This window comes from Rutidosis leptorrhynchoides, chromosome 2, assembly GCF_046630445.1.
Source record: "Rutidosis leptorrhynchoides isolate AG116_Rl617_1_P2 chromosome 2, CSIRO_AGI_Rlap_v1, whole genome shotgun sequence".
Taxonomy (NCBI): domain Eukaryota; kingdom Viridiplantae; phylum Streptophyta; class Magnoliopsida; order Asterales; family Asteraceae; genus Rutidosis; species Rutidosis leptorrhynchoides.
Genome location: NC_092334.1, coordinates 567,564,329 through 567,636,417, shown reverse-complemented (window position 1 = coordinate 567,636,417; position 72,089 = coordinate 567,564,329). Strand labels below are relative to the sequence as shown.

The following is a 72,089-nucleotide window of genomic DNA, read 5'->3' as shown; positions in this document are numbered from 1 at the left end:
ACGAAATCAAAAAAAAAAATTTAAGGTCACCTACGCTGTTTAGTACAAAGTTTAAGAATCATCGACAAATTCTTCCCTATAAACAAATTTATATATTCCAATACATTCCACATAGACACTTATTAAATAGAAATATAATCATAAATAAACTAGTCAAACTAATACCATATTAGACAAAAACTGAATCATATATATAAATAAACAAATACAAACTTCAATTTCAATCTTAATTTGACATACAAAAGAACCAATGTAAAATACCTTCAAAGACTCCATTCATAGTCATACAATTAGAGAACTAACTAGTACAAGTCTTCAAATAAAATGATAGCCACAAAGCAACAATATTGTTTAAATCTTTCTCTTCGTACGAGTCTGTACGGTCCCAAGGGATCTGTGTATAAGAAAATTAAATTATAATAATCATTATGTAACAAACAAGAGGTTGGTTTATTCTATACTTTATATACCTAAATTATTTAACAAACACTTACGATTTGCGGAAAGTCATATCGTTTAAATCTAATGAACTCGTGCATCCATTGCATCACGTAGTAACCGCACTCTCAACCTCCTTTTTGTTGGTGGCACTAATTTCAAAAGAACAAGTATTTAAGAGTGTCAACATTTAACTCAAACAACTCAAACCATATCAAAGTTGACCCAAAACCAAAATAATCAATAATCATCTAATACAATATTTTTTTTAAAAGCAGTAGCAAAACATTTAGATACAATGCAACATAAAGTGAATCATAACATCTTATTAAATCGAAAGATTTACCCTTTTCGTTGTTGTATTCTGTACGGTAGCCAATCCTTTTTCTCTAAAAACGTGTACACTTTGAAAGGAGTTTCTCCATAATCCATGAACTTCTTTCGGAGTCTCGTTTTAAAATCCCTCCACCTTTCGTTGCACACCCTAAGTACTAAGTACTGGAGCTCTTCGTTGCTGTTTGTTTTTTAAGATTTTTTGTCCGAAGATCTGCGGACCATGTATGTAAAAAAGATGTGATCTATAGGTCTGTATGCTGAATAATGAAGATTGTTTTTATGTCTGCAACATAACTTAATTCTGTCTGCAACACTTAGAAGCACATTTCTAACTCTGCGAGGCTGCATACAATAAGACATAATTTTATCTTATGTCTTCAGAAAAACAAACTGTCTGCAGTAAAAACGTCTGCGGACACGCAAACATAAGACATAATAAGATCTACAGACAGGAAAACAAACAACACCTTACATTATCATTTTGAATTCCCAAGTAATTCTGTTGAAATTAAAAAAAAAAAAAATTAAATGTCAATACACAAATACATATACATCTATTATAAGATAATAGCGAGAATAAAAGTTTTGAATGGTTAATACTTTTATTTTTTCCACGACTCGTCTAATTTAGGCTTTGGAACGTCGCGTCAATATTCGATAGCTATAGAAATCATCCTCCTAGAATAGCTTCCACATTTATGACCAATTTTAACTTGATTAGGCCCAATAGCTTGCCTAAATTCATTTAACTCAGTTTTTCTTTTTTTCCTTTGAAATTTTTTGAAGTAGTTGTTCCTCTTGTTCTCTCTTTTTTTTGTGGTTGTTCCTCGACTTCATCATCTCTAGATTCACCAAACTCAGTTTCTCTTTTTTTCTTTGGAGTTTTTAGCGTAGTTTTTCCTCTTGTTCTCTTTTTTGTGGTTGTTCATCGTCTTCGTTATCTCAGTGAACTCAATTATTGTATTTCCATGAGAGTTTTTTAGGGTAGTTGTTCCTCTTGTTCTCCATTTTTGTGGTTGTTCTTCAACTTCATCATCACTAGATTCATACTCTTTAGCATCACTAGAATCATCGTACTCATATTCAACTTTTTATTCGGAATCCTGAAACAAAGGCAACAAAGAAATTGTGATCAAAATACAAGTTTTGGACAAAAACATTGCAAAGCAATTAGTATTTTATTTTATATGCTTCTGTTAGTATTATATTATAAAAGTAGATAACATGTCAATCAAGTAGCACAAACGAAAGAACATAAAGTGACCAGAGGCGAAGCCAGGACTTTAGGATGAGAGTGGCTTACCCGATAAATAGATATTATATTTTTAATTTTTAATTAATAATAATGTAAAAAAACTAAATTCTAAAGAGATAACGGGCTGCTTGTAAATTAGATGAGTCTTGGACAATTAAAGCAATTAATTCACAACTATTTGGACATAATAATACATTTGAGACTTGATCATTGAAGGAGGCTTATAATTATTTGGGCATCAAATATAATTGAGATTTGGCCTTTATTTGAGTCTTGGGGGAGGCTAAGCACCTCTCTGTCCCCCCTTGTGTCCGCCTCTAAAAGTGACGTTATTTAGGGTGATATAATACATTATTAACTTATACAAAAGATGCAACAATAGAAGTAAATGTAAAGTTAAAGCTTGTTTACACGTATCATAGGAAGGAGGTTTGAAAATGGCAGCAACATAAGTGAATGTCAGATGATTGCTCTCCACTTAACCTATCAAGCTCAACACATATTTAAACACAACCACATATTTACACCATAGTTTTAAACACACAAACCACTATCATTTTTTTCCATACTACTTCGACTTTAACATATGTTTCTTTAATTAGACGTAAGAATGCTAAATCATACAAGTGTCAAAATCTTATATTATAAACCTAACTATGACTCATGTCATTCCAAGTGAAGACTAACAAACTAGCTTATAAGTGGGTTACGGAAACAATTAAATAAAAGAAAGCAATAAAAATAATAAAAGGCATAACGTAAATAAAAGACATTAATTAAATAAACTCGAAAATAAATAAAAGACAATAAATAAACAATAAACAACAAATAAATAAAAGACAATAAATAAATAAAAGATTTTAAAAATAAATACTTGAATTAAATAAGAAGTGGCTAACAAAAGCAGAAAGATGATGTTCAGGCAGAACCGTGACGCAAAAGCATAAAATAAACTATACTAAAAAGAAAACTTAGCTAGATGGTTGTTAACGAACCGAACTCGAGCGAGCAGGAAGAATTTGAGCTCGGCTCGTTTAACTAATACTCGGTTCGAACTTGACTCGAGCTCGATTAAAAATTTCATATTTTGTTCGAGTTCGAACTCGATTATTTTTTCAATGTTTGAAGTCGATGTTCGTTCAAAATTATTAAGTATGATGCTCGTATTTTAACTCGAGCTCAAGCTCGGTTAAGCTCGAGCTCAAGTTCTATTAAGCTCGAACTCGATACAAAAGCTAATAGCGGAACCCATTCTTAAAACACCAAGTCTATATTATTCACATGATTTAAAGCATTTAAACATGAACCCAGATGTAGAAGCATTATATATTGTGTTCTGATATTTCTCATTCCGTTGTACAATGTGGTGTATAGAACATATCCCCAGATGTAGAAGCATTATATCCTTAAAATGCAGTTCTAAATAGTTTAAGCTATCCAATAAAATCAACAATTTTGTCTCCATAATCTTCAATTGTTTTTGTTTATATTGGGTTTCAATATGCTTGTTTTACATTTCAATTTGTTTTTTTTAGATTTAATATGCATATTTTGCATTTCTATTTGCTTATTTTGCATTTCAAGCTTCTGGTTTTGATGGTTCAATTTATCCGATAGTAATCGATTTTTTTGTATGACAACATCACCTCACATTCTTCTTAACTCAACTCCAAATTTAGTCACTTGAGACTTCGTCACTCCTTCTCCATAAAGACGTGCTCGTCCATGCCTATTTGGACCCATAAGTTTCATCATTACTTCTCTTGAAATTTTTGATCTCTTTTCAAGATTCACGTGTTCGGATTTCTCAGCTTCCAAAACCTTTTTGAAACTTCAACTACCCTTTTTGAAAGTCCTGCTTCCGGATCATATCGAATACGGTGGTTTGGTGGAAGATTCCAAATACGTTCGATAAGCATATCTCTAAGGAAATGATGACTGCTCCTATCTCGTAGTTCTTTGTCCTTTCGCATATGTAGTTCAACCCGTTCTTGAAGGTTTAATTGTCTCGGACGACGAACTGGCGGGTAATCTTCCTCAAGTCCACAAAATGCACGCATGTTGTCTTCAGTTACCATATTGTGTAAGAGAACACAAGTATGCATTATAAGTTGAATCTTGGATATATAGAATTGTCTTGCCAAATTTTTTAATAATTGGCCATCGACCTTGAAGTATACCAAAAGCTCGTTCAATATCTTTTCTTGCGGACTCTTGGAATCTTTTAAATTTCGTTGCCTTTTGGTCAAGGGGTACTTTTAAATGATTTAACCAAAGTTGCCCATTCTGGATAAATTTCATCGGCCAAATAATACCGGTTAGTAAACAAAGCGCCATTCACCGTATAGTTACATGGAGGTAACTGATCTTTTAATAAATCATCAAACAAATCCAATTGATTAAGCACATTAATTTCGTTGTTAGAACATGCGGGCCCAAAATACGAATGCCAAATTCATGTAACATACGAGGCTACTGCCTCTAACATTATAGTTGGTAACCATGATCACCTCGTGTATATTGCCATTTTCAACCTACTCGAGAATTTCTCCAAGCCCAATGCATACAATCGATGTTCCCTAACATATCCGAAAAACCATGAATTTCTTCATGTCTAGCAATTTTACGTTGCACATCATGTGCATTTGACTTACGCATGTACTCGACCCTGTATAAATGTAACACACTTTTGCAAAAGTTTTTCAAACATTTATAAGATGTTGATTCACCCATATGTAAATATTCGTCAAATGCATCGGGCGCAACACCGTACGCTAATTGTCTTATAGCGGACGTACATTTTTAAAAAACATTAAAACCTAATAAACCGGTTGCATCCGGTTTTTGACGAAAAAAGTCAATATTTTCGGGAATAGTTGCGTGATTAAAATTGTGTATACCTCCACATATACGGATAAATAAAGACTTGCTCATACAGAATCGTCTTCTAAACTTATCCTCTGGAAATGTGGGTGTGTCGGAAAATAATCTTTGAACAATGTGTGCGCTTTTCCTTCACGATCTCGTGGAAAATGTCTTCTAGGAGCTCTCGGTATAGAAACCACTTCTTGTTCAGCTTCATCTTGTTCTAAAAAATCGATATGTTCTAAACAATGCTTGCAGTGGATTATACGCATTTGCAATTGCATATGCCTCATCAAAATATTGATTGCATCGATCTATTCTCGGACGTATTTTTAAAAAATAAATTGTTATTGAGTGATAGTTTGTAGTAATGTAGAATGAGTGAAAAAAGTAGTGTTTATATAGATATAAATTTTGTAATTAAAAAAAGAAAAGAAAAATAACCGTTAAAACCGCAACGGCTATTTTTTTCTATTTTCTGTATTTTTCTTTTTTTTATTGAAACACTCCGTCCTTCGTTATTGTTTAAAACCGCATAGTGTTCGACGGCACTCCAACGATGGCTGCTAGCAATAGCGCCATTGGTGGGACGGCCCAACGACACACCCGTTGTGATCAGTCCTAGCTGTAACAACTTGTACAATAAGCATTTTTACGTGTAATACTGCCTAAACCACATCTTTGACATCTTACCTATCAAATCATTCATAATTTATACGGAGTAACCCGCAACTTTTGGCGTAAACACAAATAATCTACATTCTTCCCAAAATTAAAATCAAATACCCAAATTTACAGTGAAAACTGATAGTGCTCCAAATGAACATATATTTAGTAGCAATATCCTCCCAATATGTAAATTATTTAGTTGTAATTGTCCTATTTTAAGTTGTAATCGTTTATATTAAAAAGTGCGAAGACAAAAGGCGAAAACGAAGATTTGAAGACGCAAACGTCCAAAAAGCTCAAATGTACAAGATACAATCCAAGTGGTTCAAATTATTGATGAAGAACGTCTAAAAATGACAAGAGTACAAGTTACAAAATACAAAGTACAAGATATTAAATTGTACGCGAGGACGTTCGAAAATCCGGAACCGGGACATGAGTCAACTCTCAACGCGCGACGCAACGGTGCAAAAATTACAAGTCAACTATGCACATAAATAAAATATAATATTTAAATAATTCTTAAAATTATTTATATATTATATTATTATTTAATTACGTCGACAAGCTAAGATCCAAAAAATTGTGAGCTGGAAAATCAAACTCCACGACTCGCGAAGTTTGAAGGCTTAAAACTCCACGACTCGCGGAGCTGCCAAATTCCAAAATGCCTATAAAAGGTCACGAATTCTGCCGAGTTTTAATAATATAATAATAATAATACTCCCTAGTATAATATAAATAAATATATATATGTATATATAGTATAGATTAGTGTTATATTAGATTAGTTTGGGTTATGTAAAAGTTATTTTTACGGGTTTTTAAAGTCGGAGCTCTGTCCGTGTAACACTACGCGATAAATAATCAATGTAAGCTATGTTCTCCTTTTTAAATTAATGTCTCGTACTTAAGTTATTATTATGCTTATTTGAGCCAAAGTAATCATGATGTTGGACTAAATATTAAAGACGGGGTAATTGGGTTTTGTACCATAATTGGGGTTTGGACAAAAGAACGACACTTGTGGAAATTAGACTATGGGCTATTAATGGGCTTTATATTAAATTAACGATACCTCGTTAATTTAATATAAAGGTTATGATTTGAAGTATCTATATATAACCACATACGTTTAATCGGACACGATGGGCGGGATATTTATAAGTACGGATTATTGTTCATTTGACCGGACACGGGGATGGATTAATAGTCAATGGACTCATTAAAACAGGGGTGGATTACATTCAAGGGTAATTGGTGTAATTGTTAACAAAGTATTAAAACCTTGGTTTACACACAGTCGATAACCTGGTGTATTCATTAAGCAAAGTATTAAGACCTTGTTACAGTTCGAATCCCCAGTTAGTTGGAATATTTGACTTCGGGTATAAGGTTAAATTTGCCGAGCAGTTTATAATTATGACCGATGAACTATTATGGACAAAAACCAGATAGGTTTCAAATACATCCAGGACAAAGGACAATTAGCCCAGGACAATAAATTAAAATCAAAACGTCAAACATCATGGTTACGGAAGTTTAAATAAGCATAATATATTTTATTTCATTTTTCCTCGTACTTTTATTTATTGTCATTTCAATTATTGTTATTTATTTTATATTGTTATTTAAATATCGTCATTTACTATACGCTTCGCTTAAAATATAAATCGACAAACCGGTCATTAAACGGTAAACCCCCTTTTATATATTATTATATATAATTATATATATTTTGTACAAATATAGTTGTTTAAAAATATAGTGTGCAATAAGCCCGCTCCCTGTGGAACGAACCGGACTTACTAAAAAATATACTACTCTACGATTAGGTACACTGCCTATAGTGTTGTAGCAAGGTTTAGGTATATCCCATTTGTAAATAAATAATTAAAACTTGTGTAATTTGTAACGTATTTCGTAGTAAAATATAGTACTATCACGTACCCCCACGCTACCACATCAAGTTTTTGGCGCCGCTGCCGGGGACTTGGCAAAACGCTATATTTTTAATATATATTTGTATAAATATATTTTTAGAAAAACAATAAAAAAAAAAAACACGTCGAATTAAAAACTGTACCAGAGTTGAATTTTGGAACCCCGCGACTCGCGGGGTTTGCTGCTTGAAATACCGCGACTCGCCGAGACACTCTGACACACGTGACAGAACCCTAATTTCACATTAATTACGGATTTTATTATTATTATTATTAATAAACCCTAATTAGTTTAATTATTATAATTAGTTTAAGTTTTTTTTTAATTAAATTGTATTTTAAATTTTAATTAGTTTTATTATATGTAAAATTAATAGTTTTAATAAATAAATAATATAAAAATAATATTTTTATAAAAATTGTACTTTTTACAACTTTTTGTATATTTTTATATTTTGTCCCTTTTTAATCGTTTTAGCGTAATATTTGTATTTTTAGCTCATATTTAGTTTTAAACTTAGTTTTTGCCATAGTTATTTTTACTTCTAGATTTTTAGGCTTTGCCGTAAAATCCCTTAAGTGCTTTTTCTTTAGACTAAGATTTAGGTGCTTTAGAATTTTGCGACGCCGTTTTTATATTTTAGTATCTTTTTAAGTTATTACCATTTGGGATATAGTTTTTCTTTTAAGCTTTAATATTTTTAAACGCAACTTTTAATTCTTAGTTTTTAATTCCTTTTTAAGTTACGACGCGCTATTTTCTTATTTTTATTTTTCGACGCGCATTCTTTTTCTTTCTTATTTCTCGACGTTTTAGTTTTTAGGACTTAGAAATTTTCTCTATTTCTTATCTAATATCTCAAACAGAAAGAAAAATTATTTAAGTGGTTAAATTAATGGACGTTGACAATTTTCTGCTTCGTAGTAATAGTTGGATTTGTTAGTGGCTGAGTTGTGAGCTTCCGATTTAAAGGGTTCTGGCTCCCTGCTGCATCTTTTGGCTATTCGAAACGTGGGCAAAAGCAGAAAAGTCTATTAATTGGACAACTTATATAAGTTTTTCTATTTTTATAACTAATAGGATAATTAGTAAATGCACCACATTGTAGCTAAAATTTGGCCATCGCAATAAAATGGAAAATTTTGAAAACAAGGCTATGGAAACTCTTTTTGATATCCAAAATCAATTAAATCAATACTCTCAAACGGGTGTTGATGACAATTCGTTCGGTCAATCTTGGATCACGAATGACGAAACAATAACTGGTTGTGAAATCTGTGGAGATTATCACTCAACATGGGAATATTATTATTACGTTCCTATGGAAAATTACGCACCCACGGAACCTGAATGGAATGATTATGAAGAATACAATTCAAATTGGGATTATTCCCAAGAATATTTCCAAACTCAACAACCAGTAGACGAGGAAAATTACGTGTCTGAAAATTTATTAGACAATATGAAAATCAAACTCGAAGAACTCAATGCTCAAAATGAACAAATGAGAGAGTTTGTAAACCGGCAAACTGAAACTCTATCAGACTACACACCTGTTGATCTGAGGAGTCGTGTGCAAGAAAATCTCATATCATCGAATTTTGATGAATTCGAGAGCTCCGAAATCACCAACTATCCCGATGATACTTTTTATCCAGTCTTACCAATTTCACAACATATCGACACATTAGCCTCTACCAAAGAAATCATCGATCCATCAATGGATAAAGAAGAAGTAAGGGTGTCAAACTGGTACTCTTGGGAATACGATAACGTTGAAAATTTTACCCCCGAGGCCAAACCGAACTTCACCATACCACAACCTTCCAACCCAATATTCTCAATAGACGAGTCATCCACCGGAAATGAACTACGAGCTGTAATAGATAATGACACCTCGAATTTCACCCAATTGGGTAATAGAGGTGAAAACTTTGATTCCGAGAATGAACGAAAGGAAGTGTTAGGAATTGTCCACCCTATAGAAATATGTATGTCGGTGTATATCTATCCATTTGACCAAGAACCAGAAAAGAGACATATCCATTTACTAAAAGCTACACTTAAAAAAGAATTAAGTAGTGACAATCGGGCAATTCTAAACTTTAAACCCATTGATATATTATACACCACCCGAGATGTAAATAACTGGCTCACTACTCTAATTCGTGGAACTCATTCTACCGACTTCACATGTCGTCAGCTAAGTGTGGGGAAGTCTAACCCCACTTAACGTTAAATTCGGGGTTCGGGTTAGTGCATAACTCGTTAATAAAAATGCATGATAATTTAGGGTAAAATACGTATATTCAAATATTAGCAAACAGTTCAGAAAAGCAACCGTTTTTGAAGAAAAATATGTGTGATAAAACAAGAAGGAATGAACGATGAGGCGCGCCATCTATCATTCGACGAGCTTTGTAATTACAAACTGAGTATTTTTAATCACTTTTCTACACTTATCACCCTCGTGAATTTATAATTATAGTCTGATTTCATGCAAATGAGGGCATTGCATGATCTTAAGTGTGGGGAAGGATTATAAATTCTCTCGAGTTTACACTTGGTTTTATTTGCCAAATTTTGTGAAAATTTGAAAAATTTTCAACTAAATGAATTCAAAATCATGTTTATACATATTTATGAACGATGAAAACTAGGTGTTAATACCAAAATTATCGTTACCTCAAAAAGGACATAAATTGAGAAGCAACTAAGACGCTTGAATTTATTTATTTAAGATATAAAAAGACGCATGAAAAAAGCCAAGTGTGGGGAGAATATACCAAGTTATTCAATAAAAAATTATCTATCACATGTTTCTGTAAAGTTTATTGCAGGTGCTTTTGTTTTCGACTAAATTAACTGTTTTACCCGATGAAAAAAAAGAAAAGAAGGATCTACACGATGAATCAATTCCATCATTAAAAGGAATTAAAGTCTTCCGAAAAAGATATGCGCTTCTTGATTTAGGTCAAGAAGTTGTCGTCCAGACCAGCTGTAGGTTGACGAAAAATCTAGAAAAGTCATCTCTAAAATCAGCAGGAAATCCACGGACCTCAGCATCAAACAGGGTCGCCAAGTGGTCAGATTTATCATAACCATGAGAAGGATTTATCTCGTACAATGGGGGGCACCGTGCAAATTAGCTTAATAAGACTAATGAATCAGATCCCCAGAAAGGATAATCTCCTTAAAGATTAAAAATCAGCTTTTAAGCCTGATATTACTCAATCCTTGAGATTGACCTTAAAGATTGAGAATTACAAACTCATGGAATTCAGTGATATCTAAACTCGAGCTTGAACGAGAAAATATTTTGATCAAAATTACAAACCGATTTGTTTTCTGAAAACCTATTTTCAATGCGTTCATTACCATTGAACGTAAAATCCTAGGAATTCACCTGGAATTCATTAGGTCACCTGAACCAAATCGGGTGTCAACCGTAAGAACGGTGGTTGCATAGCATGGTCGAAGACAGGACCTTGTGCCAGACCGAAAAATCATAGGGTGAGCTTTACTATTGCTCCTACAAAGGATAGTAATTGCGTCCGACACGTTATAGACCATAATCAAAGGCAAGTCACGGGACATTGCCTTAACAGTTGCTTGTTCATCGCTTTCCTTTACAACCGGACAGTAGTTTACCGAAAGGTAATATACGGGACAAGTAAACTGGACGTATTGCTTTCCTAATACAAGGTTAGCAAGTGGGTGACACAAAATCATAAGTGTTGAGCTAAAATTTTCAAATCTGAAACCCACCAAACCCACAAAAAGAATTTGCAAACACCGGTGAAGGGTTATTCCGGAAAACTTACCTAGGGTAAAAGCTAGATTTAATTTTCAAAAGATCAAATGTTTTCATAAAGATCCAATTTCCTTAAAGGATCTAAATTTTTATAGTCATGTGGGACTGTAAACCACATCGTTACTATCATTGTTTATACCGCCGTATCAAAATCACTAATGTATAAAGTGTGAAGAATAAAGAAGTGATTCGTGTGATTTAATTTCAAGTTCTGTATTGCTTGAGGACAAGCAACGTTCAAGTGTGGGAATATTTGATAGTGCTCCAAATGAACATATATTTAGTAGCAATATCCTCCCAATATGTAAATTATTTAGTTGTAATTGTTCTATTTTAAGTTGTAATCGTTTATATTAAAAAGTGCGAAGACAAAAGGCGAAAACGAAGATTTGAAGACGCAAACGTCCAAAAAGCTCAAATGTACAAGATACAATCCAAGTGGTTCAAATTATTGATGAAGAACGTCTAAAAATGACAAGAGTACAAGTTACAAAATGCAAAGTACAAGATATTAAATTGTACGCGAGGACGTTCGAAAATCCGGAACCGGGACATGAGCCAACTCTCAACGCGCGACGCAACGGTGCAAAAATTACAAGTCAACTATGCACATAAATAAAATATAATATTTAAATAATTCTTAAAATTATTTATATATTATATTATTATTTAATTACGTCGACAAGCTAAGATCCAAAAAATTGTGAGCTGGAAAATCAAACTCCACGACTCGCGAAGTTTGAAGGCTTAAAACTCCACGACTCGCGGAGCTGCCAAATTCCAAAATGCCTATAAATGGTCACGAATTCTGCCGAGTTTTAATAATATAATAATAATAATACTCCCTAGTATAATATAAATAAATATATATATGTATATATAGTATAGATTAGTGTTATATTAGATTAGTTTGGGTTATGTAAAAGTTATTTTTACGGGTTTTTAAAGTCGGAGCTCTGTCCGTGTAACACTACGCGATAAATAATCAATGTAAGCTATGTTCTCCTTTTTAAATTAATGTCTCGTACTTAAGTTATTATTATGCTTATTTGAGCCAAAGTAATCATGATGTTGGACTAAATATTAAAGACGGGGTAATTGGATTTTGTACCATAATTGGGGTTTGGACAAAAGAACGACACTTGTGGAAATTAGACTATGGGCTATTAATGGGCTTTATATTAAATTAACGATACCTCGTTAATTTAATATAAAGGTTATGATTTGAAGTATCTATATATAACCACATACGCTTAATCGGACACGATGGGCGGGATATTTATAAGTACGAATTATTGTTCATTTGACCGGACACGGGGATGGATTAATAGTCAATGGACTCATTAAAACAGGGGTGGATTACATTCAAGGGTAATTGGTGTAATTGTTAACAAAGTATTAAAACCTTGGTTTACACACAGTCGATAACCTGGTGTATTCATTAAGCAAAGTATTAAGACCTTGTTACAGTTCGAATCCCCAGTTAGTTGGAATATTTGACTTCGGGTATAAGGTTAAATTTGCCGAGCAGTTTATAATTATGACCGATGAACTATTATGGACAAAAACCAGATAGGTTTCAAATACATCCAGGACAAAGGACAATTAGCCCAGGACAATAAATTAAAATCAAAACGTCAAACATCATGGTTACGGAAGTTTAAATAAGCATAATATATTTTATTTCATTTTTCCTCGTACTTTTATTTATTGTCATTTCAATTATTGTTATTTATTTTATATTGTTATTTAAATATCGTCATTTACTATACGCTTCGCTTAAAATATAAATCGACAAACCGGTCATTAAACGGTAAACCCCCTTTTATATATTATTATATATAATTATATATATTTTGTACAAATATAGTTGTTTAAAAATATAGTGTGCAATAAGCCCGCTCCCTGTGGAACGAACCGGACTTACTAAAAAATATACTACTCTACGATTAGGTACACTGCCTATAGTGTTGTAGCAAGGTTTAGGTATATCCCATTTGTAAATAAATAATTAAAACTTGTGTAATTTGTAACGTATTTCGTAGTAAAATATAGTACTATCACGTACCCCCACGCTACCACATCAAAAACCCTAATTTCTTTTTGAAAGGAAACTATTTCCTTGATAACATACATATTCAGATCCATTTGTAAAAGAAACAAAGATTAGATCCTAATTTATGATTATATCGTAATCGTAATTCATTTGCACTTTAAAAAATTGCCGTAACCTACCGCACTGCTTTCATAACCCGTCCTAATCCATCTGGACGAAGTCCATATCGATTATAAACGATTCACAATAGTTGATTTCATTGCGAGGTACTTGACCTCTATATGATACATTTTACAAACATTGCATTCATTTTTTTTTAAAAAAGACAAACTTTCATTCATTGAAAGTTGACGGCATGCATACCATTTTATAATATATCTAAACTATAAATGACTTGATAATAATCTTGATGAACTCGACGACTCGAATGCAACGTCTTTTGAAATATGTCATGAATGACTCCAAGTAATGTCTCTAAAATGAGCAAATGCACAGCGGAAGATTTCTTTCGTACCTGAGAATAAACATGCTTTCAAGTGTCAACCAAAAGGTTGGTGAGTTCATTAGTTTAACATAAATAATTAGTTCCATCATTTTAATAGACCACAAGATTTTCATTTTCATAAATATACGTCTCATGCATAGAGACAAAAATATCATTCATATGGATTGAACACCTGGTAACCAACATTAACAAGATGCATATAAGAATATCACCTATCATTCTGGGAAATCCTTCGGACATGATAAAAACGAAATCGAAGTGCTAAAGCATCCGGTACTTTGGATGGGGTTTGTTAGGCCCAATAGTTCTATCTTTAGGATTCGCGTCAATTAGTAGATCGGTTTACTAATTCTTAGGCTACCAAGCAAAAGGGGCATATTCGGCTTCGATCATTCAACCATATAATGCAGTTTCGATTACTTGTGTCTATTTCATAAAACATTTATAAAAACAGCGCATGTATTCTCAGTCCCAAAAATATATATTGCAAAAGCATTTAAAAAGGGAGCAAATGAAACTCACTGTAATTTATTTTGTAGTAAAAATACATATGACGACATTGAACAATGCAGGGTTGGCCTCGGATTCACGAACCTATATTATTCATATTTATATTAAAACATATAATCGTAATCGAACAAATTCATATATATTATTATTAATGATATAATTTTTATATTAATAACTTATATGTTATATATATTTATTTTGTATATATGTTTTAAAATGATTAAAATCTATATAGTTATATTAATGTGTCCATATTTATATATATACTTGTTTAGTGTTATAATTAAAAATCAATGGTTTGTTATATGTAAGTATTTATATAAATAATATTAATAGGTTTTATATATATATAGTTATGTAAAATATTAATATAATTAGAATATATGTAATAAGTATATTTTATGCACAGATTATTTATTTGTTTAAAATAAATAGTTTTGATAATAATAATGATTTACTAATAATAATAATAACACTAATATTTATCTTAATAACTAAAATGATAATAATACTACTAATAATAATACTAATACTTACTTATGACTACCTATTTTATAACTTAAATTCATAATCGTTTTCCTAATCGTACTTGTATTCATTTAATTATAACCATTTTCGATAATTTTTATCATATCGCTTTTGTTATAAATTTCGTAACATGAATGTTATTAACATGTTCATAATCATATTAATGATGATAACTAAAATAATAATAATAATGTTAGTCATGATAATACTAAAAAATTTTAATTGATAATACTAGTAATAATAATAATAATATCATACTTTACATTAATAATAACAATAATCTTATAATAACAACTAACATAATGATAGTAAATAATAATAATAATAATAATAATAATAATAATAATAATAATAATAATAATAATATAATAATAATAATAATAATAATAATAATAATAATAATAATAATAAATAACAATAAAAAGATGTGACTACCTCAAGAAAATCGGCCTAAAAAGAGTACAGCCCCTCCAGGGACTCGAACCCCCGACCTCTCGAAACCCGCTAACTCACACAACCATTACGCAATCCATTCATTTCTGATTAAACCCAAAGCCAATTTTATTTAACCCTTCCATTATGTTTCTCCTTTTTCTTCATCTTCTTCACATTATAGTTCGATCAGAGGTATCAAAACCAATATATCCAACTCATACACAACGAATTTTGATACTTCAAAATATTACTAATTTTATAAAATCAAATGTTTATATTAATTGTAAAAAAAAAAAACAGCATCGCTACTGTGCATCTCACAGTTCTAAAAAAAATTATGATCTTGAGTTTGAAAATGTTTTAGCTAAAAATCACAACATGAAATAAGTTGTAAAACTTTTCTAAAATCTTTCTCAATGCTCAATTTTCCTTAAATCGTAACAGATATCACGAATTCAATTGAAGAATAATATTTAACCTTTTAATTCGAAAACTTTGACTCTCAAATTCGAATTCGTTTTGAGGAATTGGGTCGTAAAACTTTGCAGAAAGATTGAGTAAGAGATTCCTAACACTTCTGTATTTCTAGTTTTTGAAAATTCAATCGAATCCGAGTTATGGTGTTTTGAGTTCATTACAGAGGTATCGAGCTGCAGGATATAAAAAAAATATATTTACAATTTGAATTTAATTATTATTGATATTAGATATTGATAGGGAGAAGAAAGTGGGATCCCTGAATTACCTTGAGTTTAATCGATTATATACAGAAGATTTTGACAGAAAGTTTCTTTCCAGTAATTTAATAAAATAGAAATATGTATATATGATAAAGACCTGAAACTGATTTTGTTCTTCTCCCTTTGTTTGATTCGTGTGATTAGGTGCCTAATTGGTACGATCGACTATGACAGGAAATCAAATTTAGTTACAGTTGATTGTACTGGAATTGGATTCATATGTTTTTCTTTATACGGTTTTCATTAATAAATATAAATATATATTATTAATAATCAAGATAATAATAATATAATTTATAATAATAATTAATACTGATATTATATATAAAAATAATACTGTTAACTTTAAATATAATCATCATACTAATAATTTAAGAATGATGATAATAATAATTGTCAATAATAATGTTAATGATAATATTAATGAATTATATTACTTTTATAATAATAATAATGTTGTTGATCTATAATAATAATAAAAAAATGATAATATTTAATAATAATACTAATATTAATCATAATAACAAAAATTTAAATTTTACTACTAGTCATAATAAAACTGATATTAATAATGATAATAATAATGTTAATAATAATAATAATATTACAATAAATCAAATGTATCAAATTTCACATATGTATATGTAATGATATTAACAATACTGATATAAATGTTAATATTTCTGAAAGTAATAATCTTAATAATACAACTATATTTTGACTTGTATTATATTATTAATTATGTAATATTTATTTACTACATTATATAGTAACTTTTATTGAATATTTATTATTTATTTATAAACTCTATATGTATTATAATATACACATAATAATAATTATACGCAGAAACCATGTATACTTTTATATATATATATAGATTTATTTTAAATTACAATTAATTAGTTTATATCTTATTTTACATATTTAATTCTAATATTTATATTTTATAGTTTCACTTTATAATATATATATATATATATATATATATATATATATATATATATATATATATATATATATATATATATATATATATATTATTTACAAACAATTGTTCGTGAATCGTCGGGGGTAGTCATAGGTCAAATGAATACATGAACATAGATACAAAAATTTTGAGACTCAACATTACAGACTTTGCTTATCGTGTCGAAACCATATAAGATTCAAGTTTAAATTTGGTTGGAAATTCCCGGGTCATCACAGTACCTACCTGTTAAAGAAATTTCGTCCCGAAATTTGAGTGAGGTCATCATGGCTAACAATAAATATGTTTTCCTGACGAATATGAGCTGATAAATAGAGTTTTATCATTATTGAATAATACAGATAAAATAATTCGATTATTCGAAGAGCACGAATGAAGCTATCCAAAAATAGTGTAATGAGGAAAATAAATTTCGTCATAATTTTTGACGTAGGAGGTTGAATTCCGGAATTCAAGGGATTAAAGAAAATTTTTGAAATCTAAAAGATTTGATTCTTCGGCGAATAAGGAAATTAAGATCTCAATAATTGAATACGGTGATCTGCCTCGATTACTCTGTCTGATATTTCCATTATAAATTAAACTCTTCCGTTCCATTATTCTCACCATTCCTATACTTCCTTTCTTAGTTCATATATCCAAAAGATTATGAAAATGCTTAATCCCGTTCTAATCCTTGATATTTTCTAATTATCATTTCTGTCATCCTTCTTTTCAATCTTCCATCAGAAAAATCTGTTTACTTCTACTATTACCTTGGGGTGATACTATTCTTAATTATATCGTGTCTTTATATTGCTATTCGTATTACTATTCACGGTTTGTAACCTCCGGATTGTTATTGGGCTTTATATTTTCTTTTATATTTTGGAGCTCTTTGCCTTCCGTCTTCTATAATCATCGTCATTCACAGTTAATGCTCTCTTTTATTTGCTGCGATTTATACCCCTTTCTCTTTCGGAGCTTCATGCTTTTGTTTTCTTGTCGCAAGTAATGGTCCAGAATTCATAGATATGGAGTTTCGATTGAATATGCCTAATGTTCTAAGAGAGAAATTGTAATGACATGATCTTGATTGTTAAATTACCAGAATTCAAGAGAAAAGATAAAACTATCAAGAAAATAGGTTCCTAATATGTTTATAGAATAGATAGAATGTAAGAGTCGTGTAACATGGCACATGATGACGTTATGATCTGTGAATCATCACGTTCCATTAGAAACTCAGCATGACTTACTGTAATATAATCACGTTGATCAAGTGTCATTATATTATACTAACTCATGCATCAGTTCCCAACATTACTTCAAAAACATTCATATTTTAAATTCAAAGGTTCGCAGAATATAGAAACTAAAACAGTTTCATTTTATGATATAATACGGATAGCACGAAAAGATAAATAATTTCGGACGAGAATATTTATGAAGATATCTTCAGAAATATTGAGGATATTAATAAATAAAGGTACGATGATATCTTAGGATCAAATTGTGATGAAGAAATTCATTCACGATGATTTAGAGTGGTTAAGGAGTAAGGTATTCGCTAAAGATTTCATCAGAAATAGAATCATCTGGATTCTTTATGTACAAGTTCAGTCCTTGTAATTTGTTCAGAGTCTCCTTCATGGTTTGCTCAATCTGGTTTCCAGTTCCAACTTTTCTGAGCTTTGCCAACATACTATTCTTTATCGTTATACCTTCGACGGTTAAGGTCGTGTACAATTTTTGCTATTGTATTCAGCTTGTACAGTTTTTGCTTCTGTATTCAGCTTTTTTTTTTTTTTTAGAATTTGGAGTATTGATTTGTAGACTGGGTGCTTTTCAAAATTTCAGGGTGGTAGATCATAATTCTAAGGGATAAGGATTATATGTATACATATAACTGTTGATGTAGACATGCTGCGAGATTTCAAATCACTGATTACTAATCCCCGGTAGTTGGTATAGTAATTCTCGTTATAAGATGTAAATGAGTAAATGATAGGGTTTCACTGAATATAGTGACTTTTCGGAAAGTCAAAGATCAACGGAGTTGTTGGTAAATTTAATGCTAATGTGGTGAGATATAAACGGTTTCCCAGTATCGATGACGAAAGACAACTTATATATCAGGGTTATAATAAGCTAATCCGAGTGAAAAGTCAAAGTTGACTTGTTGGAGCTGTGACAAAATTGGATAATTTTGAAAAGGAATTGCAAAGTTATTTTCAGTAATAACAATGACAAAGGAGCTAGCACAGATACGTGTTAAACGTTTACTCAGGTTCCGAGTGTTTTCAGGTGTATAACTATATGCATAAATCTTTTCTCTCGTAGATGAAGTGCGGTGGGTTTATCCTCTCGATTGAGGTATTTTCAAGAATCATGAAAGGTTTGAACGCAGATTGTAATCGTCAAGATACAATGAGGTTTAGGATGAAATCAAGTGGCAAACTTGAAGAATTGTTTAGTTTCATATGTTATAATCAATATTTTAATTCATTTTAATTGTCCAATGTTACTAGTCCACAGTCGATAGTTCACAGTTAACAGTCCAATAATTCATATATAGTTTAATATATAATATTCGAATTAATTAATACGTATCGTTACCCGTGTACATGTCTCAGACTCGATCACAACTCAAACTATATATATTATTGTAGAATCAACCTCAATCCTATATAGCTAACTCCAGCATTACTGCATATAGAGTGTCTATGGTTATTCCAAATAATATATATAGATGCGTCGATATGATATGTCAAAACCTTGTATACGTGTCCCGATATTTAAAGTGCGTAAAATAAATAACAGAAATTAAATGACGATAAATAAAATTTGCGAGAATATAATTTGCGATAAATAAACTGCAATAAATAATTGCGATAATAAAATGTAATAAGGAATTAACAGTTAGCTAGGAACAGTTAGTTAGAATTTTGTTAGCGTGGATTCTTAACAAAATTTATCATAGTTAATTTGTTTGTTTCTATCAAATTTTATTTTTTTGTCCAATGTTTTCTTCATTATGCCACTTGTTGGATTTTGGTAAGTCAAAATCCAAATATGAAATTGAATGAAATTGGTTATTTTGTGGTGAACGGATTCGTATATCTTGTGGATGTAAGTAGGATAGTAAATGACTGTTGAATCAGGTTCGAAGAATGTAAGTGTAACTTATTAATGTGAAATCTAAATATTTCTAGGGTATTACCTACCCGTTAAAATATTTTCACCATCAACAGTCTGTACAAAAGAATTTTTAATTACAATCTTTATGAAAACATATATACATATATATTTTCTTCAGATGTAAATTGTGGATTTAATGAGTTAATATGATATTAAACTCATCTGGTTTACGGCTAGAATTAGAGTACATAATCTCTAAAACATTAGAGATTACATAATCGCCATGAAGAACGAAGATAATTGATATAGAACGATACGTAGAATGATGATTATACTCAAGGTATAGAATGAGATGTTGAGGCATGGATTGTTGATGGTACTGGTGCTATTACTGATGGTACTGTTGGTGCCAGTGATGTTGCTAAAGCTGGTACGTTTTGCACCATATTTTCCAAGGTTACAACTCGGGAGCGAAGCTCGTTGATTTCTTCTATTACACCGGGATGATTGTCAGTTGGATCAAACGGATGAATAAGGTTTAGAATTTTAGATAGAATATAATCGTGGCGAGATATTCGGGAAATGAGAGTGAAAATGGTGTTTCGAATTGGTTCGCCGGTGAATGCTTCAGGTTCTTCGCCCAGAGGACAATATGGTGGATGAAAGGGATCGCTTCTTCTTGTCTCCAATGATTAAGTAGACTACGAACCCATCAGATGAATTGGGGATGGCTGATTGGCTGATTCATTCTAGTGACGCTGCTTCCGGAGCTTAGGTGAAACTCCATATCGAAATAGCTGTCGGAATCCGAGATATTCGAATTGGTTGAGGGATTCATCTCGTACGATCAGATGAAGGATTTTCGATAAGAAATAGATTATAGAATGTAGATTAGTACCCTGCAATACATAATTTACATATGCATATATAATACTAAAATCCCATAAGTTACGGAGGAATCTACGGAATCTGTCAGGCTAAGGTAACAATAACAGATATGCTAAGATATGAATTAGCAGATACGCTAAGATATGAATTTTGTCTATACACTATTCATGCAATCATTGTAACATGATGTGTCTAGACTAAGAATGATAAGCAGGCAATTTTCTAAGAATGATAAGCAGATGATTTCCGACTAGAAATGATAAGCAAAACTTTTGACATGCAGACACGGTTAAAGTCCATACTCATTTATGCATCCTAACGACTTATCAGTTAGACACATTAATGCAGACCTAGTTCGCTAAGACCACCGCTCAGATACCAACTTCATAACCCGTCCTAATCCATCTGGACGAAGTCCATATCGATTATAAACAATTCACAATAGTTGATTTCATTGCGAGGTACTTGACCTCTATATGATACATTTTACAAACATTGCATTCATTTTTTTTAAAAAGACAAACTTTCAATACATTGAAAGTTGACGGCATGCATACCATTTCATAATATATCTAAACTATAAATGACTTGATAATAATCTTGATGAACTCGACGACTCGAATGCAACGTCTTTTGAAATATGTCATGAATGACTCCAAGTAATGCCTCTAAAATGAGCAAATGCACAGCGAAAGATTTCTTTCGTACCTGAGAATAAACATGCTTTCAAGTGTCAACCAAAAGGTTGGTGAGTTCATTAGTTTAACATAAATAATCAGTTCCATCATTTTAATAGACCACAAGATTTTCATTTTCATAAATATACGTCCCATGCATAGAGACAAAAATATCATTCATATGAATTGAACACCTGGTAACCGACATTAACAAGATGCATATAAGAATATCCCCTATCATTCCGGGAAATCCTTCGGACATGATAAAAACGAAATCGAAGTACTAAAGCATCCGGTACTTTGGATGGGGTTTGTTAGGCCCAATAGTTCTATCTTTAGGATTCGCGTCAATTAGTAGATCGGTTTACTAATTCTTAGGCTACCAAGCAAAAGGGGCATATTCGGCTTCGATCATTCAACCATATAATGTAGTTTCGACTACTTGTGTCTATTTCGTAAAACATTTATAAAAACAGCGCATGTATTCTCAGTCCCAAAAATATATATTGCAAAAGCATTTAAAAAGGGAGCAAATGAAACTCACTGTAATGTATTTTGTAGTAAAAATACATATGACGACATTGAACAATGCAGGGTTGGCCTCGGATTCACGAACCTATATTATTCATATTTATATTAAAACATATAATCGTAATCGAACAAATTCATATATATTATTATTAATGATATAATTTTTATATTAATAACTTATATGTTATATATATTTATTTTGTATATATGTTTTAAAATGATTAAAATCTATATAGTTATATTAATGTGTCCATATTTATATATATACTTGTTTAGTGTTATAATTAAAAATCAATGGTTTGTTATATGTAAGTATTTATATAAATAATATTAATAGGTTTTATATATATATATATATATATATATATATATATATATATATATATATATATATATATATATATATATATATATATATAGTTATGTAAAATATTAATATAATTAGAATATATGTAATAAGTATATTTTATGCACAGATTATTTATTTGTTTAAAATAAATAGTTTTGATAATAATAATGATTTACTAATAATAATAATAACACTAATATTTATCTTAATAACTAAAATGATAATAATACTACTAATAATAATACTAATACTTACTTATGACTACCTATTTTATAACTTAAATTCATAATCGTTTTCCTAATCGTACTTGTATTCATTTAATTATAACCATTTTCGATAATTTTTATCATATCGCTTTTGTTATAAATTTCGTAACATGAATGTTATTAACATGTTCATAATCATATTAATGATGATAACTAAAATAATAATAATAATGTTAGTCATGATAATACTAAAAAATTTTAATTGATAATACTAGTAATAATAATAATAATATCATACTTTACATTAATAATAACAATAATCCTATAATAACAACTAACATAATGATAGTAAATAATAATAATAATAATAATAATAATAATAATAATAATAATAATAATAATAATAATAATAAATAACAATAAAAAGATGTGACTACCTCAAGAAAATCGGCCTAAAAAGAGTACAGCCCCTCCAGGGACTCGAACCCCCGACCTCTCGAAACCCGCTAACTCACACAACCATTACGCTATCCCTTCATTTATGATTAAACCCAAAGCCAATTTTATTTAACCCTTCCATTATGTTTCTCCTTTTTCTTCATCTTCTTCACATTATAGTTCGATCAGAGGTATTAAAACCAATATATCCAACTCATACACAACGAATTTTGATACTTCAAAATATTACTAATTTTATAAAATCAAATGTTTATATTAATTGTAAAAAAAAACAGCACCGCTGCTGTGCAGCTCACGGTTCTAAAAAAAAAATATGATCTAGAGTTTGAAAATGTTTTAAATAAAAATCACAACATGAAATAAGTTGTAAAACTTTTCTAAAATCTTTCTCAATCCTCAATTTTCCTTAAATCGTAACAGATATCACGAATTCAATTGAAGAACAATATTTGACTTTTTAATTCGAAAACTTTGACTCTCAAATTCGAATTCGTTTTGAGGAATTGGGTCGTAAAACTTTACAAAAAGATTGAGTAAGAGATTCCTAACACTTCTGTATTTCTAGTTTTTGAAAATTCAATCGAATCCGAGTTATGGTGTTTTGAGTTCATTATAGAGGTATCGAGCTGCAGGATATAAAAAAAATATATTTATAATTTGAATTTAATTATTATTGATATTAGATATTGATAGGGAGAAGAAAGTGGGATCCCTGAATTACCTTGAGTTTAATCGATTATATACAGAAGATTTTGACAGAAAGTTTCTTTCCAGTAATTTAATAAAACAGAAATATGTATATATGATAAAGACCTAAAACTGATTTTGTTCTTCTCCCTTTGTTTGATTCGTGTGATTAGGTGCATAATTGGTACGATCGACTATGACAGGAAATCAAATTTAGTTACAGTTGATTGTACTGGAATTGGATTCATCTGTTTTTCTTTATACGATTTTCATTAATAAATATAAATATATATTATTAATAATCAAGATAATAATAATATAATTTATAATAATAATTAATAATGATATTATATATAAAAATAATACTGTTAACTTTAAATATAATCATCATACTAATAATTTAAGAATGATGATAACAATAATTGTCAATAATAATGTTAATGATAATATTAATGAATTATATTACTTTTATAATAATAATAATGTTGTTGATCTATAACAATAAAAAAATGATAATATTTAATAATAATAATAATATTAATCATAATAACAAAAATTTAAATTTTACTACTAGTCATAATAAAAATGATATTAATATTAATAATGATAATAATAATGTTAATAATAATAATAATATTACAATAAATCAAATGTATCAAATTTCACATATGTATATGTAATGATATTAACAATACTGATATAAATGTTAATATTTCTGAAAGTAATAATATTAATAATGCAACTATATTTTGACTTGTATTATATTATTAATTATGTAATATTTATTTACTACATTATATAGTAACTTTTATTGAATATTTATTATTTATTTATAAACTCTATATGTATTATAATATACACATAATAATAATTATACGCAGAAACCATGTATACTTTTATATGTATATAGATTCATTTTAAATTACCCTTAATTAGTTTATATCTTATTTTACATATTTAATTCTAATGTTTATATTTTATAGTTTCACTTTATTATATATATATATATATATATATATATATATATATATATATATATATATATATATATATATATATATATATATATGTATACATATTTATTTACAAACAATTGTTCGTTAATCGTCGGGGGTAGTCATAGGTCAAATGAATACATGAACATAGTTACAAAAATTTTGAGACTCAACATTACAGACTTTACTTATCGTGTCGAAACCATATAAGATTCAAGTTTAAATTTGGTTGGAAATTCTCGGGTCATCACAACTGCCGTAACCAACGCACTGCCATAACCACCTTGTTACGATTAGTCTAAGTAATTAACTTCAACTAATCTCAATTCAACCTGACAGCTTGGAACAATCAAAGCTTGCGAAATTGAATTGCAATTCGTTACAAGAACTACAATTGAGTTACAAGAACTAAAATGGAATTACAGAGAAAAAGGGGGAAGAAAGTGTGATCACACACATACATATTCATTCGCTAACTACTACAAATGACTATGCTAGTATTTAAACTACCAAACTACTAATTCTGTTATGATGTTCAGTTACGTAGTCACGTGCTCGGCACACTTGTAATTAAATCCATAACAATATCCTCTCCTTCAAAACATGCTTGTCCTCAAGCATGTGTAAGTGTTCATAGCTAGTCATAGATCATAGTGAATCAAAACGCTCCAAAATCTTCCACGATCAAAAAAGAACGTGCTGTCAACAATAATTGCAGGATTTCCTCGATCAAAGATGAATGTGCGATTGGTCAAAACAGAGTCAACACTCTTCGAAAAGATTGTGAACCTCAAGAATTTCCTTGAACACGATTTCACAATAAACGGCTTACCCGGTTCAAAAATAAATGTGACATCAATTGAAACAACCCGTAACCCGAATGCAAATTCCTTTTTGTACTTCCCGATTGTCAGGTAAAACTCACGATGCTCACTTGACTCGTCTAGAAGAGAGCTGATGAGACTAGCGTGCTCATAAAATTCATCAACGACTTGAAATGGTGTACTCGACATATGAGTTAAGTCATCATAAGTGACACATTCATTCTTATTTGTGATACATTGTAGCAGCTTGTGTGCATTTGCACCTCCAGCCAATGCATGTTTCTGTTCACCTTCATTATCTTCTACACCCATAAGAATTGCATTCCTTAAATTCCCATTGCATGAACTTTGATCATTAATCTGTTGACCATTTACAACAGCAGACACATCTTTGGATTCACCGAAAGCTACTAAATCATTGTTGCTTCTTGCCACACTTCCATCTTTAACTTTTAAAGGAGGTATTGATTTCAACCCCTTGTTGTTAATCACCTCAGTTAACTTTTCTACATTGACCAAACAACCAATATGCTCGTTCACTTCATTTAACTCCTTAAAACCAGGAACATGTGGCAATGGTGAAGTAGTTTTCCCTTCCTTCGGGCTATACAAATCAGTCACGTTCACCTCATTTGCACTTTCAACTTTAAGAATGGAAGCATCATTTTCATAATCATGGTTGACTAATGTAGTTTCTTGTGCATTGATAAGTTGACTTTCATTCTTGTCAATAGAATTATGAATGTCCATGACCACCACTTCAACATCATAATTCACAATATCATTACCCTTGAATTTATTTGAAGTTTCAAAATGAGAAGACTTAATATCAAAGACTTGAGACCTACGCTTCATTACCTCTAGTGCATCTTCTTGGAATTTAGCCAACATATATGCATCATAGAGAGTTTTGGGTTTAAAAATGGTAATACCTTTCTTAATTTTCGGTTTCAACCCACAAATGAAAATATCAATGACATAGAATTCATCTAATCCCATATTTTTGAACCAAGAATCAAAGGCTTCATAATAGTCTTGAACTGATCCATCTTGTTCAAGAAAACTAATAACTAACATTTTATCGAGCACCTTGTGTGCATGATTAATTCTCACAGGTTTTGCTTTCCTATCGTTATAATATACCACTGTATCTCCTAAATCACCAACAATTTGAGAGCAAGACCTAGAATTTTTAACATCACACATCGAAAATTGAAGAAATCGATCAGTACCTTGGTTCACTTTTCTGTTTGTAAACTGTTGCAATTCGTCCTTGAAACCTTGTTGTTGTATGAGCAAATCATCAAGTCGTTGATTGATTTTCTTACTCATGTCTACCATGCTCTGATTCAACTCCGTAATGGCAGCCTTCTAAAAGATCAAGACTCTCACTGTTACTACTTGTTGATATCACCATTGTTTACTAAATTTTCTGATTAATCACGAAATGTCCAGAAAAGTTTTTGAACAAACCCTAGGATACGAAACTTGAAATCTGATACCACTGTTATGATTAGTCTAAGTAATTAACTTCAAATAATCTCAATTCAACCTGACAGCTTGGAACAATCGAAGCTTGCGAAATTGAAATGCAATTCGTTACAAGAACTACAATTGAGTTACAAGAACTAGAATGGAATTACAGAGAAAAAGGGGGAAGAAAGTGTGATCACACACATACAGATTCATTCGCTAACTACTACAAATGACTATGCTAGTATTTAAACTACCAAACTACTAATTCTGTTATGATGTTCAGTTACATAGTCACGTGCTAGGCACACTTGTAATTAAATCCATAACACACCTCACCGCCATAACCACCACCGGCTGTAACAACCTTCGGCGTTAACCAACCGTCGGCCGATGAACTCATCTTTTCCCTCGGTTGACAGTTGACACCCACCTGCAACTATGGAATTGATTTGCGTGGGTATTAGGATTTGCAATCGGTTTCACAACAAAGGTTTTGGGTTTCAGTGAGAGTGGTACTCCGACTCAGGGGCGGATCCACCATGGTGCAATGGGGGTCATTACGAATCAAATTTTTTTAACAGAATTTTTTATGCAATTTCATTAAAAACAGTGCTGAGATATATGTTATACAATAAATATACAAGATATAATGAATGTAACTGCTAATTAGTGTAGCTGGTTAGACGCTTTCTCTTTAACCTAAAGGTCTCAAGTTCGAGACCTGATTTGTAACTTTATTTTTAATTATCTTGCACCATCTATAAGCTTAAGACTCTTAGGAGTCATATTATGTTTTTAATATCATGCACCATATAAGTTTGAAATGCTTAGCATTTAATGTTATTTATTAGAATTTTGAAATGTTTTGCGTCTTTCGTACAATTTTTATAGTTAAAAATTTTTTTAGTAAAAATTTGCCCCCGTTGAAAACTATTTATGGATCCGCCACTGTCCGACTTACCTTGTAATTCTTGGCATCCTTAAATCTATCGTTATTATATCTATATTTATTTATTATTAAGTTTATTGAATGTTGTTGCGTACATGTATACTTATTAGTCATTAGTTTGATTTGATTTGATTAATTGACAAAAAAAAAAAAGAGATACAAGGAATATCAGGTACAATTACGTTGATTTGATTTGGTTTATATTTGATTTGGGTTTGATTTGATTTAGTTTTTGATCTTAATGATACTGTAATGAATAGCAGGTGAGAAATAAATTTTATCAAGATGATGGATGATGATGAAATTTTTATGTTGAGTTTGATTTTATGATTTTTGATTGCGATCGGCACAAATAAGGTGTGGATAAAATTGCCCTCACGTGTCAAACTTAACGGGTATAATTTAATGAAAGTTAGTGATAGGGTCATTCGTGTCAAACTTTGATAGATGAGGGTCAACGAGGTTTTAAAAAAAAAAAAAAAAGATTACTTGTGTCATTTGATACGAAGTTAAAGGACCAACGGTGCAATTTTGTCTATTGCGACAGAATAGCAACTAAACCAAGGTTAAGGAATTAATAGATTTTATTTTATTTTAGACAAAATTGTCCATTTCGTCATTGTATTTTCTATTTTTTGCCCATTTCATCCATGTGTTTTATTTTCTGCATTTTTCATCCTTAAAAGCATTTTAAAGTCTCAATTTCATCCCTCACCCTAACGAAGGTTAAATGAGTCCGTTAAAACTATTTACAGGGACTATCCATGTAATCTTCAACTAATTAAACTACAAAAATCAATTAATTCTTCCTCCTTGTCTTATGATATTGAGATTTAAGAACTTTAAGGAATTGATTTCTTCATGAAACTTAGTTCTAAATCCAAAGCCTAACACTCAAAAATCATTTATAGAACCTGAATCAACACATAATTTGCCAATTTGATGAATGAAGAACAGTTAACTGATTCCAAAATTCGACTTCAAAATTCGGACTAGAATCAATGAATTTGATCTTCAAAATTGGCATAGAGCTTCGCGAGATTAATCTAAACGTTGAAATAAGATTTAGCTTTGGTTTTTTATTTTGTTGACTGTTACGTGACATGTGTAAGGCATGTATAATTGTATGACTATGGGTGCCTCACAAGTCATAATGTAAAACTTTTAGAAGAGGACTGTTTGCTTCACTAGACTTTTGATACGGAGTATTGTGGAACACTCTTTGTAGGTAGCAGATAATTTACGTTTTACCTGAACTTGTTAACATCGAGATGTGTGAAGCGTCTATATGTGATTTCCTGTAAACAAGACACTTTACTGTGTGTTCTACTTGTACGATGAATTTTTAAAGTTGATAAATTAGTATTTGAGCTATTGTGCATTTATTATGTACCTATAAAGAGTTACTTACTTTCTTTCTTTCCTTCTGTTATGTTAATTAGGAGGTGATAAATACAACACCAACATTGGTTCATACACGTGCATTATACAATTGCTAAGGCTCACAGTACGAACATTATATTTTGGTTGTAGATCACTGTTGTAAATTCAGATTGTGCTATTTTTCATCAATTGTTGATGTGAGAAATTGTAGCTCATGATGAAAAACTTGAATGTAATGTTCGAACAGAAATCAGAATATGAACATAATTTCTATTTTCTGAACTTTCGGATCTGTAGATGATGTATATAATATGAATAATGAATTTGATTTTTGTAATGTAATTACAAAAATTAATTCATTCTTTCTCCTTATCTTTAAGAATCAAAAGGAATTGATTTTTGTAATTTAATTAGTTAAAAATTATATGGATAGTCTCCGTGAATAGTTTTAACGGACTTAGTTAACCTTCGTTATGATGAGGGATGAAATTGAGACTTTATAATGTTTTTAAGGATCAATAATGAAAAAAATAAAATACAGGGATGAAACGAGTAAAAAGTGAAAAACACAGGGATGAAGTGGACAATTTTGTCTTTATTTTATTATTATTATTATTATTAATTTTTTTTTTTTTTTTTTTTTTTTTTTTTTTTCAGTTTGCATCTGACGATCGAACACCGAGAAAACCACAAGGGTTTGGGTTAAGAATTAATCGACATCAATTATTGTGGTCTTTGCATCTAACGTACTGAAACAACAAAACCAAAAGAGGTTCTGTTTTAATTAGTTTGTTTTTCAAATAACCATTCGATGATTATTTATTAATTCAATACTTATCACATGCATCTGTTTGATATTGCTTGAATTGTAGGTGGACATCGGTCGTATAATTCAATCCTAGGTTTTGTTTTTTCCTTCAATTCGTGAGTCTCAAAGAAAGGTAATCTGTAATTCTTTCTCTGATTTAGTTATCTTATACTTGTCAATCAAGTCTATTCTAATTCACTTGCCCTTCAAGTTTATTCAAATTTACTTGCCCCCCAAGTTTTATTAAATCATATATATCACTTTCTCCTTACTTTACCATTAATCGAAACTGGTTGCTCATAACAGATCGATGGATTCTATGCCTGATGACATTCTTCGAAACATACTTGCTAGACTTCCTAGTAATAAACCTTTATCACGATGCAGATGTGTATCACCACATTGGAATCGCGTGATTTCAGATCTTTGTTTCACGATTAATTCAAAATCACAAAGAAAGTTCTTCGTTACGAGCCACAAGAATAGTCGTCCCACTCAAAAAATAATCGGAACATTTAGTGGGATAGTCATTTACATCCGAATGGATTCTAATGTTAAGTCTAACACTAAAGGAAGAAAGTTGCGTACGATCCTATACAATCCGTTTACGCATGCATTCAAGAGACTTCCTGATCCTATTAATAGTAACATTGATGATGATTATGATGACTCATCTTTTGTGTATGGAATTGCGTATGGTAAAACAGTATTGGATCGTGATTTGAAGATGGTTCGATTGTATAGAGCATCTAATAACTCATCTAAAAATTACTATTTGAACACATGTGATGTCTTTTGTTTTAGAACGAGTTCATGGAGCACGTCGAAAGTAGTCACACAATATAGTAAAAACGATTTTGATGATAATGTTGGAACGTTCGTGAATGGATATTTGTATTGGATTGCTTCTTATCGTATGAAGATTATGGCACTTAATGTTAATGAGATGGTATTTTCAGAGATACAATTACCTAATCAAGGTTGTTTTACAGAAACTCGTTTAGGTACGTTTCATGGGAACCTTTGTATGATCACCGATACTAGCAACTTTGTTGAAAGTGGGTACGATATATGGGTAATGAAAGGAGTCGAGAATTTATGGTCAAAAGAAATTAGTTTCCCATGTTATGGTACAGTTAATGATGATCTTTACGAATTTCGTGTTGTAAATATTATGGACGATGGAAGAATTATGATAGTAGATAGTTTAAACCGTGTTATTGTTTACGACATATCAAAGTGTTCGTTTGAGTTACACAATACTTCTTTAAGTGTGACAGATTTTGCAACGGTTCATGGGATTGAGTATGTAGAGACTTTAGTTGCGCCTTCCGATCTTTGTCGTGGTTATTAATTATTGGAGTACTATCTTTTAGATAGTCTTTTGAAAGTATTTTTTCAAGTTTGATTTTGTGAATTTTGTACTTAATTTGGGATTATTCATGGTTTTTCTCTTTTGAGATTGAGATTTTGATATGTAGACCTTTGCTATATTTACTTACTGTATTTTTTTTACGGAGTACAAGTTTTATTCCCTTAAAAAATTCATCTGTATTACATATGAACCCCCATTTCAAACATGACTTTTCTAATAGTTTTGAGGTTCTCTGCTATGCACAACTGAATTATCTTCATTTCAAGTCAGGTTTTTTTTTATTAAATTAGTTGTATGTTATTTTGATTTGTAGTTTCAGCCTTTGATATTATGATCATATATGCTCCAGTTTTATGAACTATTTTTTTTCTCTGACGCGGCATGAAAAATTATTATTTTTAGGCATGGAGTTGCTACCATTGATTAGCCATAAAAAACGATACGTTTCTCTAAAAATTCTTTCGTTGATAAAAATCCTGGAATGGCTGAACAATAGCATCATCTTTTTTCATCTGTATGTCTGTTGATGTGCAATTGCAAATCATATATGTTTCTCAGGTCAGGTTGATAGAGTGTTGTTTAGTTAGAAATTGTATATGTAAGATGCTCTATTCAATTTGTTTAAAAAAAAAACTTCCCTTATCCAAAGACATATGCTTAGTTTGTAGCTTAGGCTGTGTTCTCGAGTTTTTTTAAGGTGGAAAAGAATGTGATAGAAAGGAGAAGAGAGTATTATAATGGAGAGGAATGGAATATAAAATATCTTAATTGTATTTTCAAGTTCGAAGGAAAGTAAAAGAAATGAAAGAAAAATATAATTTATTAGTTAATTGTACAAATTAATAATTCAAGTTTTCGTACATCAATCAATTATACAATCAATTATATACTGCAAATTAGTTGAGTTCATGTTTTTTTTCATGTCGGCTACATATCACCTGAGGGATATAATAGTTGTTATATGTATAATTCTACTCATCGTGATCTTCCATTTTATTATGTGTGCTCTAACACTTTTGCTTCTAGCTTCCTAGGTTTTTTTTTTCGTTGATAAAAACCACTTATAAATCATGATAGAAGAAAGAACCAGTAGTTTTTGAAAGAAAAAAAAAAGATAGTAGATAAAGATTCATAAACAAATGGTGTACCTGATAATAAAATAGGCTTATTAGGATATATTGGTAATTATACACATACATGAGTTGGACGTGGGTGATGGGTCCACCTATGTACCAGCACCTACTCTATCCGTACCACATTAATCGTCCACTATTCTATTTTGGAATGTCCCAGATTAATTGTTCACTATCAAATATGAAAAGTAAATTTAGTCAAGTTTACCATATTGTCCCTAATCAATTAATTAAATTATAAAAGTAAGAGGGTTTTCTAATTAATTGTTTGATGGTAAAACTGTAAAGTAAAGAAAAAGTACAGAAAATATTTATGTGACAATGACTTTTTCTTAAACTGTGTGATTTTTTTCTGGAGAAAATTAATCTGGGACGGAGGGAGTACCTTTTTAGGTGCTTAGGTGACACACCAACAAGAAAAAAAGAAAATTAAATTAAAAAAGAGATTTAATAGATGATGTGATAAATAAAAATTTTCATTCATAAAAGAAAATTAAAAAAAAAAAAATTCAGAACATATATATGATGTAATAAACAAATTTAATTTTTTAATAAAAAATAGATTAATCACTAATCAGTAAAAAATAATAAAAAAAAATACATGTGTGATAGTGGAACTCAAAAAAAAAAATACACGCTGTAATATTTTTTGAGTACTTATAAAGAAACCAAGATGTTGACTTGGTTTTGAAATAATTGTGACGTTGGTCCCTCAATTTTTTCCCAAAAAGTTAACAGCGTCCCTCAAGTTTTTTTTGACTTTCAGCGTCCCTCCATTATCACATTTAAGCATACCGAGTCCCTCCGTTTAAATTCCGTTAAACATGTCCGTTTACCCTTAACATGTGCTTTGCATGTGAGGGTAAATACGTCTTTTTAGCCTCCTTCATCTGAATCTAAAACATTGCTCTTTCTTAATTTGTTCTTCCCCAAAATTGCAAACCCTAAATTAAAAAAAATATATATATATATATATCCAAATCGTGTTCAATTTTTTCACATCTTAATCATAAACAACAAACCCATCTATCCAATTTTAAATAATCTACAACCAAAATCATAAAAATACAAAATATGGCTCTGCACAAACCCACAAAATTAGATCTGGAATCAAAAGTAGAACCTAACATACCAGGAAGATATAAAAGTTATTGTGATACATGAAGTAATTAAAAAACAGTAGGAAAAAAAAAAGAAAATTAGCAAAACATAAGGTTTGAAAATTCTTTTTTTTTTTTTTTTTTTTACGAGGAACCCCCTAGCGACGAACCATAATGGCTCCCCTCTAGTTGGTAAACCCCGGGTAAACGGCAAGCCAGGCCTCCACCGCTACCAGGTAAAGCATCCTCTAGTCAATCAGTCACTAAATGGAGCTCGCCCCAAGGTATTTGCCTTGAAGGGAATCGAACCCGTGATCTCTTGCTTCATTGGAAGTCCTGGTGGCTACCCAGGCTATGCCTGGATGGTTTGAAAATTCTTTGTTAAATAAACATATTACCAAACGTCAGCAGGAAATTACTTTTATCTGTTACCTTGTGTTCCCTCTGCAGTACTTCATTTTTATCTTTACATTGTAACGCAAGGAACTCACTTTATTACAACCTTCAAGAAAATCACAGCCAAAAATATTGGACACAAATAATGAAACTTCGCAACCCAAAAGAACAACGATATTACCTGGAAGACGATTGGTCAACAGAGGCTGCCACAACAGTCGAAGAATTAGGGAAACTGTCGGAGGGTCTAAACAGAAAAGAGTGATAAGAATGTTATACTATCTGAACGAGCCGATAGTTTGTTGTTTAGCTTGAACAACGTTACCCCGGACTCTCACAAACAACACTCGATACAAGCAAGTTTCAAATGAACAAGGTAACTTTTCAATCACACGAAACATTTTTTTTTTAATTGAATCAAAATTAGAAGTTATATATGTATGTGTAGGATGTGGGACAAGCAATATCAAGTGTTGTTCAAGAGTGTTGGAAGGTTTGGCGTTTAACATTGTTGCCAGGACTGAAGATGTTATATTAGAAGATAAAACTATGAGAAACCAAGAAGCATATTTGGAGGGTTCATAATAACAAGAAGCATATTTAGAGGGTTCATATTTAGAGGATCTCAAGAAATGCCAAATTTAACAAACTAATAGTAGTTCCTAATGCAATTTAAAATCTTGAAACTGAAGCGCATGTTATTTATTTATTTATTTATTTTTTTTATTTATTTAATTTAATTTAATTTTAATTTTTTTTTACATATTTGGAACACCATAAGGCATTGTGTTGCTTACTTTTTATTTGTCCTTAGATTTTGAAAAGATGACATAGACTTGTTGAATATATTATATCAATCAATTTTATTATATCGATATTATAATTTTGCTTTCATAATCCCGTGAATTCACGGGCATTAAACTAGTAATAATAATAATAATAATAATAATAATAATAATAATAATAATAATAATAATACGGAGTAATGAAATTACTTTTAAAAAATTACTAGTACTTACTAAAAAATAATTTCTTTCCATCTTAATACTGTTACAAAAAAATTTACCTACATTTTTCTACTCCATAAACATGCGTTTACATAAGACAGACATCCAAATCTAAATGAATTTTGATTTATTACTAATATCATATCAAATTATTAAATAGTTTTATAATTAATAATTAAAAGTCTTTTATATGGTAATTCTGTACTTCTGTTTGTATTTTAATTACTGTCATCCATAATCCATATCCATATCCATAATCCATAATAATATAATAATATAAGTGAAAAACTGAATAATAAGAATACTAAGAAGAAGAAAAAAAGAAAATATTTAAAGAACATGATGATTAATAAAGGTAAAAAATAGTAATGAAATGGGAGGTGATTCGTACACCACTAAGTTTTAGCCATACACCATCAAATGTGCATTAAAGCACTGTACTGTACAATAGTCTACTGCATATTTGGTGGTGTATAGCTAAAATTAGTCGTGTAACTCCCTAATAGAGGTTAAAAATAATAATGAACTAATGATTAGATTTGACTCGGTTTTTTCATGTTAGTGGGTTGGTTTATTCATCCACACCCTTCTGAATTCAAATCTTCATCTCTTTCTTCTTCTCCATTTACATCTCAATCCTCAACATTCTCCTTCGAAATTAATATAATGGTAGCCTTCTATCATTTGTTTATGTTAGGGTTTTGAAAGATTTGTATCTCTGTTGATCTTTCATCATGCAATTTATTTTCAGGTATTACCTTATCTTTCTTTATATTTAAATTGTATCTATTTATTGGGTAACACCAAAACCCTACCTATTGCTAATTCATGTTTAAGTTTGAACTTGATATGCGTATGTTCAATAAATTAAACATATCAAAGTTTTCTATTAGTCATTTGTGGTGTTGTTTTTGGAAGCTTGGTAATCATTTAACGACAATACATAATGTAATAATCTATAACTTATATGTAATTTATTTGCAGGTGATCGGAGGTGTTTGCGTAGCTTGATTTATAATGAAGTATAGCTTCAGTCTTATGTTGCAGATTTAGATATTATATCTTTGAAAACTGGGATGAGGTTAGTCTCAATCTATTATTTTAGATTAAAATTGTGATTAGTTTTTTTGGTTTTATTTCATCTTGAGTCTGGATTTGGATACATCATTAAGTTTATGGATATGTAGTTTCATTTAAGGCAGTTAATTAATTAATTTAATATGGATTCATTAGTTTTAGTACACGCTGCTGCTGTGTTTTAGTGTTGCTATTAAATTCAATGTCAATCTTGACTCATTTGTTCAGATTGTATAAAGACTTAACAATGTAACTGTTGGGCCAAAAAAGTTACAGAAGAGTAGCTAATCAAGTACTCAGTGTAACAACTTTTGAAGAGATAATATGCATTGTCTCATTTTTTTATTCATCTTTTGTTATTGTTATTACAGTAATATTTAACTAGATTATTTACAATTACAACTTTGGATCAAAGTTATACCATTTGATAATTGAATACAAAGCTGCACTTCGTTAGTAACATGCATTTTGAGCCTTCATGTTATTTTTTAAGTCGGTTATGGATTCAAGGTGGTTATTAGAGTGGCTTGGTTGAGGGTATTCAAGATATTGTATGTTAACTAAAACTTCCGATGTTTGTTTATTTAATTTAGATGCCAAATATCTAAAGAATAACGCTGCTGCACATTTCATGTGAATCTTGGAGGTAACGATAAGTAGCTTAAGAATAAGGATAAATTAAAGAAGTTATGATGGTACATATCTATTTATGCTTTTTAAATTTGACATGATAGGCTTTGAACAACTATAAACTAGAAGCACAAGTGCCACAATAGCTTTACTCAGTTGGTGTGCATGGTGGAGCAATTAAGTATGTCCTATTTAACTTTTTTGTTCTCCTATTAAACATTTGGAGTAAACTTTTCTTTTCATAAGGTACGATCATTGCTATATAACCATGACAATGTTTTAGTTTAGTAATGTTCAAGATTTATTTTTTTGTTAATGCGTTACAGAAATACAAAAGAGTACCACCATGACAATGTTTTACTCTAGTAATGTTTAAGATTTTTGTCTATTAAACTTATCTGTTGTCGGTTTTGTATTTTCAATTACCCCATATGCACTAAAGTTTTACCTTTTCTTTGTTTTGAAGCTTACTACCTGAGAAAATTGGGCGGTTGGTCCCTGTAGTTTACATGAAATGGGGTGTTTGGTCCCTGAACTTCATTTTCGGAGTTGTTGGTCCCTATGATATGCAAAACACGTGTGGTTGGTCCCTGACAGGGACCAACTACACATGTTTTGAACTTTCATTTTCGGAGTTGTTGGTCCCTGACTGGGACCAACTACACGTGTTTTGAAAATCACAGGGACCAACAACCCCGAAAATGAAGTTCGAGGACCAAACACCTCATTTCATGTAAACCACAGGGACCAACCGCCCAATTTTCTCTTACTACCTTGATTATTATGCTAACTATTGAGATTAATAGTTAACTTTTGATGCTTATAAATGATCATATTCAGATACAGATGACTGAAAGTCTGAATTAATGGGTGGGTCATTATAAGATGGGTGACTGAAATTTTGAATTAATCTTTAATACTAAAGGTTACAAGATGGGTGGGTCGTTGCCAAAATGGGTGGGTCGTTAGGTTGGGTACTTGGGTAGCAACTCAAAAGTTACACATGTTATAGTGATACACCTTTTTTTGTTCAAGTTCAATATGTAGATCTATATATACTATACACTAGCATTAGTAATATTTTCAACAAAAGAGGTAGTAAGATCGTTGATTAGACAGGTCGAGCAACATGTTAGTTTAGGCTGATTAGCACAAAACTGAATTCTTATGTAATTAGCACAAAACTGAATTCTTATGTTTTCATGTCAAAGGTGCTAGATGTTGGAGCTAATCGGTTTGTGTTGTCCCACATCGGATATGGAAAGAACTAAATGTGCATATATAAGTCCATGAGAACCTCCCTCTATCACCAATTGGTTTTAGAGAAAAGAGGGACTCTTGAGCTTATATGCAGGACATGGTGGTGGACCTAAATCGATCCTACAAATGGTATCAGAGCGGGTGGCACGAGTGTAATCATTGTGGCAGCGGCGGTTCATATCGGGGTGACTGTGGACGTGACCAGGGGAAGAGGTCGGGTGTCCGGGAAAAGTCGAGATGTAAATGAACGGGCCCGCGGTAGAAAGCTACGTTATATGATACGAGTGCATGAACAAACCGATTAAGGGGGTGATTGTTGGAGCTAATCGGTTTGTGTTGTCCCACATCGGATATGGAAAGAACTAAATGTGCATATATAAGTCCATGAGAACCTCCCTCTATCATCAATTGGTTTTAGAGAAAAGAGGGACTCTTGAGCTTATATGCAGGACATGGTGGTGGACCATCGATCCTACACTAGATTAGCACAAAACTGGATTTTTATGTAATTGTTGTTGCTGCTTTATGGTTGCTTCCTAAATTGGGCATTTGTCATTTTCAATTGATGAACACAAAACTGAAGTAATGACTACGTTTTGGTCAGTTTGATGGTGATTTAGTATTTTAATTAGTATGATATTCAAATTGGTGTTATTTTGATCAAGGGTTATTTTGGTGTTATTCAAATTGGTGATTTTTTTTTTTTTTTTTGTTAGTACAAATTTAGTTTGACTTTTCTTATGATCAAGAAATGTAATTCAAATTGGTGTTATTTTGATCAAGGGTTTCAGATGTATGATATTACTAATAGCTTGAACAAGAAGTGCAAGCCTTTCATTTTGTTTCTTTCTTGAAAATCAGACAATGAAATGAAATTAGGATGCCTACCTTATATGAACAAATCACTAGCTGTATTTTTTATTTGCATGAATTTATGTTGTAGTATAGTATTTGTTAAGGAATGAGATTTCTGAAAGAACTTTTTCAATAATAAGTTCTTTTGATCAGGTCAAGTTGAGGAATGAGTTTTTTAAATCTAATACCATTACAATTACGATATTGAGTTGTATTGTCAATTCCATACCAGTATGAAGTCCGATGCACTAATACTCTGTATTGTGTTTTGCACCAGGTTACTTCAAAAAGTTTTTTATATGATCCATGTGCGAATGTGCATATTCAAGTCGGCAACGGTTGTTGAAGTGCAGGTTATGAAGAAGCGTTCCATGAGTTATTTATGTAGGTTTTGTTTATACAGTTCCATGAGTTATTTATGTAGGTTTTATCTAATCTCATGTGTAGGTTTTCTTTATACAATTCCAATTAGTTAGAGGAAGTACTGATGATCCTTACAGGTCTGTTGATAATTGAAGGGTTGCAATGAGCAAAAGAACCTTAGGAAAAACGATGTAGGTGAACTCACGTTCAAGAAACAAAAGGTTGTGAATATTGAAGCTACTGATATTGCATTTTATTTTGAGATATCTTGCTAAGTATTATATTTAACTTTTATACAATACGGTAGTATAAATATAAACAGGAATGGTGCACTTCTTTTTTTTTTATATTTCTAACAACTAAGTATGTCATGCTTGCACTTATTTTGAGGTCACTACTACAAAAATGAGCAAAGAAACCCCCAATAGGAACCCGTTTTTAAATAAGTATGTAAAAACCGGTTTCAAAAATCATAAGAGACCGGTTTTCTGAAGTTTGCTCAAAAAGAGGTTTCTTTGGTCTGCTATAGAAACCTCTTTTTTCCAAAAAACTGCTTTCGACCTTTGAAACCTCTTTTTAATTAAAAACCGGTTCCTTTAGTTTTGCTATAGGAAGCTCTTTTCTAGCAAAACCGGTTTTAAATTTTTGAAACCTCTTTTTTATTTTGAACCGGTTCCATATTGGTGTCCATTATCAAAATACGGAGTATTTCTCTTATTTCTTAAGGCGGGAGATGAAAAAATCAAAATCAAAATCAAAATCAAAATAATATAATATAATAATAACAATAATCAAAGTAATTCTTTCCAAACTTCTTTTCCTATGAATATACCGTATCTTTCATTTACCACAAACCCCATCTTAAAGAATTCTTAGATTTATATTGTGTGGCCTCCACCATTTACAACCTTCCGCTGTTAACTAATTCCATTATCATCGCCGTCACCACACATCGGATTACCGCAACTCACTTTAGCCGACACCGCTCACTTTGCTTCCCCAGTCAACACCGATTACAACTGGTCACTTTAGGCTCACTGAATATTTATTATCGTCACCATAGCTGAATCATACCTTCACCTCCCGTTATTGATAAGTTCAGCCATCACCTCTCCATTATTATGGTATTTTTGTTTTTCCTTTTTAAAAATTAGTGTTAGGGTTAGGGATTAATTCTATTTTGTTAATACTTAGAACATACGTTTTTCCTACTACATTTTTTGTTAATTTGAAATGAGAATATTAGTTATGTATCCAGAAAATTTTGGTAGAAATTTTTACAAGTTTGGTATTTTGTGTGTGCTCTGCTTTCAGGATTTAGATAACCATGTTGATCACTCTGCAAATGAAGATTACAATGAATTTTTTGTTGAACCTGAACTAATTAAAGATGAAGAATTAAAGTCAACACCATCTTAAACAAGTGGAATGGAGTATGGAAAAGCATTGAGTAGAAAAGCAAAGTTACCATTTGGATATCCGAATTTATATCAAAGCGTTGAGTAGGCTTGTAGTTTTCAAGCATTTTGTTGGTTGATGTAAATTGTATACATTTTTTGGTTCTGGTAAATATTGAAATAAGTATTGTTTGTTTAATATATATTGTGTTCCTTGAGATATTTAAACAAGTTGTTTGTTCATTTTAGTAGCTTTTAATTACGTTTGTTAAAGAAAAAAATGGGTTACCAGATGCAAAATGGAATTATTAAAAATTAACTTTAGAAACCGGTTCTTTACAAGAAAGAGGTCCCTTTAAACAAGCAAAGGAACCTATTTTTTCCTTAAAACCGGTTTCTAAAACATACCTAAGGAACCTCTTACAAAACCGGTTTCCCACCAAAGGAACCCCTATCGATAGAAACCTCTTCTAAAACCGGTTCCAAAGGCTTTAAAAAGATGTTTCAAAGGGTATTTTTTGTAGTAGTGGGTTATTATGTGATTGCTGATTGTTTTAGGCGATACTCTAAGAGGTTGAAAGTTAGTGACAAGGGTGGGTTTTATAGGGATAAACATTAGTGCATTTTTGAATTTTCTTTTCATGCATATTTGCTTTGTGTTATATTTATGCAAAACGTTGTAAACATAATTTTGATGTTGTTTTGGTTAAATAACATTCGTCAACTATAACATATCATTCAACAAATTTTCTTTTACAAACCCGTGATTTCACGGGCCTTTTCACTAGTTTTAGTTATATTGCATTAAATATATCTGTGATCCATATTATAAAATGTATGCAGTTTGAATTTGTATGTACTCTGAACTTTGCTCCTATTATCATGCTTGCAGTGTTTTCTGTCTTTATATAGTTTGGATCGGATCACCATTCACCTTCAACGTCCAAGTATTTCAAGAACTGTTTATTGGTATTGTTAAGTAAGCGATGCACTTGTGTAACGACATGTTCACATTTTCATGGTTCCATTTATGTCACTGCATTGTTTTAGCTATCCATCAACTTTGTGCTTTCCTGAAACTTGTTACGATTTTTCAGTATGGTTTTATAGCTTCTTCGCTACTGTGTACTTGTGTCTGTTTTGCATACTGCTTGAGGTACGATCGTTCAATTGTTTTCAAAAGCCATTTATGATTGTTTGATTTTATCTTCCGTTTTTCTTTCACTTTTTTTTTTATTAATCCCCGTTGGATTTGATTGGGAGTAGTTTTATATAAGAAATATGCAATTTTACTGTTCATTACCTCTTCCTTGTGTCACGTGCAACCTTTTTGTTGATCACGACCACTCCCAATTTGTTGCTTCCTTGTCTCATGTTTGAAGTTAAAGCACGCTAAAAAAAAACGATCATTTAAACCCCACATCATGTCCCGCTAAAAGATTGATCTAAACCCCATGTCACTTATCTTATCGTAAATAAAACCATTACCTTCAATAAAACAACGTTGACAAACAACCATCTCTTGGCCACTCAACACATCCATTCCTTTAATAAAAGTTAAATTCTAAGGTTTTCCCGGTTTGTGTTATCCGCGAAGGTGAGTAATTTAACTTCATACTCTACGTACACAGCAGGAATACTCTCTAGATGTTTTCAACCCTTCCATGACTTCCCCAATATTCGAACCTGGGACCAAAAATGTGAAGGCCCCAACCATTGGGCTCCCTTAGATGCAAGGATCATCTTTTTTAATATCCCCATAAATCATATTTAAAATACTTATTAAACAATTATATTCTTTTGTTTATTAATCTAAAAGATCAATATATTGATTTACATCTGTTATATAGTCAGTTATATAGTTCATTCAGAATAATTATCAAACAGTTTATTATTGTTTCGAATCAAATTCAATCAGAAGTTTTGAATCATTAAGACTTTGAACCATTAAACGCTTAATTATTCTGTTTTATCGAACACATTTACTTCAATATATAAAATGGTTTGGGGTACATATTATCATTCACAAAACTTTTCACAAATTATCATAGGTTATTAGACAAATAGGATTTTATACAAAACAATTTGCGAGACCACCTTCGGACGAAGGTATTCGCAAGAACTTTTTGATTTTGCAAAGCAATATTATTTTTATTTTTGCAAAATTATTATAATGCGTTGGAGTATCCGCGTGAATAAAAACGATAGAAGTCGCGGAGAATCGGAAAGAAGATAGAATTATAGAATTATATTTAGCATAGTCGATTTTTTTGTTAAGGGTAGTGTTTATAAACAAATGGGATTTTTTTGTGAAAGGCAAGTAGTTTTATTAAATTAAAAAGGAGCACGAAACAAAATCTAGCAAGAAGCTAGATAAGACGCTAGACCACACGCAAACACACAATTTACACGCACGAAAACAACAGAGACTCGAACACAATCATTAGACACAAAATCAACGTTTCGCGACTATCTATTTAAAAACTACGATTCCGAATCCGATGATGCGCAGGAGGAGCAACATGAGCAACAACCATCTTCCTCTTCCGATTCTTTCATCACTTTCTCGATAAAAACTCTTTCGTGCCATCAAAAATTATCTCGTCGTCGGTTACGTTTCATATATTTCCGTCCCCAAACATGCCTAATGAAATGGCTTTTAATTAGAGGATTGACATGTTTTTCTTTAGCACGAAAACGAGCAACCGCGGTGTGGTTTAATATAGAGGTCACGTCACAGTCATTGTCGGGAGGATAAGGATTAATCTCTGCACATTCATCCAGGACCGGCCCAATTGTAGAAAGGCCGTCTTTTTCAGAAGTAATTGAACACTCTGGCCCAATTTTTTGATCCGACCCAATTGTTTGCTCCAGCCCAACATAAATTTGAAAATGCATTGGAAATGGACATGAGTCACGCGTGCTATTATTGTCCTCGGAAGCATCACAGCCGACTTTGGGGACCGTAACCTGGTCACTCGACGATTGGGATTCATCACTCGACGATTGGGATTCATCCGACAGTTTAACGGCATCAACATCTGGTAGAGAGTATTGAACCGGAGGATCGCCGGTCCTAACATCGATTGTATCACACGACCTAATCTCACCTTCTTCCTTCTCGTCGCCATCCTCTACAGGTAGATTATTACTTTGTTCATCCAACAGAGTTTCAGTGTTTTCCACAGTAAAGGATCGATTGAAATCATCCATATATACTGATTCCAATTTCTCACTTGTCACTTTCTTGTCCTCACCCGAGATTTCGTTAAAACCCACCGAATTATTAATGCCAGATTCCGAATTGAAACCTTCATCAGCAATGTCGACATTGAGCTTGTTCACTTCGACCAAAGTCCAAGATAATCGGTCATCGTTGAAGCTAAACACAAGGTTATGGTTGCTAACCGAAGCAGGTAGGTCGAAGACTACCCATTTACCACCGACTTTTATTTCAATGTGATTAGGGTTAGGAATCGGCGTCACATTGGAGGGATGGTTAGAACCTGCAAGTGATTCTGCAAAGCTTTTCCCATTCCATCTGGATGTTTTCGAAGAACCCTGATTCCAGGGGGCTGAAGGGAAGACTTCAAGACCGTCGATATTCAATTTGGGGTCTTGAATTTTACAAGACAAATGGGATTTTATAAAAAGCAATTTACAAGAACACCTTTGAATGGATATTCGCAAGAAGTTTTTGATTGGGTTAAAGCCATAAATAGGCCATATACTTTCAGTTTTGTTCCAATGTAGGCTATATACTCCAAAAAATACCAATGTAGGTTATATACTCTTAAAAGTTGTATCGATGTACACAAATTTAACAAGTTACCTGCTGAACCGGTAAAGTTGATTATTTAACAATTTTTTTGCATTTTATATGGCTACAAATAGGCCATATACTTTCAGTTTTGTTCCGATGTAGGCTATATACTTTCAGTTTTGTTCTAATGTAGGCTATATACTTTCAGTTTTGTTCTGATGTATCACCAACATCATTCTCCATGTAGGATGTCACGTCATCGTTTAGTTGTTTATCCGGTTAATAAGTTTTGTTCGTTCATATTAGTACACTTTATGAAAGTATATAGCCTACATTGGTATTTTTCAGAGTATATAGCCTACATTGGGACAAAAATGAAAGTATATGACCTATTTATGGCTTTAACCCTTTTTGATTTCACAAAGTAACATTTTTGTTTTTGCAAAATTATTATAATGCGTTGGAGCATCAGCAAGGAATAAAAATGATAAATGTTCTAAAAAGTTGGAAAGAAGATGGAATGATATTTACCATAGTAGATATTTTGTTAAGGTAGTGTTTTTAATGTAAAGGTAATTCCCTATTCCCTAAGAGAAATGCTACATTATCAACATCTTCACAATTATTATAATTTTTATTTATTTTAAACGGTATGACCAAGGTTGCAGAATTCGCTATTCGGGGATTAATCGGTCGGGACTTTGAAAGGATTAATCAATAATTCGGGGATTAATCGGATTGTACTGTATACATTTAAATGTTAAATTTTAGAAACTATATGTGTAATTGTAGAAAAAAAGCATAAATATTAAGATAATTTTTTAACATAATTGTCTAAAATTGTTCATTTTGCTTCAAAATTATAAAATTCTAGTTTAAATTCATGTTAAAATGTTAACCATTTTTTACTTTGACTGACTTCGATTACCAAATTTGATTTTGATCCATCAATTGACATTGACCGTTTAATTAAATGGATTTTTGAAAATCGAAATGGATTACTCCTAAAAATGATTAATCGGAGATTAATCGGCGAGTAATCGGGTTTTTTACAACACTGGGTATGACATAAATATCAACATTTTGTTAATTAACTATTGTGAGCATGGAAGTTTAGCCAAGTAAATGTTGTAAGTTGTTAAGTAGCATTACTTTAATTTTGCTAAGGGCAGTTAGTTATACAAATGAATGTCGTTTATTTTGGATTTGTCGAAAGAATTGTTAGTTAAAGGTGAAGTATGTATCGTGTAAGTTATCATATGGTGTTTTCAAGTAAAAAAGAAAAATAATTCGGTTATTTGGTTATACACATAAAAGAAGAGAAAAAAAAAACCATGTTAATTTAGAAACAAGAAAAAGCCGCGAAAATACTATGTTGCCTTAGACTTGTAACAACAACAAAACTCAATCGGTCAATCCCAAATAAGTGAGGTATGAGAGAGGTAATATGTAAACAATCATTCATCTATTATAAAATAAAGAGAAGTTATTTCTCCATCCAAGAGTGAAACATCCTAAGAGTAGAGAAAATCTTTCCTCTCAATGTTCTATAAATATAGAGATTGATTCTGAACAGATCTCCGGCTAATAAGTAGGTTAATAAAAAAAATGTAAGAAGTCATTAAAATGGTAGAATCAAATTTTTATGAATTTTAACCTGTATGAAGTTCAATTTAGGCTCTAAGCGACAGTTAAGTAATCAATAAATCAACGCTTACTGTTAACTCGATTAAACTTACATGTGCAATCCTTATATATCTATAGATAATCGGTGTAATTATAAAAAAAAATAACGATGATAGATGTAGTTTACTCTCAATTTCAAGAATTATCAGTTTAACTTATCACCTTTGATTTATATTTATATAAGTTCTTAATTAGGGAAAAAAATCTTACACGAAATTTTAACCAAACCAGTGGTCATAACTTATAAGAGTGTGCTTAAAAAAAAACAAAACAAAAACCTCTGTTAAATTTTGAATGTTCTATATCACCGAGTTATTTCAAATAAGTGATGAAAAAAGGCTGTCAGGAATCAACTTTCTGCGAGGGAGTACGCTAGTCTAGCTCAAAGGTTGGTTCACCTCCATTTCTTGCTGTTAATCCTGTTAAACTAAACCGATGAATCGAAGAAATCATGTTGCTTCTGCTGTTAATGCTTTCATCAACGTCAAAGGTGATCTTTCTTCTCCCCACAATTTCTCTAAAACCCCCTTTTCATATTCCTTTCAATTTCAATTAGGTCTTCGATTTAATCCTCCTCATAATTCATTTTTAGCAGCCTCCATCCACTCCAAATCTTCCTCAATTCAGAATGATTATGTTTATGATAATCGCCCTTTATCTAGGTATCAAAAAGTTACCAACCTGAATGATGCTTACAATCTGTTTGATGAAATGACTCATAAAAGACCTCTGCCATCTGTGGTTCAGTTCAATCAGTTGTTGACTGCTGTCACCAGAATGAAACATTATTCTTCTTCACTTGATCTTTTCAAACACATGTGTTCAATTGGTGTTCCTCTTGATAAATACAATATTAGTACTTCTATCAAGTGTTGTTGCCACTTGCACCGTACCATTGAAGGTTTTGCACTTCTAGGTATTTGCTTCAGACAAGCCATTGTACCAGATGTGTTCATTTTTAGTACACTATTAGATGGACTTGTTATAGAAGATAGGATTCTTGAAGCTGAGGTATTCTTCAAAAAGATTATCAAACATAATCTCTGTGAACCTAATGTAGTTATGTATAGCACAATGATTAAGGGACTTTGTAAGGTCAGAAAGAATGTTACTGCTATTGCTTTGCTCAGGCTAATGAATGAAAGAGGTCATAAAGCTGATGTCGTTGCATATAGCACCATCATTGACAGTCTCTGCAGGGACAAAATGATTGATGATGCTTTTGATTTTTTCAAAGAGATGGTGTTTCGCAAAGGGATTCTACCAGATGTCATCACATACACCTCTTTGATTCATGGTCTTTGTAATTTAGGTCGTTGGGATGATGTTTGTAACTTACTAAAAGAAATGGAGGATGAAAGAATCTCTTTGAATGTGCAAACCTACAATGTATTAGTGGATGCATTTTGCAAAGACGGTAAAGTAGATGAAGCACAATCTGTTATCAACATCATGTTAGAGAGAGGAAAGATTCCCAACGTAGTAACATACAATTCACTTATTGACGGTTATTGTTTAAGAGGTGAAATGAGTAAAGCAAAAACAACTTTTGATTCAATGACACTTAAACGTCTGGTTCCTAATGTTGTCACTTACAGTAGCTTAATAAATGGGTATTGTAAAAATATGATGATAGACAAGGCCATGGATCTGTTTCTTGAAATGGCAAGAATAGGTTTGAAACGTGATAAAGTCACTTATAATTGCATGATACAGGGATTGTTTAGTGTTGGGCGTTGTACCGCTGCTCGCAAACTCTTTGATGAGATGCTTGCACAAGGTCAACTTCCAGATGAATTAACTTATGGAATAATTTTGAAGGGTCTTTGCAGCAACAATCTGGTAGAAGATGCAATCTCTTTGTTCAAGTTAATGGGTAATAGCAAGCTCAATTCGGATATTGTTGTGTATACCATCCTGATTGATGGTGCAAGCAAATGCGAGAAGTTTGATATCACAAGGGTTCTTTTTGAGGACCTAATTAATAAAGGCTTGAAACCTGATGTTCAAACGTATGTTGTGATGATTAGTTCTCTTTGTAAGGAAGGTCGACCAAGTGATGCAAAGAAGTTGTTTATAAAAATGGGTGAGAGTGGTTGTCCGCCGGATGATGTTACGTACAGAGTTCTTCTCCAAGGATATCTAAAAAATAAATACTATGATGATGTAGAGATGCTTTTACATGAAATGGAAGGAAAAAGTTACTCACTTGATGTTACGACCTTGACATTGTTAGTGAATCAGATAGCAAGTGGTTCATTGAAGGATACGTTGCTTAAGTTGATAGGTAGGCTAGTCCCGAAATACTTGATGGAAACTTACGAATAACCTCATTAGGAGCATATGGTCAAGGAAATGGTTGAATGATGTGTAGCTAACCATCTTCTTTGTTAGTATGTTTTTGCTACAATGTTGTAAGTTATCAAGAAGCAAAGTTTTATTAATTATGAACATAATGTTAATTAACTATGGTGGACATGGATTATTAGCCAAGTAAATGTTGTGAGTTATCAAAAAGCCAAGTTTTATAATTTTCCAAGGGTGTTAGTTATTATAAAAATGAATGTTGTTTGTTTTGTAGTTTTTGATGAAGTTGTTAAATAAAGCTAGAGTATTTATATGGGGTAAGATGTCATTTTGAGTTATCTGTCAAAAACATTATCTAAGAAGATGCAGTTTTTTGAGTTTGTCATCCTAGTGCTGGTCTTAATTTCAATATTTCCATAGGTATGTTTATTTCTCCGTCTCTTGTACTTTTCTTATGCTCATAATAAATGAATCTTTTTTTCCTTATGTGCATTTTTATAATAAGCGAATGCTGGTGTTAGGATTTCGGTTGCAGCCCACCTTAAAATTGGTAACTTCAATTGCTATGTTAGTTTTGATATTATTATCTTAAACCCTGATTTTGATGCTGCAAATTTGATTTTAAAAATTAGGAATTCGTGTCTGATTCATAGACCATGTGATGACTTTTAATTTTGTAATTATAATAAACTTATGATATTAAAGGGATCAATATTATATAGATTTAATGTATGAAACCTTTTGTGTTACAGAAGATATCTGATTCTAATTAATTGTGTTTAGAATTCATCAGAGGCTGTTTTCTAAGGTTTTTTTAGCATCATTGCTTTACTATAAATGAGACTTAGATGCTTACTTCACATTCATACATCATAAAGTTGATATATGTATTGTTTGATTCCACCATCAAACATGCTCTATTTTCATAGTGAATTACTAGGAATTTTGACCCTTACAGAATTTGACCCGCTTTAACCCATTACCCAACCCACCACTCTGCGCTTCTGGCAACATTTAGGGCCATGTTTATTTGATCAGTTGGGTTGAATATCTAATGAAGGGTTATTTATTTTATGGTAGTTCCTGTACATAAGTAAGTTGTGTGAATTTACACATAAAACAATCAAGAGGAAAACGCGCTCTTTAATGATAGGAGATGTGGCTCTAAGTAGCGATCACCCCATAAGAATTTAAACAATGAATCTCAAGGATGTGATTGCAACTGGGAAAGGATGTAGTGTATATTTAGAGGAGCTGATTGATAGATAGACAGATGCATGTTTTGAAATTAACAACATCCTTGTTTAAAAAAATATATTCAATTTTGTGACACATCGCTTGAGGATAAAGAGGTCAGATGTTAATATTCGGTGCTCTACTTTCAAGTTATATAAATAAATTTGATTTTTAAATTTTAATCATAAATTTACTTTCTGTATCACCATATGTTCGTTCCATTGGTTGAAAAGTGCAACAAATGTAGTTTTTGCTGGCATTGTTTATTAGATTAGTTGAGTAGAATATCTGATGAAGGGTTATTTATTTTATGGTAGTTCCTGTACATATGTAAGTTGTGTGAATCTACACATAAAACAATCAAGAGGAAAACACGCTCTGTTCGGGTGGCCCAGTTTGAGCAGTTGGTGTATACAGAGTAAACTTGAGCATAAAGAGGTCAGATGTTGATCAACCGTCTGTTGTTTCACATTATTAATATTCATTGCTTTACTTTCAACTTATATAAGTTTTTAATATTTAATTATAAATTTACTTTCTGTATCATCATGTGTTTGTTCCATTGGTTGAAAAGTGCAACAAATATGCAAGGCCAAAGCACATATACGGACAAACGACGGCAGTCTTTCATATCGTATGATGACTGATGAGCTGCTCTGGTGATTCTCCTACATAAGATGGTCTTGTGTCAAATTTGCACAAGATTTTTGACCATTGACCAGCAACTCTGCAAGTCTTACAAAAGCTTTGAAATGGAACCTAGTTATTTGACTTTAAAAGTCAACAAAAGCTTTCACTTTACATTATAAACCTATCACATACCTAACATATAATCTTCTATACTTTGAAGTGGAACCTAGTTATATCCATGGCGTGTTAGTTTCAGAAGCAATGGCCACATTTATCGGTCAAGTCTTAGTTCTTTCGCATTTCAATCTTTGGAGCTCTGCCACCACTGCCATAGTAACAATCTTCTCTTATGTGTGAAATTTACAACTTTTTTAAACCTTTTTCCGTCATGTTTATGAGATGACACAAAAAAATGATGTATTATCTTATGTGTTCCGAAAGTTGTACATGTTCATTGCTTTTCGTGAAGTTGCCGTCTCCGTTTCTGTTATTTATTAATTTATTATTTCCACCTATTTACTTCCCTACGTATCAATTTTAACTCACATCCGAGTTTCCATTACTAGCACATAAACACACCTGTTTCAACCTTGTTGTACTTTGAGGCTTGTACTTTAAGGTTGATCGTGTTGTGTATGCTGTTTATGTAGTGGTTGCTCGTATGATATGTTTATCTCTAGCTTCTTCATAATTCTATATTTTTATATCAAATTCTTGCCTCACATTCAAGAAGTTGGAATCTCCTAAATAGAACACCCAAGTACTTGTTTTAATCTTCTTATTCTTTAATTCTTGTACATGAATTTTGATCGGGTGCATGTAGGCTGTGCAAGTAGCAGGATTTTTTTTCGCGAAGTGGGTATCTTTACTTTGTTATCCCGTGCATTACCTATGGACTTGTTCCTTGGGATTTTTCAAGAAGCAATCTTTACAATAAATCCCGATACAACGCACGTGGTTTACTTTTGAGACGAGACTCGATGCATATTCTTCAAAAAAAAAATATTCCTTATTAAAAAAAAAAAAAAAAAACTGTTGATCTTGTTACATCTTGACTTGTTGTACAGATAAGAGATGCTCTTTTGCTATCATCTTGACTGGAGAATGTATCAAAGTTTGGAGTTCTTGTTCTGAGGTAAAGATCATAAGAATCGTGGATTTTGACTTTTTGAGGTCAATCCTGCTATTTTTCCTAATTCATAATGACAGGAGCGTTTTTATAATTTTACGATAACAATTTCAAGTTTAAAAGTGCTATACACCAAACAACTCATGTATTCATTGATAGACTTTAAGATTGAAATATTTTGTATCTGTATCAGGCTCCCAAATTAGTCAGTTTGACCTAAAGTCAAACTATAAATAGAATCAGAGGTATAAACTTGTTTAGAAATGATATAATCCTTGTTACAGATTCACCATTATCATCCTTTTATCTATTTTTGTTGTGAGATTTAAAAATGTATTGATTACTTTTGGTTAATGCCCTTGTGTCTATTCTGCACTGGATATTTGACCAACAACTCTGCAAGTCAAACATCTTTGTGAAACAGATTTCCAAATTCAGATTCAGTAATAATTTTTTGAACTATTCAACACATCCATTATTTCACCAATAGAAGTTTTATGACATTTTCACTAATTAATCTATTGTCTTTTGTTAATTATAACCCATTTTGTTTCAAGATCATCATAAACTTTGAAGTGGAACCTTATATAATTTGACTTGTGCTTTTTCTAACCTGTCACTTGTGCTTTTTCTAACACTTACCCACCTATCATTTAGCCCTTAAATATTATAAGTTTATTATGTATTATGATGCAGATCAGATGTGGAACAACCTAGCGTCCACTATTAGAGGGGTGGCAAAAGAATCCTTGGGAGTGGCAGTTGGGACGTCGAGAGCCCAAAATGGTTGTAGAGAATCATGGTGGCTTAACGACGAGGTCCAAACTAAAGTCGTGCTTAAACAAGCGAGGTTTCGGGAGCTCACCTCCTTTAGAGGGGGGTACACTAGCAGACAGAACTAGCATAGAAAATAGCTATAAAGAAGCCAAGAGAGAAGCAAAGATCGCCGTTACACGTGCAAAAGATAAAGCTTACGAAGACTTATATAAGAGACTAGACTCTAAAGAAGGGGCAAACGACATCTACAGGATAGCCAAAGCTAGGGAGCATCGGCGAAGGGATCTGGATAACATCAAATATATCAAGGATGAAGCAGGTCAAAGCATAGTGAAGGAAGACAAAATTAGGAAACGATGGGAAGAATACTTCTCATCCCTTTTCGATGGGGGAAGGACTAGGAATGGAGAACCTCATGTCTATGATATGGCCCCACAATATCAAAACAACTGTTTCTGCACGAGGATCAACCATGGGGAAGTTAGAGTGGCCCTACGCAAGATGGGGAGAAACAAAGCAGTAGGACCGGACCAAATCCCCATAGAGGCGTGGCGGTGCCTAGGCGATGATGGGGTTAGGTGGTTGACAAACCTTTTCAACATGACGTTTAGAAGCGCAAAAATGCCAATGGAGTGGAGACTGAGCGAGGTTATTCCCATTTACAAGAACAAAGGGGATGCACAGACGTGTAGTAACTATAGAGGTATAAAGTTACTTAGCCATACCATGAAACTATGGGAGAGAGTGATTGAGACTAGGCTTAGACGAGAGACAAAGGTGTCAGAGAATCAATTTGGGTTCATGCCAGGACGCTCCTCGATGGAGGCAATTCACATTATTAGAAGTCTTATGGAGAAGTATAGAGAGAAACAAAAGAACCTACACATGGCTTTCTTAGACTTGGAAAAAGCTTATGATAGTGTCCCACGAGAGTTGATTTGGAAGATCCTTAATGGTAGAGGTATCCCAAGTAGGTATATAAGAGCTATTATGGACATGTACCAGGGGGCGAAAACTCGCGTTCGGACGACAGTAGGATACACAGAGTTTTTCCCAGTAGAAGTAGGTTTACATCAAGGATCTGCTCTTAGCCCTTTTCTTTTCGCTTTAGTCTTAGACGACCTGTCTCATAGGATACAAGGGAGTATCCCTTGGTGCTTGATTTTTGCCGATGATATTGTCTTAGTATCGGAATCCCAGGATGAGCTAAACAGAAGGCTGGAGCAATGGAGGAATGCCCTGGAACAAAATGGACTTCGGATTAGTAGACTTAAATCGGAGTATCTTAGATGCGACTACGGGAGGATCGAAGATCACAATGATACTGTGGATATTCGTATTGGGGATCAGGTCTTACATCCACATGATTCCTTTAGATACTTAGGATCAATGCTACACAAATCGGGAAGGATAGATGATGATGTATCTCACCGTATAAGAGTAGGATGGCTGAAGTGGAGAGCTGCGAAAGGGGTTTTGTGCGACAAGAAGATACCCCTTAAATTGAAGGGGAAATTCTTCAAGGTAGCGATTAGACCGGCCATGTTGTACGGATCGGAGTGTTGGCCAATGACGAAGGCCCAAGAGAGGAGGATGGAGGTGGCAGAAATGAGGATGCTTAGGTGGACGTGTGGTAAGACCATGTTAGACATGATACCTAATGGAATTTTTAGAAAGAACTTAGAAGTTGGGAATATCGTCAACAAGATGAGAGAATGACGACTTAGATGGTTTGGCCATGTAAGGAGGCGGCCACCCACAACACCGGTCAGGAGAGTGGAAGCCCTCACGGTTGGCGGCGTAAGGAGAAGAGGTAGACCTACACGTAGGTTGGAGGATAGACTGAAGCTTGACATGAAGGAGCTTTTATTGACCGAGGACATGACTTCTGATAGAAATTTGTGGAGGAGTAGAATTAGGATTGATGACTAGGTTGTATATATATTTTATTTTATATTCTTTTTTAATTTTCTATTTAGTTTTATATATTTTTATCGTATGCCTTTTGCCTACTTGCTTTTTTGCTTCATATATGTTTTTGCTTTTTTGCTTCATATATGGTTTTTTTTTTTTTTTTTTTTTTTTTTTCATATACTAATACTTATTGTAGCATATCCCAACATGTTGTGTGCATTACATTATACTTATTTACTTGCCTTATAGCACTATACCGTTACATGTCGCATTACATTATATCGCATTAAATTACACGTATTTAGATTTACATGCTACATGTCTTTATGCTTACATTGTATACTTATATGTTTTATACTGCATTGTATAACTACATGCTCTATACCTACATGCTTACATACACATTTTATACTTACATTGCTTGTTATACTTGCATACTTGACACTTACTTTTCACTTATATGTTCTTTTACTTTACTTTGTTACATGCCATATTTACCTTTACATTTTCCACGGTAAGGTTCCTTTTATCTACTTTACTTGCATTTAGTTACTTCACTTAACGGATTTCATGGTTCTGCTGGCCGGAGGTCCTTGGGAAGCAGCCTCTCTGCCCTATAGTATAGGGAGGGACGACTTCTTTTACCCGCGGACCGATAGGTATCCGTGGGGGGAGGAATGACTTCCCTTTTACTCTAGAGTAGAGGAAAGACTGTCTACATCTAACCTCCCCCATACTCCACTTTAGTGGAATTGGGTATTGTTGTTGTTGTTGTTGTTGTTGTATAACTGACACTAGATGATCAAAACCAGGGTTCTCATAAGATGTTAGCTAAGCTTTGACGATCCAAGCTCAACTAGCAATAAGCCAAGCCTGTGCTCTTACTGAAAATAGTCTCTCTTACAGAAACAAAGATCGAACTATTATCCCGATAAGACTCACAAACAACAAATGGGAAGCTGAAGATCAAGATATCATCACACTTGAGAATAAAATATTACGTTACATCATTGTTAACAACAGTGGGGTTAGAAGTTGAACCAGGGTTCACTGATTTCGATTGGACCGCACATCTAATTCTCTCAAAAAATAGGTTTTGATACAACTTCAATGCCATTGTTATACAAAGACTATCGGACCCAACATTTACTTTTTGACCACCTTCTTCCCATTCTCTTTATCTCCTTCCTGAAAAATACTTCACAACTCCATTAAAACAAAGCCAATATCCCTCTGATTTTCATATTTAATTAGACGAAAGTCACTAATAAATATATAACAAAACAACTTAGGTCATCGCTGGCAGCTGACCCAGGCTGCCTCTATGTAGATCCGCCCTTGTAATTGTAGACAACATCATATAGAGTGAAACATCTCAAGAGTAGAGAAAGTCTTCCCTCTCAATATTCTATGAATATAGAGATTGATTCCGAAGGGACCTCCGGCCAATAAGTAGGTTAATAAAAAAAATGGAAGACGTCATTAACATTAACATGGTAGAATCAAATTTTTGAGTTTTAACTTGTATAAGCTTCAGTTTAGGCTCTAAGCGACATTCAAGTCGACAATAAATCGACGCCTACTGTTGAATCGATTAAACTTGCCTGTGCAATCCTTATACTCCCTCCGTCCCATATTAATAATCCACAGAAAAAGAAAATTAAAATAATAATAATAATTTCTACTGGTGTAACTCTTCTCTCTCTCTCTCTAGGCGATTTTGGCGGGAGAGTTAGTTACACAATCTTCATCTCAGATCCACCAAATTCCACCATTTTCTCACCATTTCCTAATCAAATCCAACCTAGTGCAAGAGACGAGCAACTCTGTAGGTCTATTTTAGCATAATCCTTGATATTTTCATGGATCAATGAGGAAATCTACTCGTAACCTCAAAATTCCTGGAAAATATGGGGACTCAATTCACGGAATCAAAAGTACAAATCAGTATCAGAAAAAGAAATTAGCTAAACCTGGAGACTCATTTGAATCAAAAGAGGCTCAAGAGAAGGAGCGTACTGCAATAACGGATTCGGCAAACCCTAGCCCTGTTCAAGCCTCTGTATCAGTTGAGGAGAAGGTAGATAAACCTGAAGGTGAGATAATCACAAATGATTCACCTGTGAAGCACATAAACAATGTAAGTCAACCTATCACAACTGTTAATGATGATCAGAGCACTAATACTGGCTAAAAACCTACTTATGCTGGTATTGTGAATAAGGAAGATGCATTTAGCAGAAAATTATCTTACATACCACTTGTGACTGATAATAATGGTATTGAATTTGTGGAATTTGAGGAACAATTTGTCACAGAAAGTAGTAAGCAATGGCATCTAACTGCATGTGGTTATACTGTGGGATGTAATATGTCTTATAATGCATTGAACTTTAACCTTAGAAAGATGTGGGGAAAGTTTGGACTAAAAGACATTATCATGGACTGCAAAGGTATTTGCTATTTCAAATTCAATAATGAGCAAGGAATGAAAAAGGTGATTGAAAGTAGTCCATGGATGGTTAATGGTAAACCACTATTGGTGCAAAAATGGAACCCTGACCTAAAATTGGAAAAGGTTGATCCTGTAAAAGTTCCAATCTGGGTGAAACTTAAGGAAGTTCCACTTGAAGCTTGGAATACAAAAGGATTGAGTGCAGTAGCTAGCAGAGTTGGTATTCCTATTTCCATGGACTCTATCACTGCAAATATGTGTCATAAAGGCAGTGGTAGAGCTGGCTTTGCAAGAATTATGATTGAAGCTAATGCTGAGAAAGGTTTTATTGATACTGTAGAAATTAAATACAAAGATAAAGAAAATAATGTGAAAGGGATTAAGAAAGTGATGGTTGAATATGAATGGAAACCTGCCATTTGTGACCATTGTAAAGTGTTTGGGCATGATTCAAAGGGTTGTAAAGTCAGGCCAAAAACTGAGAATGTAGTAAATACAGCTACAAACACAGACAAAGATGGTTTTGAACAAATCAAAAGAAAACATAACAATGGCAATATGCAGGCACAATAGAAGGTGAACAACAACCAAAGCAAAAAAGGTAAGGAGTACGGGTCTAAAAAGCAGCATAATCCAAATAGGTATGCTGTTCTTTCTGAAGTAGAATAAGTTGTGGCAGAAGATGAGTTGATTAAGGTGGACTCATTCCTTAAGAGAAGACAACAGCCAAACCTTGATGAATCCAAGGGTTAGACAAGTGAGATGTTCATGTATTTTAAAGAACAATGGGAAAGAATTGGAAAAAAGAATGATACTTCCCTGGGTGAAGATGTGTTCACATATAGAAAGGAGAATGTATTAGAAGATGAGATTTAGGGGATGGATGATGACATCCTGTTCCAAACTCAATAATGAATAAAGAATTTAAGATGGCCTCTTGGAATATAAGAGGCATGTGTACTTTAGATAAGCAATCTGAAGTTAGAAATTTAATTAGAGAAGAAGGATTATGTATGTGTGCAGTGTTAGAAACACATCTTAAGAAGAATAATATCAATAAAGTATGTTCCAGTGTATTCAATACCTGGAAATGGCAGTCCAATATTAGTCACAGCCCTAATAGTTGTAGAATTATTTTGGGTTGGGATGAGAATAAAGTGAATGTTATGGTCATCAATTATACAAGGCAGTCTTTGTTTTGTATGGTGGAAATAACAAGCACAAGGGAAAAGATATATTGTACAGTGGTTTATGCATGTAATAAAGGAAAAGAGAGGCTCCCGTTATGGAAGGAGCTTGAAATCCAAAAAATTGTTACTAACAATAAGCCATGGTTCATTCTAGGTGATTTCAATGTTACAAGGCACCTAAATGAACACTCAGCTAGTAGTTCAATAGTCACAGAAGATATGAAAGAGTTTAACTGCTGTCTTACAGAGATTGAGGTGGAGGATATCAATAGCTCAGGCTTCCATTTTACATGGACCAAGTCTCTGAAAAACCCAAAGTGTGGCACCCTGAAAAAATTGGACAGAATCTTGATTAATAATGGTGTTTTGAACTCAATCCCCTAGGCTCATGGTATCTTCCTTCCCTATATTGTATCTGATCATAGCCCAGCAATACTATGTATCCCAAACTACTTAGTATGTAAACCTAAAGCTTTTAGGTTCATGAACTACATCACTGAAAAAGAAGATTTTTTGACTATTGTTGAAAAGGGTTGGGATATTAAGCATGCAGGGTGTGAAATGTATTGTTTACTTAGAAAATTAAAAGATATGAAGAAAGAATTAAAAAGGTTGAATTGGAGTAATGGTAATACCTTTACTAGGGTTAATTCTCTTAAGCAAGAACTGAAAGATGCTCAGGCAAGGGTTGATAGTGATCCTCATAATGTTTCCCTCAAAGAATTAGCTGCTAAAACCCTAAGTGAATATGAGTCTGCAAAGCATGATGAGTTCTTGATCCTGAAGCAAAAGACAAAGATAAAATGGCTTAGTGAAGGGGATAGAAACACCAAATATTTTCATAAGGTGCTTAAAAGTAGAAAGCAAAAAGAAAGGATTGAAACAATTTGCAATGAATTGGGGGATAGATTTTATGGTGAAGAGGTTGCTGACCAATTTGTAAGACATTTCAACAATTTTTTGGGTAAAACAGATGTGGTCAAACCTATAGAAGATCTGGGCAATATTTTCACTGTTACCTTAAGTAATACTGAGGCAGATGCTATGGTTGCTGAGATTACTTGTGCTGAAATAAAGAGTGCCATTTTTGACATTGATAATGATAAAGCTGCTGGCCCTGATGGCTATACCTCTCATTTTTTCAAAAATGCATGGGATATTGTGGGGGAGGATGTGTGCAAAGCCATTAAAGAGTTCTTCACCAAAGGAGTATTAATAGGTGGAATTAATTCTACCTTGATATCCTTGATTCCAAAGCTTGATACTCCAAATAAAGTATCTGACTTTCGACCAATAGCATGTTGCAATGTATTATATAAAGGTATCAGCAAAATTCTGGTGAATAGAATGAAAAGAGGCTTGGTGAATAGAATGAAAAGAGGCTTAGAAAAGCTGGTCAACATGAATCAAAGTGCTTTCATTCCTAGAAGGGCTATACAAGACAATATTTTGGTAACACAAGAACTTCTGAAGGGTTATAATAGAGTCACAGGGCCTAAAAGATGTGCACTCAAAATTGACTTACAAAAAGCCTATGATATTGTGAGTTGGTCCTATTTAAAATCCATTCTTACTCTTTTTGGTTTTCATGAAAAGATGATTAGGTGGATCATGAAGTGTGTCACAACCACCAGGTTGTTTTCTGTTTGTGTTAACAATGAAATTAAAGGTTATTTTAGTGGGGGCAGAGGTCTAAGACAAGGGGATCCATTGTCCCCTTATCTGTTCACACTGGTAATGGAAACACTAAATTTAATTTTAGCAAACAGAATTCAAGCTAACCCTTCTTTCAAATATCATGTAGGATGTAAAAAGTGAAACTTACTCATGTATGTTTTGCTGATGATTTGCTAATGTTCTGCCATGCTCAGTAAGTATAATCAAACAAGCCTTGGATGATTTTAGCTATGTAACTAGTCTTCTACCGAATATAAACAAGAGTACAGTGTTTTTTGGGAGTGTTAATCTGGCCCTGCAACATCAAATAACTCAATTGTTACTGGGAAGGCTTCCAGTGAAATATTTAGGTGTGCCACTCCTTGCTAAAAAGCTAAGCATTCATGACTGCAAGGAAATTATTGACAAGGTTCATAAAAGAATAGATAATTGGAAGACTAAGCATTTGTCATATGCTGGAAGATTACAACTCATTGCCTCAGTTCTATCATCAATGCACATTTATTGGGCCTCAGTATACAAGCTTCCAGTTACTGTTGTGAATGAATTAGAAAAGATCATTAAAAGATTCTTATGGAATCATGGAGATACAGTTAAAGGGAAAGCAAAGGTTGCATGAAAAATAGTGTGCACACCAAAACATCAAGGAGGATTGGGTCAAAAGCCATTGAAAGTGTAACGACCCTGGATTTTTTTAACGCCTTTAAACGAGTAAATTTTTTTTTTTTTTTTTTTTTTTTGAAAAAAATAGAGTCACTGCCCGGACAAGGCATATGCCGCGGCGCGGTTTGCCTTGTCGCGGCGCGACACAACGCGGGAAACATTACACATCTTAACCAAGTTTCTGATATCAACTTCAGGCCATTGCCGTGGCGCGGAGGGCTTTGCCGCGGCGCGACACAACTCGTGTCCAGGATCTGACCTGCAACTTTTTATTTAAACCAAATTTTACACCTTTCATCATTTTTCCAACACAATCAAAACTGCATAATTCATACACAAACTTAAGGAAATAGTTTCTAATATCATTAAACATTCGCAAACATCTTTTAAACATCAAAACATGTTTTCATAATCTAAACCATCATTTGGTCCCAAATTTGACAATAACAAACATGACACATTCAAAACACTAGGCGTTGATAAGCGGTAACCGTAGAGCGTGTTTACAAAAGGGACTCGCAATACCACTTACACTAATGCCAATGCTCCCCTAGCGCTTCAAACGGGCTCCTTACCTTCGCGATGATCCTTAGCACCTAAAACATAAAACATCATGGGAGTAAGCTTTTACACTTAGTGAGTTATAGGAAAGTAGTAAAACATAAAACATAACACTTATCCTTCAAACCATCGGTTGTTTGCTTACTTTCGGATCCGATTCATTCATACCATAGGCATGACTTACTAGGCCAACCCTAGTAATCATACCTAAGCTAACCATAGACATACTAAATATGCCTAAGCTATCATCATTTCATTTCATCATCATTTCAAACATAGACATTTAATGTGTCTAAGCTAAAACAAACCATAGGCAAGATTACTAGCAATGTAATAACCTTGCCTAAGCTAAACGTCAACCATAGATACAATTATTAGGCTAACCTAATAATTCTATCTAAGCTACATAGATAGTGCACTTAGTCGTTACTCTCTTGCACGGATGCAATCCGAGAACACTAAGCCACTCTTGACCCTCCCATATTACCCCCTATAAACTCACCTTGCTTAATTGAATTTCCTTGATCACTTGTAACCTCTTTTCCTTGATTAGCACCTATACATGAGCTAATCCCATTAATCACACAACTCAACAAAATCACAACTTTCATGAATCATTGCATCTTTCTATACTTATACATACACTTAACCCCCTAATCACAACATACATACATTTTAGCCTTGATCTCATCTTTTCTAAGATAAGAATATTACCAATTAAACTTCATAACTTTAATCATGTACATTACTAGTTCATCTCTTTTAGTAATACATGCAACTTTCCACCAATCTTTTCATTATTCATTTAATAAGTTGCATACAATCCAATTCCATTACTAACACCCTTAAGTTATTACTTAATCAAATTCCATAACTTACAATAATAACAATAACTCAAACATGAACATCCTTCTTCAAAATTACTAACTAAAACACATGAACATCTCATTGAGACATTTTATCAAACACTTGGTGTGCATGACTAGAAATTTAACTAGAACATCACTAAATTCATCATATTCATACCATAAATCCAAAATGCAAGTTCATGCTTAATTCTTCTTCCAAAATCAATGACAATTTCATTTTAACTTAAACAATTGTGCACCATTCAACAACTAGCAACTTCTTAAGCATAAATCTCATCATTATCACACAATAAAAGCAATACATATACATAAAATTCATACCTTGACTTTTAGAGTTTAAGAACCCTAATTGTGCACAAAGAGAGTGAAATTGGAAGATTAAAGCTTGCTAGAGTGATTAAGGTGTGTTAGATTTCACAAATCTTCAATTGCATGAGTCTAATTTCAACAATTTGTGGTTTCTTCCTCCTTCTCCCTCAACATCGACATACACACACATACAGGAGGTTTTTCTGTATAATTTTTGTGAATAACTCAATTTCCAGCATTTTAATTCCTTTTTATTTAAATTAACTTTGGCCTAATTGCACTTTCTACCCTCCCCATCACATCTATAGCTAGGAAGGTCCTTAATTCTAACTTTGCACCATTAGTCCTTCTTAACTTAACCAATAAACTTAACTTTTGTCCATTTAACATAAAATAACTTTTACCAATTAATTTCTTAGCAATAAAATTTCACATAAAATAATACCTTAAATAATTGGGATGTTACAACTCTCCCCCTCTTGGATCGTTCGCGTCCTCGCGAACCATTCTTGATGCAACGACGGATAATACTTCATGAGCCATTCTTCGGGTTCCCATGTACATTCGGAACCTTTTCTAAATTGACATAATACCTTCAACAATATAACCAACTTATTTCTCAAGCGCTTAACCTTTTGCTCCAAAATCTTTATTGGCTTCTCCGCATATCTTAACTTATTATCGACCTCAATTTCATTCAAAGGAACATAGGTTGATTCATCCGCCAAACACTTTCTCAATTGCGACACGTGAAACGTGTCATGTATATTACTCAATTCTTCGGGTAAAGCCAAACGGTAGGCTACCTTCCCAACTTTCGCCACTATCTCAAATGGTCCCACGAACCTTGGACCCAATTTTCCCCTCTTTCTAAAACGAATGATGCCTTTCCATGGAGAAACTTTTAGCATCACTCTATCACCTACTTGAAATTCTATCGGTTTTCTCCTTTTATCTACATAAGACTTTTGTCGATCTTGTGCCGCCTTCATTCTTTCACGAATTTGGTCGATCATCTCGGTGGTTTGTTGTACTATTTCCGTGCTTCCTAATTCTCGTTGACCCACTTCGCCCCAACAAGTCGGGGTTCTACACCTCCTTCCATACAACATCTCATATGGTGCCATTCCAATTGTAGAGTGATAACTATTGTTGTATGAAAACTCAACTAAAGGTAAATGAGTATCCCAACTTCCACCGAAATCGATGACACATGCTCTCAACATATCCTCAAGAGTTTGTATAGTCCGTTCACTTTGACCATCCGTTTACGGGTGAAACGCGGTACTTATATGTAACTTAGTACCCATTTCCTCTTGAAACTTTCTCCAATATCGTGAGGTAAATCGGGTGTCTCGATCCGAAACTATAGAAACCGGCACTCCATGCCTTGCAACAACTTCCTTCATATACAACTTAGACATTGCTTCCGATGACGAAGCTTCTCTTATTGCCAAGAATAATGCACTCTTAGTCAATCTATCAACAATAACCCAAATTGCATCGTGTTGTCTAGGGGTCTTAGGCAACTTAGTCACTAAATCCATTGTAATATGCTCCCATTTCCAAACCGGTACCTCTAAAGGTTGCATCTTACCATAAGGCATTTGATGATCGGCTTTCACTTGAAGACAAGTAAGACACTTGTGCACATACTTAACTATATCCCTCTTCATTCCCGGCCACCAATAGTCTTTCCTTAAATCTCTATACATTTTCGTAGTACCGGGGTGAATCGAATACTTAGATTTGTGAGCTAAGTCAAGGAGCTCACTTCTAACACCACTTTGCAAAGGTACCCAAATTCTCCCATATCTAAGTCTTAATCCACGAGAATCTACCACAAAATCATCAACTTGCCCCTTGATCCTTTCTTTTCTCACGTTTTCGGGCGATAATGCTTCACCTTGTGCAACACGAATATCATCAAATATTTGAGGTGATATTACCATGGCCAAACTTGTTATCTTAATCGGTTGATGACTCGACTTCCTACTAAGAGCATCCGCTACCACGTTCGCTTTTCCGGGGTGATATAAGATCTCACAATCATAATCTTTCACCAAATCGAGACCTCTCCTTTGCCTATCATTCAGATCCCTTTGATCAAATAAATATTTTAAGTTCTTATGATCGGTATAAATGGAAAACTTAACACCATAAAGATAATGACGCCAAATCTTTAAAGCAAAAACTACGGCCGTTAATTCTAAATCATGCGTAGGATAACGTTTCTCGTGTTCCTTCAATTGTCGGGAAGCATAAGCTATGACCTTCCCATTTTGCATCAATACACACCCTAAGCCTTTCTTAGAAGCATCACAATAAACCGTCATGTTCTCATTCCCTTCCGGTAAAACCAATATGGGCGCTTGAACAAGCTTCTCCTTAAGGAGTTGAAACGCTTGTTCTTGCTTTTCTTCCCATTTCCATGGCACACTTTTACGAGTCAACTTGGTGAGTGGGGTGGCTATTCTAGAAAAATCTTGTATAAACCGTCGATAATACCCCGCTAAGCCTAGAAAACTCCTAACCTCGGTAGGATTCGTAGGTGGTTCCCATCTCATAATTGCTTCTATCTTTACCGGATCAACACAAATACCCTTCTTATTAATGACATGACCCAAAAATTGAACTTCACGAAGCCAAAACTCGCATTTAGAGAGCTTAGCAAACAACCTTTCTCTTCTTAAAGTCTCTAATACTTGTCTTAAATGCACCGCATGTTCCTCTTCATTCTTAGAATATACCAAAATGTCATCAATGAATACAATTACAAATCTATCAAGCATCGGTCGACAAACTCTATTCATCAAATCCATAAACGCGGCCGGAGCATTTGTTAACCCAAACGGCATAACCACAAACTCATAATGACCATACCTCGTTCGAAAAGCCGTTTTAGGAACATCTTCTTCCCTCACTTTCAATTGATGGTAACCCGACCTTAAATCTATCTTTGAAAAGAAACTTGCACCTTGTAGTTGATCAAACAAATCGTCTATCCTCGGCAACGGATACTTATTCTTAATAGTGACCTTATTCAATTCTCTATAATCAATGCACATTCTCATAGTTCCATCCTTCTTTTTCACAAATAAAACCGGAGCTCCCCATGGTGAACTACTGGGACGTATAAAACCTTTATCTATCAAATCTTGTAATTGAGTCATCATTTCTATCATCTCCGACGGGGCTAATCGATAGGGAGGTTTGGCAATTGGCATGGCCCCGGGTATCAAATCTATTCTAAACTCTACCTCTCGTTCGGGAGGTACACCGGGCAATTCACTTGGAAACACATCCGGAAACTCGTTAACTATCGGTACATCATCTAATTCAACAATTTTTTTTCGAATTATCAACAACATGTGCCAAAAACGCACAACATCCATGAGACAAAAATCTTTTAGCCCTAGCATACGTGCATATAGGAATAGCACGCCTAGCTCGCTCCCCATAAATCCATATAACTTTCCCACTTGGCGATTGAACTAACACAATTTTCTTACGACACAAAATTATCCCTTCATTGTCATCTAACCAATCCATACCCACAATTACTTGAAATTCCCCCATATGCATGGGTATTAAATCAATGACAAACTTTTCATCATCCAAAACAATTTCACACCCCTTAATGATACTATATACCATCACGGTTTTATTATCCGCTATTTCAACCTCTAATGGGTGTTCTAACATACTTGGGGTCATATTAAAATGCTTACAAAAAGAATACGATACAAACGACCGCGTAGCACCGGAATCAAACAAAACATGCGCAGGTAAAGAGTTTACAATAAAGGTACCTGACACCACATTTTGGGACTCCTTCGCTTCGAGTGCGGTAATCTGATGAGCTCGGGCCCTTGGTCGGTTATCACTAGTCTTCGGTTCCGTCTTAACCTCTTTCTTAACGCTACCACTAGCTAAATCCTTCTTGTATTCCGGACATTCGGCTTGAAAGTGACCTTTCTCAAAACAATAATAACATTGCTTACCTTTCTTAGGACATTCGGCGGCCCTATGACCCGGCTTCCCGCAAGAGTAACAATCAGTGGTACCCGCTTTACATTCACCCGTATGATTCTTACCACACCTAGTACACGACTTGGCTTCTTTCCCACCGCTCTTACCCGACACAAAACTCCCTTTTGACTTGTGCGGGGATTCGGAACCAAACTTACCCTTCTTCGGACTAACATTATGCATCGCCTTAGAGTCTTGATCTAACTTTCGCTTAAACGCCGCCTTCTTCCTAAGTTCATGCTCTCTAACAAGTGCTCTATTCATCATTTCGGCTAAGGTCTTATAAGTGCCCTTGTCGATAAATTCACTTATCTCGGGATTCAACTTTTCATGATAATGATCCATCATTAACTTGGGACTTGACACAAAGTCCGGACAAAAACGAGACTTATCATTGAACTCGGCATTAAACTCGGTCACCGATTTACTTCCATGCTCTATATTCATAAACTCAGATTTCAACCTACTAACCTCGGCGGGTGGAGCAAATTGGGTCATAAACATTTCACGGAACTTGTCCCATGAGAAACTTGTAGCCACGTCTCGCCCATGAGACTTAACTATGAAATTCCACCACTCATAACCACTACCCTTCATTTGATGAGCCGCATAAATTACCTTTAAATGCTCGGGGCATTCACACAACATAAAAGTTTCTTCAATCTCATCGATCCATCTTTGACTAACAATTGGGTCAACCTTACCATGAAACTCCGGGGGATGGCAATTTGCAAAGTTCTTATATTCAAATCGATCATCCTTCCTTCTTGGGGCTTCTACCTCTTCTTGTCTTACCCCACTTCCCCCTTCGCCTCTTAAAGTAGGGTTATTAGCAATAAAAGTCTTTAACTTCTCGTCTAATTGATCGTTTATCAATGTCTTGATCTTTTCTAACAAGGTTGGGGTATAACGTATCAAGGCTTTCCCTATTTGCCCCGAAATGTCATTTGGCATGTTAACTTCTTCGGATTCATTTTGAGAGTCTTCAATAGACTCCATGGATGGGGTGTGGACGTACTCGTCGTCCTCCTCATTACCTCTATTCGGTGATACAATAGCCATTCTGAAAATTACATTCAACTCGTTAGTTCAAATACCTACATCATCATCATAACCAAACAAATCGAAAGAATTCCTAACTCGATTCACCATGACCATAGTAGACGTTCATGTGTACTAAAATGAAGTAATAACAATGGCCTGTTGTTATTACACCATTCCATTACACATTTAATCTACTAAGACATCATGGCTAACGAGTATCAAACTCCTTACATAAACCAATCATAATATCAATCATTAAACTACAAGTCTCGTCAACGACTCTACCCTATGGAGCATGGCACTACTATTCGACCTTAACACTTATGCAAGTCCTAAACCGCTTATCATTTCATAACAATGGTTTAAGCCTAGATAATCCCTATCGTGGGTTATCCAAGTCCCTTAAACCACAGCTCTGATACCAACTTTTAACGCCTTTAAACGAGTAAATTTTTTTTTTTTTTTTTTTTTTTTTTTGAAAAAATAGAGTCACTGCCCGGACAAGGCATATGCCGCGACGCGGTTTGCCTTGTCGCGGCGCGACACAACGCGGGAAACATTACACATCTTAACCAAGTTTCTGATATCAACTTCAGGCCATTGCCGCGGCGCGAAGGGCTTTGCCGCGGCGCGACACAACTCGTGTCCAGGATCTGACCTGCAACTTTTTATTTAAACCAAATTTTACACCTTTCATCATTTTTCCAACACAATCAAAACTGCATAATTCATACACAAACTTAAGGAAATAGTTTCTAATATCATTAAACATTCGCAAACATCTTTTAAACATCAAAACATGTTTTCATAATCTAAACCATCATTTGGTCCCAAATTTGACAATAACAAACATGACACATTCAAAACACTAGGCGTTGATAAGCGGTAACCGTAGAGCGTGTTTACAAAAGGGACTCGCAATACCACTTACACTAATGCCAATGCTCCCCTAGCGCTTCAAACGGGCTCCTTACCTTCGCGATGAACCTTAGCACCTAAAACATAAAACATCATGGGAGTAAGCTTTTACACTTAGTGAGTTATAGGAAAGTAGTAAAACATAAAACATAACACTTATCCTTCAACCCATCGGTTGTTTGCTTACTTTCGGATCCGATTCATTCATACCATAGGCATGACTTACTAGGCCAACCCTAGTAATCATACCTAAGCTAACCATAGACATACTAAATATGCCTAAGCTATCATCATTTCATTTCATCATCATTTCAAACATAGACATTTAATGTGTCTAAGCTAAAACAAACCATAGGCAAGATTACTAGCAATGTAATAACCTTGCCTAAGCTAAACATCAACCATAGATACAATTATTAGGCTAACCTAATAATTCTATCTAAGCTACATAGATAGTGCACTTAGTCGTTACTCTCTTGCACGGATGCAATCCGAGAACACTAAGCCACTCTTGACCCGCCCATATTACCCCCTATAAACTCACCTTGCTTAATTGAATTTCCTTGATCACTTGTAACCTCTTTTCCTTGATTAGCACCTATACATGAGCTAATCCCATTAATCACACAACTCAACAAAATCACAACTTTCATGAATCATTGCATCTTTCTATACTTATACATACACTTAACCCCCTAATCACAACATACATACATTCTAGCCTTGATCTCATCTTTTCTAAGATAAGAATATTACCAATTAAACTTCATAACTTTAATCATGTACATTACTAGTTCATCTCTTTTAGTAATACATGCAACTTTCCACCAATCTTTTCATTATTCATTTAATAAGTTGCATACAATCCAATTCCATTACTAACACCCTTAAGTTATTACTTAATCAAATTCCATAACTTACAATAATAACAATAACTCAAACATGAACATCCTTCTTCAAAATTACTAACTAAAACACATGAACATCTCATTGAGACATTTTATCAAACACTTGGTGTGCATGACTAGAAATTTAACTAGAACATCACTAAATTCATCATATTCATACCATAAATCCAAAATGCAAGTTCATGCTTAATTCTTCTTCCAAAATCAATGACAATTTCATTTTAACTTAAACAATTGTGCACCATTCAACAACTAGCAACTTCTTAAGCATAAATCTCATCATTATCACACAATAAAAGCAATACATATACATACAATTCATACCTTGACTTTTAGAGTTTAAGAACCCTAATTGTGCACAAAGAGAGTGAAATTGGAAGATTAAAGCTTGCTAGAGTGATTAAGGTGTGTTAGATTTCACAAATCTTCAATTGCATGAGTCTAATTTCAACAATTTGTGGTTTCTTCCTCCTTCTCCCTCAACATCGACATACACACACATACATGAGGTTTTTCTGTATAATTTTTGTGAATAACTCAATTTTCAGCATTTTAATTCCTTTTTATTTAAATTAACTTTGGCCTAATTGCACTTTCTACCCTCCCCATCACATCTATAGCTAGGAAGGTCCTTAATTCTAACTTTGCACCATTAGTCCTTCTTAACTTAACCAATAAACTTAACTTTTGTCCATTTAACATAAAATAACTTTTACCAATTAATTTCTTAGCAATAAAATTTCACATAAAATAATACCTTAAATAATTGGGATGTTACAATTTTCCAACGTTTATTTATTAATAATTGTTATTATTAATTCGTGTGATAAAACAAATGTATGTTATTACATTTACATGTTGCCATGATTGCCCGAACTTGACTTTAATTGCCCGAAACGTCTTTGTGACACCCGGAACTTACACGAATAATATTTTCAAGTATTATTTACATTCATGATTAGTTTTATTAATCATTTTAATTAACTAAAGTTATTAGTTAATTACTTGGGCTTTAATTGGATTCATTTGTTAATTACATACAACTTGGGCTTTGTTTTTATACATAGACTTTAAGAGCCCACCCTACTTCTTAGTTGGACCTAGTTAGCCCATTAACACTTGTAAGTATCACTTTGGATGGCAACTAGTTAGTTAGAAGACTTGGAATATAGTTAACACCTTATCCCCATGCATGGCCATCTTTTATCCAACTTTCATGAGCTTTACATGCTAATAACCTTGGAACTTCTCCCTCCCCTCTCCTTTTTCAGCTGGCCATGACTTTGGTTGGTGCACAAAGGGATTAAAAACTTTTTTTTTACATTACTTGTTCACTTGTAAACCTCATTCTTCACACACACACTTTACTTGCAAAATCCTCTCAACTTTTCTCTCATTTCTTTCTCTCTTTTGCTCTCAAATATTGTAAGTTACATGATACTTTTTCTTTTCTTTTCTTCTTGTAAAAACCGATTTACATATGCACATATCATCATCATTTGATTGTTGTTTACTTACTCTTTGTTGTTGTTGTTGTTGTTACTTTGTTACTTTGTTACTTACTTACATATACAAGAATCAAACTCACTAGTTTCATTCTTCATTTATCTTGTAATTTCAAGAACACACAAGAACTAAACTTATTAGTTTATGTTCTACATATATTGTTTCAAAAGATCAAAGTTCATGTGTTGAAAGCATACTTGTGATTCATGAAATAAACTTTAAAGTTTACTTTCCTTAAAGATCAAGCTTAGGCTTGAATCTTTAAAGTATGCAACCCATGAACTCATTAACTTGTTTAAATTAGTTTGTTATTTCATTTATACACTTTACTAGTTGATAATCTAAGTTTTGTAACTTATGGTTTCACTAAAGTAAAGATACAAGTATTAATCCTTAAGATTTAACTTAATAACTTTAGATCTAGACTTTTGAGTCTTGGATCTTCAAGATCTAACTAAGAACTATGTTCTACATTTTAAGATCTTTATTAGTAGTTTATTTTCAAGTTTATAGTTCTACATTACTTTTACATTTCATGTATGTGTTAAATCTAAGACTTTGATGTAACTTTGGTTCATCAAAACACTTACAACTCTTAAGTGAAGTTGTGCTACATGTCTTAGACTTGCACAAGGGTTATGATGGTCCAACCTTGGTAAAGATGATGTAAACACATCAATTAGTTGTACACTTAAAGCTATATGCATCAAGGATGAGAACCATGATGAACATCAAGCACCAAGACCACCGGAACTCACTTTAAACTTCCTGTTTTCCGTTTACAGCTCTCTGTCCTACTGTTTCTGTAACATACCAGTAGACCTGGGCTACTGAGACCTTTATTTTAAAATAGAACTTTTCGATTATATAACTTTTCATATAGGACTCGTCTTAATCCGAGTTACGGTTTAGGATTTATGGCCCTCCGATCGTCACTATGTCCTTTTAACGTTGTTCAGAAATTTCTGACCTACTCGCACTTAGACCGTCGCCACGGTCAAACAAAGACGAGTTTGCTTCTGGAAACTTTACCACACTTAAGGGACTCATATGCGGAGCCATGGCTACTGGTCTCACCTTAATTCAGTAATGGTAGAGGCCATGGCGACTGATCGAAGTCAGCTTTTGTTTTAAACTACTTTCATGAACGAAACCTACTTTACACCTTTTGTTAAATGATGAATGATGATGACCTTTAAGACCTTATTTACATACTTTTAAACCTATTAAGACGATTTACTGACTTAGTACTATTTGACTTAGGTTGAGGACCTTCGGACCGATTACTTGCACACCTTTTCCGAACCGACTTTACGACTACATTATTATTGTGAGTTATAGCATTCCCTTTTTACTTTAACTATTTTGGGAACTGAGAATACATGCGCATTTTATATTTTACATACTAGGCACGAGTACTTAAACTTATATATGTGTGGGTTATACAACGGCATAAACATTCCCTTTAGCTCGGTAACGTTTAA

At 32.9% G+C, this 72,089-nt stretch overlaps 3 protein-coding genes and 2 long non-coding RNA genes across 6 annotated transcripts; 4 read left to right on the top strand and 1 right to left on the bottom strand.

The window, feature by feature from the left end:
• The first annotated feature begins 30,748 nt into the window (after positions 1-30,748).
• Positions 30,749-31,792, top strand: LOC139889783 (putative F-box protein At3g16210). Its single transcript, XM_071872716.1, has one exon. The coding sequence runs from the start codon at positions 30,749-30,751 to the stop codon at positions 31,790-31,792; it is 1,044 nt and encodes a 347-aa protein (XP_071728817.1).
• A 1,916-nt stretch (positions 31,793-33,708) lies between these two features.
• On the bottom strand, positions 33,709-34,919 carry LOC139893164 (uncharacterized). The gene is made up of 3 exons (XR_011774373.1): positions 34,624-34,919; positions 34,479-34,548; positions 33,709-33,890 (listed from the first exon to the last, which is right to left on the bottom strand). It is a non-coding gene; the product is annotated as an uncharacterized lncRNA (long non-coding RNA).
• Positions 34,920-36,077: 1,158 nt separating this feature from the next.
• LOC139893163 (uncharacterized) lies at positions 36,078-40,048 on the top strand. Of its 2 annotated transcripts, XR_011774372.1 has the most exons (6): positions 36,078-36,200; positions 36,434-36,530; positions 37,120-37,172; positions 37,261-37,337; positions 39,549-39,624; positions 39,719-40,048. It is a non-coding gene; the product is annotated as an uncharacterized lncRNA (long non-coding RNA). The 2 variants fall into 2 exon arrangements; XR_011774371.1 differs by having other exon boundaries at positions 39,549-40,048.
• Positions 40,049-46,860: 6,812 nt separating this feature from the next.
• Positions 46,861-48,996, top strand: LOC139893162 (uncharacterized). The gene has a single exon (XM_071876312.1). The coding sequence runs from the start codon at positions 46,916-46,918 to the stop codon at positions 48,806-48,808; it is 1,893 nt and encodes a 630-aa protein (XP_071732413.1). The 5' UTR covers positions 46,861-46,915; the 3' UTR covers positions 48,809-48,996.
• A 3,569-nt stretch (positions 48,997-52,565) lies between these two features.
• On the top strand, positions 52,566-54,843 carry LOC139889782 (uncharacterized). The gene is made up of 3 exons (XM_071872715.1): positions 52,566-53,384; positions 53,565-53,909; positions 54,670-54,843. Exons 1-3 carry the CDS (start codon positions 52,566-52,568, stop codon positions 54,841-54,843), a joined length of 1,338 nt encoding a protein of 445 aa, XP_071728816.1.
• The last annotated feature ends 17,246 nt before the right edge of the window (positions 54,844-72,089 follow it).

Coding starts and splice junctions, on each gene's coding strand:
- LOC139889782 (XM_071872715.1), top strand. CDS start 52,566: ATGGTTGTAGAGAATCATGGTGGCTTAACGACGAGGTCCAAACTAAAG. Junction 53,385..53,564: donor CAGGACGCTCCTCGATGGAG/GCAATTCACATT, acceptor GACATGTACCAG/GGGGCGAAAACTCGCGTTCG. Junction 53,910..54,669: donor ATATTCGTATTGGGGATCAG/GTCTTACATCCA, acceptor TACTTATTGTAG/CATATCCCAACATGTTGTGT.
- LOC139889783 (XM_071872716.1), top strand. CDS start 30,749: ATGGATTCTATGCCTGATGACATTCTTCGAAACATACTTGCTAGACTT.
- LOC139893162 (XM_071876312.1), top strand. CDS start 46,916: ATGAATCGAAGAAATCATGTTGCTTCTGCTGTTAATGCTTTCATCAAC.